At 41.2% G+C, this 72,089-nt stretch overlaps 2 protein-coding genes across 2 annotated transcripts; both read right to left on the bottom strand.

The window, feature by feature from the left end:
- Positions 1-11,847: 11,847 nt before the first annotated feature.
- On the bottom strand, positions 11,848-12,407 carry LOC110608949 (polygalacturonase). Its single transcript, XM_021748228.1, has 2 exons — positions 12,186-12,407; positions 11,848-12,072 (listed from the first exon to the last, which is right to left on the bottom strand). Exons 1-2 carry the CDS (start codon positions 12,405-12,407, stop codon positions 11,848-11,850), a joined length of 447 nt encoding a protein of 148 aa, XP_021603920.1.
- Positions 12,408-15,280: 2,873 nt separating this feature from the next.
- On the bottom strand, positions 15,281-54,835 carry LOC110608950 (exopolygalacturonase-like). Its single transcript, XM_021748229.1, has 8 exons — positions 54,636-54,835; positions 47,764-47,833; positions 47,362-47,670; positions 20,744-21,139; positions 19,137-19,190; positions 15,891-15,961; positions 15,533-15,602; positions 15,281-15,439 (listed from the first exon to the last, which is right to left on the bottom strand). The coding sequence occupies exons 1-8, from the start codon at positions 54,833-54,835 to the stop codon at positions 15,281-15,283; spliced, it is 1,329 nt and encodes a 442-aa protein (XP_021603921.1).
- Between the last annotated feature and the right edge of the window lie 17,254 nt (positions 54,836-72,089).

Below are 72,089 nucleotides of genomic sequence, written 5' to 3'. Positions count from 1 at the left end.
GGAGACAAAGTGTTTTTAAAAGTTTCTCCATGGAAGAAAGTGCTAAGATTTGGCAAGAAAGGTAAGCTAAGCCCTCGGTTTATTGGTCCATATGAAATAATTGAGCGTGTGGGTCCAGTAGCCTACAGGCTAGCTTTACCTCCAGAGTTAGACAGAATACTTAATGTCTTCCATGTATCCATGCTAAGAAGATACAGATCTGACCCATCACATGTCATTCCAGCTGAAACCATTGATGTACAGTCTGACCTGACTTATGAAGAAGAACCAGTGAAAATTTTAGCAAGGGAAATAAAAGAGTTAAGGAATAAGAAGATTCCCTTAGTGAAAGTGTTGTGGAGAAATCACAAGGCAGAAGAAGCTACATGGGAGAGTGAAGAGGTGATGAAGCAACAATATCCACAGCTATTCAAAGCAGGTAAAATTTCGAGGACGAAATTTCTTAAGAGGGGAAGAGTTGTAACATCCTCAAACCCATAGCTAGAGCAGTGACATCACTAGGTATGGGTTAGGCTATTTCACTACTAAAGTAAGTGGCATTAGGGGAGGTGCTAGCTTACCCCGAGCTACTTAGGGGAGGTACTAGCATAACTCTAATCTGCTAATAACTGAATTATAGAAAACTCAAATATAGAAACGGACATATTCAGAAATAAAGTAGACAGTGTGATTAGCGAGTCGGGAACGAGTCACTTTCGGGAGGTGCTTAGGGTTTTCTGACGTGCTTGCTTGAGGTGTTTGTTTTAAATCCGTCATGCTTGCTTAAGTGGAAAGGACTTCTAAAGGCGAAAAGCATATTTTAGTAGGTCAATCTATGATTATTGAAAGTGTAAAAACTAAATTGAAATATGGTAAAAAGTTTAGTGGGTTAAAGTATAAATATGGAAAGTTAAAATATAAAAGTCAAATTTTACTTTCCATGTGTCACCTAGCTATTGGATGAAGAAATGACCAAGCAATTTGAAAAAGGGATTGTCATCTTCTCCATTTCACTTTGCCGTAGCTCACACCATAGGAAACCAAAGAATTTCTTTTCTTTCTCCCACCAAAGCCAAGCCAAAACCTCACCAAATCAACTTCTTTCTTTAACCAAAATTCATCCTAAGATCAAGATCTAAAGGAAGAGCCATATATTGAAGGGATTGAAGAAGAAAAGTTTAGGGTTCCATATACACCAAGCTTGAAAATCAAAGGTAAGTTTAGAAATGAGTAGGAAATAGCATCATCTCATTTCTTCATGCATGGATTTGAATTATAAAGCTTTAATTTATAGTTTATTCAATCCTTTCCTAAGACATAAATTGACCTAGGTGAAGGAACATCAAAGGGAAAGGAGATAGCTAGAGATTAGAAGAGGAAAAGAAAGGAGGAATTCAAGAAAGGTTTGGTGTTTGTATGATTTTCTGTTTTCCTTGGATTCTGCCATGAATAAGTGAAATTAGGGGTTGATTTTACTTGCTGGAAATGTTGCTTTGACTGTATAAATATGTTATATGAATGTTAAAATGATGTTTGAAAGGCTTAGAGTAAAGAAATTTAACATGAGAGCTAAAAGTGCAAATCTGCCAGAATAGGTTCTAACAGGACAGTCAGTGTTGGAAGCCTTATAACTTATTGTGTATTTATTAAAATTAGTCCTAAGATATACCAAATGAAAGATAAGACAAAGATCTAAAACTTTTATGAATTGACCAAATTCTGAATCTGTAGGTAAGATGATGAAAATTTGAAGTGAACCTAAACTGGATACAGAGTTAGTGCATCCGGAACAGTGTGTATTGATTATACTATAACTAATTATGTACTCAGTGAAATTTGTTAATACCAGTGCCAAATGAATCCTAAGAAGTATACCTAAAACTTTGTAGAAGACACTTAAGCTTGAATTTGTATAGAAATATATGAATCTGATAATTTTTGTGATACTATAAACAGGTACTAATACTGGACTGATTAAGACCTGATTGAGCAGCTGGTAAAGAAAAATTCATAACTTAAGTTAGGATGATCAGAATTGCATGAATCATACCTTGTTGGAAAGATAAGACATAAATGTATATTTCTTATGAAGAAAATGAAGTTAAATTATAACTCTAAACTACTTGAAAAGTTGATGCAATATATGGCAGAATGTAGTTTTCTACATTAAAATGCTAAGTCAATAAAGTTTTGCACTATTTGCCATGAGTTTTCCATATTGTAAATCTTGGCATATGATATATGTAACTTGGAAAATGAATTCAAATAGCTTCAAATGGCATGCATTTTACATTGATACATTGAATTAATAGTGCTTGGCCCTGGTAAACGTAATAGGAGTCGAGGTTAGTATAAGGGTATGGCATGCCATATAAACATACAGAGTTCGCAGTACTGCTACCGATACATGATTTTTATTTGAGGTTACATATCAGGTACCTCATAAGCACGGTCATAGAGCCCTGCTATCACAGTTTTGGCCTCTGAGCCTACCGTTCGGCACTCTGTGCCTACCGTTATAACTCCTTATCTACCTAGACGATCCTACTATGTGTTTATAAGGGCTAAGATCTTAATTAAGATTGATACTTGATTTTGTGAACTTATTAGTGAGTGTTAATATGTTTGCATCTCTTACATGCACTAAGCTGTGGTAATTTATTATAAATAGAAAATGTGCAATAACGGAAAAAGAAGATGTTTTTATTCCGATTATCTGTATACGTGAACTTGTTTGCTCTATTTTGTTATTTGTTTGCTATCACCCACTGAGCATTAGCTCAGCGTGTTGGTTTTTACCTCACGCAGGTTGTAGATAAAATAGGGCAACAGAAGTTATCAGAGATCTACATCAGATATCAAGGCCATCATCATAGCTGGTTGTTTTGAGTCTCGGAGTCATAGTACAGTTTTATTTTGGCATGTACATATTAAATAGAGTGAGTTGTGAAGGTTATGTAAATCAAAGAATAGTAAGATATCATGCACTAAGTTGTTAGTATTATTATAAGTGTGATGTTCATATGTATTACAGGTTAAAGTGCTAATAAAACAGAGAAAACTCTGCCGAAAATTTTGGTTTAAAAATCTCACGCTTATTTTAATCTTGATGAAAGTTACATGCATTACCTAAAAACTTGGTATTTACAGATAAAAGAAATTGTTTAGTCCTGATATATCTAAAAAGGTATAGTTTGTGACATTCCTTGCTCTATCTACTCTTTGATAGGGTAAGGGGTGTTACACTCCTGGACTTTGCTATACCTGCCAGGGCGTAGTCAAAGGCTCCTGGACTTTGCTATACCTGCCAGGGCGTAGTCAAAGGCTCCTGGACTTCCTGTCTGTGACTATTGGATCATTCAGCATTTACCCACATCAACACATAACTATGCAATGCAGCATATTCGTGGATTCTAATGCAAACAACCTATTGTATACTCATGATGCATGAACTATGATAAAAGCATTGTAGTGGTCAATTAAAAAAAAACATTAAGTTTAGTTCCACTCACCTCTGGCTCTGGACTGACTCTGCAGGCTCTGTAAACGCTGGAGCAGTACTCACTGCTGCTCACTCTGGTTCCTCTGGTCTGTACCTATACAGATGGACTCAAATGAGGGACCAAACTAGCTTATGAATAACTCTATTAAACTCCCCAAGAATCCCCTTAAACTCACTCAACTAGCCATGCAAAACATGCAAGAGAAGGCTGGACAGAATACTTTCGGCGGCAGGTTCGGCGGCCGAAAGTCCTCTCCAGAGACGAAACTCAAGCACCTTCGGCGACCGAACTTCCACTTTCGGCTGCCGAACCCTTTCGGGGGGAAGTTTCGGAGGCCACAAGGCACTCAAGAGACGAAAGTCTCTAACCTTCGGCGGCACCTTCGGCGGCCGAACTTCCCTCCAGAGCCGAAAGTCCAAAAGCTCGGGGGCAAGCTTGGGCAGCCGAAGCCACCTCCTCACACCTCCTCAGGGGTTCGGCGGCCGAATGTACCTTCGGCTGCCGAACCTGAGTTCATCAGCAGGGCAGAAACTTGCCCTGCCTCTCGCCAAATGCACAAAACTCACTCCAACTCAACCACCTCACTTCCTCAACTTGCATACACTTATGTATATGCTCAAAGGGGTCAAAAACTACCTTAAAACCCCAAACACACAACAAAAACAACACAGAAACAAGCTATACATACAAAACCATCAAAACCTCTCTTTTTAACCTATTCATGCAACTCTCTCCATAAACCCCCATAAAACCTTCAGAAAACATACAAACAAGCTCAGGATCTTCACTTACCTCTTGAAACCAAGTAGATGAAGGATCCTAACGTGGAGTTTTGGAGCAACTTGCCTTCAAACTCTCCAAACTTCACAACTTTGAGTTTGTACCTTAAAACCTTCAAATAACCATGAAAACTAATCAAATCTTTGCATGATTTAATGAAAACATGAAGAAATACTCACAAAGGACAGAGTTTCACCTCAGCAAGTGAAAGAAACGGTGCTCTACCGCTTCAACCGACTGAGGGCCATTTATAGGTGGCTGGCCAGACCACCTTCGGCGGCCAAACATGAAACCGAAAGCCATGCATGTTCGGCGGCCGAACCTGGCTTTTCTGCCTTGGTTCATTTCATTCAAAAACTCAGTTCCTTATGCTTGAAAACTTATGAACATATCAAAACATTTTAGAAAAACATAAATCTAACCCTTCTAGAGACGTCCAACATCTGAAACTCCATCGGAAAGTAGAATTCCGATGCCGGACTCTAGCCGGGTATTACATTCTCCCCCCTTAAGAACATTCGTCCTCGAATGTTCCTAAAATAAACAATGAACACATAAAATGGAGGAAACTAACCTCAAAACAAATATGGATATTGCTGGAGCATAGACTCCCGTGTCTCCTAGGTGCACTCTTCTAGATTATGGTGGTTCCACAGAACTTTCACCATTGGAATCTCCTTGTTCCTTAGCTGTCTGATCTGTGTGTCCAGAATCCGCACTGGTTGCTCTATATAGGTGAGATCTGTAAGAATCTGCACCTCAGGCTCACTCAGAACCTGATTCGGATCTGACACAAACTGTCGGAGCATAGAAACATGAAATACCGGGTGAATTCTCTCCATCGAAGCAGGTAAATCCAGCTTATACGACACATTCCCGATCCTCTGCAAGATCTCAAAGGGTCCAATGTATCGTGGAGCTAACTTACCTTTCTTTCCAAAACGAACCACTCCTTTCATTGGAGACACTTTTAACAATACCCAATTACCCTCCTGGAACTCTAACTGCTTTTTGCGAACGTCTGCATAACATTTCTGTCTGCTCTGAGCTGTTATGATTCTCTCTCTGATCATAGGCACCACTCTACTGGTAATCTCTACTAATTCTGGCCCTGCAAGAGCCTTTTCTCCTACCTCTTCCCAGCAAACAGGTGATCTGCACTTCCTCCCATATAAGGCTACATAAGGAGCCATCCCTTTTTAAGTACTCCGTCATTTGCACTTTACCTCCAGATGAGCTAGGTTGCTGTCTGTCAACAACAGGGGCTATTGGTTCTGGTGGTGGTGGTACTGGGTCATTTAGCTCTGGGTGTGCTGCACTTGGATGGGTAGGGGAGGGTGGATACATAGGATATGGTGGATAATAAGGAGGATAAGGCATATATGGCATGTAAGGAGGATATGGGACAAAACTAGAGTACTCCGACATACCTCCCATCAGATACTCTGGGTCCTGCGAAAAGGCTGGATAGCCAAAACCTGAGGTCTGAGCGCCTCCCTGCGACTCTCCCATACCTTCCTCAAATCTGCCTATACCCATGCTGTCATCTCTAGACTGGTCAATCTCCATAGCCTCCCTCCTTTCCTCTGATCTTTCTCCCCTAGCTGTACCTCTTCTGCTCTCGTCGACAGACCTTCTAGGGTCTATTGACGTACCTTCCCTGCTAGATCTCTGCGACCTTGCCCTTGGCAATGCAGGAGGATGAGCAACTGGTCTCTCACTTTCTAGTGAGACTCCAGTCAGTCGAGCTGATCGACGAGTTCCTCTCATCTTTACTCTGGAAAACATCACAACATAGAGCACTTTAACACATAAAACATCACAGATCAATACTGCACATGCATACATCATGGCATTAAACAGATAGGACTCACCACCCTATCCTAGTGGACATGAATTCCTATTGTGCTTGACCACCTCTAGCCTCTATGAGCCCGACACTGTCTCTATAGGTCCGATCATGTGAACCTAGGGCTCTGATACCAAATCTGTAATGACCCCAAAATAGACCGTCACCGGCGCTAGGATTCAGGTCGGCTTAAGGCCGCCAGAACCCGTAGCAAGCCTGCTAAACTCTCTGTGTACCTGTCATACTCATACATGATCATACATTTTCTGTGAAAATAAAAACTCTTTGCTGAACCAAGGCTTAACCTGTGCATGCACTATCTCTGTACTCTGTACTCTGTACTCTGTACCCCTGACTAGAGCTCGCTCTAGATGGGTAATTCATACCTGTTAAGCCTGGTTTTTCACATACTGTAAAACATATATACATATACAGATCATGTACAAAAATATACATCACTAGGTCAAGCACATGTCTAATTGAGATACACCTATTACATCTTTTTCATATTACATGTCCACTCTAAGCTATTACACAGCTCTTTCCTCTTTCTGTACTCTGCTGGACTGTCCCTGTACACTGTACACTGAACCTGCAAAACTGGGGTTAAGGGAGAGGGATGAGCTCTATAGCCCAGTGAGTAGAACAGTAAAACATCTCATTAAAATATGATCTCATGGAATGCGTCATAACACGAAAACATACATCACTAGGTCAAGCACATGTCTAATTGAGATACACCTATTACATCTTTTTCATATTACATGTCCACGCTAAGCTATTACACAGCTCTTTCCTCTTTCTGTACTCTGCTGGATTGTCCCTGTACACTGTACACTGAACCTGGAAAATGGGGGTTAAGGGAGTGGGATGAGCTCTATAGCCCAGTGAGTAGAACAGTAAAACATCTCATTAAAATATGATCTCATGGAATGCGTCATAACACAGACAAGTCACATCAAGAGTAAACCTGTCACCACATAGTCCCAGTAACTCTGTGCCAGGGCGTAGGATCGAGCACCTGGTCTTCCTGTCATATATGTATATGTGTATATAACACCTATGTACTTACCATTGCCAGGGCGTAGTCAAAGGCTCCTAGACTTCCTGTCTGTGACTATTGGATCATTCAGCATTTACCCACATCAACACATAACTATGCAATGCAGCATATTCGTGGATTCTAATGCAAACAACCTACTGTATACTCATGATGCATGAACTATGATAAAAGCATTGTAGTGGTCAATTAAAAAAAACATTAAGTTTAGTTCCACTCACCTCTGGCTCTGGACTAACTCTGCAGGCTCTGTAAACGCTGGAGCAGTACTCACTGCTGCTCACTCTGGTTCCTCTGGTCTGTACCTATACAGATGGACTCAAATGAGGGACCAAACTAGCTTATGAATAACTCTATTAAACTCCCCAAGAATCCCCTTAAACTCACTCAACTAGCCATGCAAAACATGCAAGAGAAGGCTGGACAGAACACTTTCGGCGGCAGGTTCGGCGGCCGAAAGTCCTCTCCAGAGACGAAACTCAAGCACCTTCGGCGGCCGAACTTCCACTTTCGGCTGCCGAACCCTTTCAGGGGCAAGTTTCGGAGGCCACAAGGCACTCTAGAGACGAAAGTCTCTAACCTTCGGTGGCACCTTCGGCGGCCGAACTTCCCTCCAGAGCCGAAAGTCCAAAAGCTCGGGGGCAAGCTTGGGTAGCCGAAGCCACCTCCTCACACCTCCTCAGGGGTTCGGCGGCCGACTGTACCTTCGGCTGCCGAACCTGAGTTCATCAGCAGGGCAGAAACTTGCCCTGCCTCTCGCCAAATGCACAAAACTCACTCCAACTCAACCACCTCACTTCCTCAACTTGCATACACTTATGTATATGCTCAAAGGGGTCAAAAACTACCTTAAAACCCCAAACACACAACAAAAACAACACAGAAACAAGCTATACATACAAAACCATCAAAACCTCTCTTTTTAACCTATTCATGCAACTCTCTCCATAAACCCCCATAAAACCTTCAGAAAACATACAAACAAGCTCAGGATCTTCACTTACCTCTTGAAACCAAGTAGATGAAGGATCCTAACGTGGAGTTTTGGAGCAACTTGCCTTCAAACTCTCCAAACTTCACAACTTTGAGTTTGTACCTTAAAACCTTCAAATAACCATGAAAACTAATCAAATCTTTGCATGATTTAATGAAAACATGAAGAAATACTCACAAAGGACAGAGTTTCACCTCAGCAAGTGAAAGAAACGGTGCTCTACCGCTTCAATCGACTGAGGGCCATTTATAGGTGGCTGGCCAGACCACCTTCGGCGACCAAACGTGAAACCGAAAGCCATGCATGTTCGGCGGCCGAACCTCAACTTCGGCGGCCGAACCTGGCTTTTCTGCCTTGGTTCATTTCATTCAAAAACTCAGTTCCTTACGCTTGAAAACTTATGAACATATCAAAACATTTTAGAAAAACATATATCTAACCCTTCTAGAGACGTCCAACATCTGAAACTCCATCGGAAAGTAGAATTTCGATGCCGGACTCTAGCCGGGTATTACACCGGCTAATAGGTCGGTGATCCCGCGATTATAGGCATAATAGGGTATACGCTGGAGTGTGCCTGATAATAACAACTTTGTGCCGAGACTCATCTTATCCAGGGGAGGGTAAGCATTGCTAATAAACTGCGTGTTGAGGTGTACGGGTCTTCCTTTCCTAGAGTGCAGCCCTGTTACCCACTCATCAGATCTTGCCATGTGGACCTATTATGTGTTGACAACTCATGCCTTTTTTTGGGCAAACCTTGTGCAGATCACTTAGCTTGCTCGCAGCTCGAACCAAAGGTTATTAAGTTAAAGCTTAGCTTATGTAAACGTACTATTTGTGATAATTGATTCTTGAAATTCTCACAGCACCTCGACCCATCAAATGAATAAGTTTTTATTAAACGAGTTTCTTAGGTTCCTGCTAATAAGGTTTAAATGAGCAGCCCTAATTTCATGAGTCTCTTATTTCGCAAACCTTTCTAAAAAAACCGCGTTTTGTTTCCCGCGGCCCAGTTTCTTTTCTCATTTGAGCCGAAAATGTTGCGTTGCATCACATCCATTACATTGGATTACGCTGAAGGAGTTCATAATATGCTGTAGTGTTAAATTTTCTTTTGTCGATTTCATCACTGCATTGTGCAACGAAACTCAACAAATTCTTTAGGGAGTGGATTGTGTAAATCTAGCATCAAGTTGAGTTTAGCACCAAAGAATAGTCATATCTTTTCTTCTTGTGAAAAATGTGTGCCTTTGAGTGGAAATTTTAATACGATTACTCTATCGTGATGAAAATAATGTTCAAAACTGTACGAAAAAATCTATAAAAAGCCTGAAAATTCGGACAGGATAATTTTTTCTAGGGTCGAAACTTGGCCAAACCGCCTTCTTTTGTAAAATGCGCGACAAATTAGAATGGATTTCTCCTTGTTTCCAAAAACTTTTATATCTAAGCAATCATCTAAAGTTACCAGATTTTATAGCGGAGGGAAGTTATTTACTTGTAACTTTTGTTCTATTATTGGAAATTGTTTTGTCGCTTTTTAATAAAAAGCATAACAGAGAAATACCGACTAACGTCTAACCTATAAGTAGATATTGTGTTGTTTTTTATTCGTTTGCAGCAAAACTTATCTTTACATCTAAGCCTTTCATACTGATATAGCGATTTCTTACTTGTTCATGACCAACACCCTCTAACGCCAATATTAGATTTTCATTTGTCTCGCACCGTACAATATTCTAAAATATTGTATAAAAAAATTAGAATTCACATAAGTAGAAATCGCGTGCACTTTTTATGAGTCGCGTCACGTTTCCTTTTAAATAAAAGGAAATGGAGCAACGATTAATCGTGACACATACTCACAGTGACTTCCTTTCTTGAAGAGATTTTAAGTGATGATGCTTGAGTGGATCCTAAATCATAGCACGGGTAGATTTATTCGCTTCACAGAATATTCTATTTTCATAAAATTAGTGCCATGTACCTTCTAAATTCATAATCGGTCCTTGAATCTTTTGAAAATTGCCCTCAGCGTGCAATAAAAAAAAAAAGACGTTAAGAAAACCTAATGAGAAAATTGTTCACTGAAGAGATTTCAACGCCTCAATATGTCGTGAACTGACACAAAATGAGCTAAAATGAAATGCAAAATAGGGGACGAACATATTCACGGGGTTCGACGATATATCGGTGTGATAGAGCTTATGCATTTTTTATTCCAAAACTTTGAGCTTATTGACCAACGAGCACCCGCGCTAGCTTGGTGATGCATTCGAAAAATAGAGCTGTGCTGTGATTGGTTAAACCTGCAAGAATGAGAACGTGAGGTGATGGGTGCCCACGGCAGCCTCTCCGACACTCAACTCAATAAGCCTGAGGAGAAAAGCGATAGAAAGGAATTGCTTAGAACTTGAACAGTATAAAAGAACATCGTACCTTTGCCTCTCTGGTCGTTCTCCTTTAATATTGTACGAAGACAGAGATAAATATAGCATTTTCTGATAATCCAATGATGATGTGATCGTTTGCTTAATCAGGGATATCACTGGCTAATAGGTCGATGATCCCGCGATTATAGGCATAATGAGTATACGCGGGACTGTGCCTGATAATGATAACTTTGTGTCGAGACTCATCTTATCCAGAGGAAGGCAAGTCTTGCTAATAAACTGGGTGTTGAGGTGTGCGGGTCTTTCTTTCCTAGAGTGGGTCCGCATTACCCACTCATCAGATCTTGCCACGTGGACCTATTATGTATTGACAACTCATGCCTTTCTTTAGTCCACCCTTGTGCAACATCACTTGGCTTGCTCGCAGCTCAAACCAAAGGTTATTAAGTTAAAGCTTAGCTTATGTAAATGTACGGTTTGTGATAATCGATTCTTGAAATTCTCACAGCACCTCGACCCATCAAATGAATAAGTTTTTATTACATGAGTTTCTTAGGTTCCCGATAATAAGTTTTAAATGAGCAGCCCTAGTTTTATGAGTCTCTTATTTTGCAAACCTTTCTAAAAAAACCACGTTTTGTTTCCCACGGCCCAGTTTCTTTTCTCATTTGAGCCGAAAATGTTGCGTTGCATCGCATCCATCACATTGGATTATGCTGAAGGAGTTCATGATATGCTGTAGTGTTAAATTTTCTTTTGTCGATTTCATCACCGCACTGTGCAACAAAACTCAATAAATTCTTTAGGGAGTGGATTGTGTAAATTTAGCATCAATCTGAGTTCAGCACCCAAGAATACTCATATCTTTTCTTCTTGTGGACAATGTGTGCCTTTGAGTGGTAATTTTAATACGATTACTCTATCGTGATGAAAATAACGTTCAAAACTGTACGAAAAATCCATAAAAAGCCTGAAAATTCGGACAGGATAATTTTTTTATAGGGTTGAAACTTGGCCAAACCGCTTTAGACTGTAATCTCATGTTTTCTGTTGTCAATTTAATCACCGCACGACGCAGCAATTGAATAGAAAATGGAAAAACAAAAAAGACAAAGAGCAACATGCGAGTATCTTGGCCGTCTACCCATGTAGTAACCTACATAAAAGGAAACTTGGAAGTGTCTCGTTTTATTTGCTAAAACTTACAACTTGAAATATGCTCATCTCCTCGATAAACTTTCTCATGTATCGCGGCTAAGAGCTGCGAGGTTTGAGCGTTGACAATACTAGCAAATGGTTGGAGTCAATTTTTCCTTAAGTGTGGGTTTAACATTTGCACACAAGGATTTTGCAGGGCCTTCCTTTCCTCTGTACATCAAGTTAATGTCAGCGAGCTCGACCTTCTGGCATGGAAAACTGCTATTGCAATTAAGTCGAACAGCTACTGCTGTCGCTAAAGAGCCCCTAATATTCTCGAAGGTGACATTGGCGATCTTAACTTTTGAGGGAAGCTGAAACAAACATCAGAAACGGCAAAGGGTTATAGAAATTTCATGTTGTGGGCAGATTTGTCCATGGACAATGCATTAAGAGACTCTTTCATTTTCATTTCTTTTCGCATTACCTTTGGATTGCACTGATTCCGTGGGCAGTACACTTGATCTATAACGATAGGGTTGCGGACATTTTTCATCATAATATCCTCGAAATGCATATTAGAGGCTATGCCACGATGTAATGCTGGCCATGTCTTAATTCTCACTCCATTGTTGGTGTCATAGAAGGTGCAGTTCCTTATGAAAATTCCAGAGACAAATTCATCAGTGGTCTTCCCTAAACATCCCATGCTAATGCCATGTCCATGTCCACATCGTACGTTTGTGATCCTTATTTATTCGCTGGCACCACCAATGGAGATGCAGTCATCGCCGGTGGCAATATTTGAATTAATAATGTTGATCCCGTTTGAATGCCCGATGTGAATTCCATCTGTATTGACGCTATCTCCTGGTGCACTGATCGTGAAGCAATCAAAAGTAAGGTTTTTGCCACCTAGAACATTGACATTGTAACGACCCGAAAATCGGACCGCTACCGGTGCTAGGATCCAGATCGGCTTAAGGCCGCCGGGACCCGTAGCAAGCCTGACATATAACCTGTAAACCTGTATAATCCCATACATGATCAACAATTATACATAAAAATTAAAACTTTTCTTTCATTCATTTCTCATACACCAACTCAACCTGAACATACATGTACATAGTCATGATCATAATCATGATCCCTCTGTGGGACCTCATCAATGCCCCAACGGGCGATACAACATGAGATGAGTTGGCTAACATCTGTATCATCAAATAACTAAGATCATGCATCAACAAGGGATTACAATACTCATAGGGTCAAGCACATCTATAACCTCAATATACCTCATTACATATCATACTGAATCTCTTACATTACATTAGTACAATTGTCATGTCCACAATCTAACTATTACATAAACATACTTCGAAACTCTGGCTAACCTTCTGGTCTACCCTGTACCTACACATCTGGGGTTAGGGGAGAGGGGTGAGCTACAAAGCCCAGTGAGCAGAATAGTGAAATCATATATTAAATTTCATGCTTTCATGAAATGCAACACATCACAACAAATCACATCTCGGATGGTATTGTCACCTATAGTCCTCTACATAGGTCCAACTGTGCCGGGACGTAGAATGGGTCAACCGGTCTTTCCCTTATCATAACATATCATATGGACCAACTGTGCCAGGGAGGTAGAATGGGTACAACCTGGACTTTCTCTTACATCGTGCCAGGGACGTAGAATGGGTACAACCTGGACTTCCATACCATATCATGCCATAACATCATCATATCATATGAGGACTAAAGGATCATTCAATAACCAATCCACATCAACATCATAAATGTAATGCAGCATATTCGTGAATACTAATGCAAACAACCTATTATATCTCATGGCATTCGTGATGCATGGATCATGCTCAAAACTCATATTTCATTCTTTTTAAAACTTAAAGTTTATTCCACTCACCTCTGGCTAGCTCTGACAAACTCTGTAGCAGCTGGCTCACTGCTGGGGTCCTCGGTTCCTCGGGTCCGAACCTACACAGGTGGACTCCAATGAGGGACCAAACATACATAAACATAACTCTAATATACTCCCCAAAAACCCCCTAAAACATCATGAAAATATCACATAAGAACATGCAAGAAATGGCTGAACAGGGCACTTTCGGCGGCAGGTTCGGCGGCCGAAAGTCCCTCCAGAGCCGAAAGTCAGGCAGGTTCGGCGGTACCTTCGGCGGCCGAAACTCCCAGACAGAGACGAAACTCATGCATGTTCGGCGGCACCTTCGGCGGCCGAAAGTCCCAGACAGAGACGAAAGTCTCCTTTCGGGGGCAACTTCGGCAGCCGAAAGGCCTGCCTCCACAAGGGGGTTCGACGGCCGAAAGTCCCTTCGGCGGCCGAACCTGGTTTCTCCCAGAATGGCAGAAACTCAGCTCTCCTATGCACATTTCGCCTCCCAACTCTCAAATCATGCATACCATTCCACCAAAACATGCAAAAATACATAAAATGGTTCCTAGGGGCCTCAAACTAGCATATACCCCAACTACAACACTTCAAACACACAAAATCAACATACATTGTTCAAAACATCAATATTAACCCATAACTCAACATATAACCTAATATGCATCTCTACCCATAGATCTTGCATAAAACTTATTTAAAACACATAAGGAGCTTAAGATCGGCCCTTACCTCTTGAAGATCGAGAGGGAGACGACCTGAACTTGGAGATCCACGAAAATGAGCTCCTGAGTTCCCAAAGCTCCAAAACTTGGTTTAAATGCTCAAAACTTGCAATGTGAGTTTAAAACTTAAGAAAAATGGAAGAGATTTGGAAGAAGAACACAAGAGTTGCAAAGGGAAGGTCGGAAGCTTGCTGTGGCCGAAAATGGGAGAAAGCTCGCCCATTTCGGCTAAGTGACCCTTTTATAGTGGCTGGCCAGGCCACGTTCGGGGGCCGAATGTGCCTCCGCATCCATACCATGTTCGGCGACCGAACTTGACTTTCGGCGGCCGAACCTGAACCTCCCTCACTCATGCTTTCGGGGGCCTAATGTGCCTCCAAAACGCATGCATGTTCGGCGGCCGAACTTGGCTTTCGGCGGCCGAACCTGGGTTTTCCTCCAAAGACTTTTCATGCAAAACTCATTAAATTTCATACTTAAAACCATTAAAACATGAAATCATTTTTATAAAACATGATTCTACCCTTCTAGAGGTCTCCGACATCCGAGATTCCACCGGACGGTAGGAATTCCAATACCGGAGTCTAGCCGGGTATTACAGACATGGAAATTCTTACTATCAAGCGATGTTACATCCTGAACTACGCTATTGGTGATGAAGTCAAACCGTAAGCTCTGGCGTGTTTTTAAAGGGACAAGAAGCACATAAAGGAAACATTATTAATCATCTTACAAAGCAGTATAGATACATGCACAATATATGATTCAATTAAACTTACAATTGGAAGTCTCTTGCATTTTGGATTTCGACCGCAGTTATTTTGCTTCCAAGCAACTTGCCCTTGTCCGTCGAAGGTTCCACCACCGGATAATTTGAATCGATCAATGTATGCAAAAGTAATCCAGTTGTCCTTGGCATACTTGCTAGGGTTTATCGATGCCAACAAGGTTCTTTGGACTTAAAGCTCCATGGCTCCCTTGCATGGACCATTCAGTTAAACTTATGGAATATGTTCCTTTGGGTACTACAACTCTGTTGGAACCCTTTGCTGAACAAGCCTCTTTCCACCCGCCCAATAATGCCTGAAAATGAAAAAAAAAGGGAGATGAAAGTTCAGTTAAAATGAGGTATAAGAAAATCACGGCGAAATTCAAAATTAGGAATCGTCAGCACACCTTTCTAATATCTGGCTTGCCATCGGCTTTACCACCGTAATTTTTCTCATCAAATATGGCAGATTGAACTCTACCAGCAAATACAAACAATAATAGCAAAGATGTCGGAAAAATACGTCTCTAGGGTCGTAATCTTCATGAAGCCTTTTCTTTTCTAAGTTCTTTCGTAAAATGCGCGGCAAATTAGAATGGATATCTCCTTGTTTGCGAAAGCTTTTATATCTAAGCAATCATCTAAAGTTACCGGATTTTATAACAGAGGGAAGTTATTTAATTGTAACTTTTGTTCTATTATTGAAAATTGTTTTGTCGCTTTTTAACAAAACGCATAATAGAGAAATACCAACTAACGTCTAACCTATAAGTAGATATTGTCTTGTTTTTCATTTGTTTGCAGCAAAACTTATCTTTACGTCTAAGCCTTTCATACTGATATAGCGATTTCTTACTTGTTCATGACAATCACCCTCTAACGCCAATATTAGATTTTCATTTGTCTCGCACCGTGCAATATTCCAAAATATTGTATAAAAGAAATTAGAATTCACATAAGTAGAAATCGCGTGCACTTTTTATGAGTCGCGTCACGTTTCCTTTTAAAGAAAAGGAAACGGAGCAACGATTAATCGTGACACATAGTCACAGTGACTTCCTTTCTTGAAGAGATTTTAAGTGATGATGCTTGAGTAGATCCTAAATCATAGCACGGGTAGATTTATTCACTTCACATAATATTCTATTTTCATAAAATTAGTCCCATGTACCTTCTAAATTCATAATCGGTCCTTGAATCTTTTCAAAATTGCCCTTAATGACTCGCAGTTGTCGAAGCCGGTAAAAAATAACCTTTATGGTTATCAGCAGTTTTACAACTATAGATAGTGGTGAAAGGATCGAATCCACAGGGAATTGAGAACTTACCTATTTTTCTTATCAAGACCAAGAGAATTAACTGAAACAAAAAGAAACTAAAAGAGAAATAAACTGAAACGAGAATTAACTGAGAGCAAATAACTGAAAGCGAAATAAACTGAAAGCAAATAAATTGAAACGAGATAAATCTGAAACCAACTAAACTGAAAGTAAAATGGGGGGGTTTTGAGATTGATTCAAGAGATCTAAAACTGAAATCAATAAAAGAAGCAAATGGTAAAAAGAAATAAAGAGAAATCAAATATGAGAAAGATCTAGTTGAAGGGTTGGATCCACTTTAGTTGTTGGGATTGATCATTGACACTTAGTTTCCCTTGATAGATTCAATAGATTAGTTATGGAGATGGAAGACGCTTCTCACCACTGTAACAGCCCGGAAACCGGTACCCTTCCGTAACGGTTCCAAACTGTTCGGCACTAGGATCCAGATCGGCTTAAGGCCGCCTAGACCCGTAGTAAGCCTGACATTCCTTCTATACATCTAGTCTAATCCTTTACATGATTACTCTTTTCATAAAACTTTATGCCTTTAAATGCCCCAGGCTTACCCCGAGGGACTGTGATTAAAAACTCTTCTTTCATTTTTTCCAAGCTCAACGCATGCATGCTCTTATTTATTAAGCTTGGCTATAAAATCCTCTGTAAGACATTTCATTCTTCCTTAAAACATCTTTTCTCTTTAAACTTACTCGTTCTTGAAAACATTTCATACATCATGAAAACATATCCTTTCTTAAAACTCATTGATCATGTACCCCTTATAGGATTAGCCAACCATAGACATAATATCACTCTACACATTAGGCATAGCACATCTCTAAACCATATTTCATATACTCTTCATAGCTTTACTTTATCTCTTTACATTCATACATCTCATGTCCATACATTCTTATGTCCACAACTATACTATACATGCATACAAACATAACATATCCTCACTTACATAACCATCTATTCCATTACATCTCAAACATAACTCTTCATTACTTTAGTCTCTACCATCTTTAACTTCTCATAGCTCCTTCCTATTATCCATCACTATAACTGGCCCTGCAAAATTGGGAATAGGGGAGAGGGATGAGCTTCTAAAGCCCAGTGAGTGGAATCCATAAAAACCATTCATTAAAACACATGCTCTTCTGTCATACTTCACATTACAATAATACACATCAAGGAAGAAGTTGTCACCTATAGCCCTCTTCCTAACTGACTCACTTGTACAATTTCTTTTGTACTTAACTTTCTGAAAACAGATTTGTCAGGGCGATTAGGCCTCCTGACTGAGTTCTGAAAACGTTTTGTCAGGGCGATTAGGCCTCCTGACTAGCTCATGAAAACATTTTGTCAGGGCGATTAGGCCTCCTGACTAACTTCCTGAAAACATTTTGTCAGGGCGATTAGGCCTCCTGACTAACTTCCTGAAAACATTTTGTCAGGGCGATTAGGCCTCCTGACTAACTTCCTGAAAACATTTTGTCAGGGCGATTAGGCCTCCTGACTAGCTCATGAAAACTGCTTTCCTGAAAACGTTTTGTCAGGGCGATTAGGCCTCCTGACTATACTGACTCAATAACAGGGGCGGTTAGGCCTCCCTGCTCATACTCTTTATGCTTGACTCTTCCATTACTCTTTTCTCGACTTTTCATGTCATACTGAGGGCTAAAGGGTTATTCAACATTCATCCGCATACTTATCCAGTTATGCAATGCAGCATCTTCATGGTTCTAGTGCAACAACCTATTATCTCATGGCATTCATGATGCATGTCTCATGTTCGTCACATTATTATCTTTTAGTATTAACCATCCTAGCATTAACATGGCAATTATGATGCATGGATCATGCTGAAACATTCTTTAATTTAAAACATGCATAGTTAGTCCCACTCACCTGAAGCCTCTGCTCTACTACTTGGGCCAACTTTGTACTGTAGCTAAACACCTCTTCTCTGCTCAAATCATACACACAAGGACTCTTATGAGGTGTTAAACATCTCTAGCATAACTCTAAAACACCTTCCCAAAACCCTTCTAAAGCCTCATAAACATGCATGACAATTCATGCAAAGGAAGGCAAAACAGAGCACCTTCGGCGACACTTTCCGCGGCCGAAAGTCTCCTCCAGAGACGAACCTCACATACTTTCGGCGGCCGAACCTCTACTTTCGGCGGCCGAAAGTCCTATTACTATCCCTTCGGGTGCACCTTGGGCATCCGAAAGTCTCGTCCAGAGACGAAACTCAACCTTCGGCGGCACCTTCGGCGGCCGAATGTGCATGACAGATCCGAAAGTCCACCTTCCGGAAGCAGCCTTCGGTAGCCAAAGCCACCTCCACAAGGCATTCGGCGGCCGAAACTCACTTCGGCGGCCGAACCTGAGTTCTTCCAGAACCCAGTTCATGCACCAACACCTCTCCTCAACCCTTCCTCACATACCCAACATGCATAAAACCTCCTCAAGACATGTATAGACCTCTAAACATACCCAAAGAGGCCTAAAACACTCTTAAACTCTAACAACAATAACATATAAACACATAGTGCACAAAGGGTCCCTAAAACCCTCCCATGCACATCCATGCTCATCTAACCCTTTCTTCCCATAAAACGCCTAAAACTATCCATAAAACATGCTTAAAACATCATAAAACGTAGAGATCAACCCTTACCTCTTGAGTTGGTGTGACCTCAACTTCAAAACGTGGAGCACCAAGCTTTGCAAGCTGCAACTCCAAAATTTGCTCAAAACCGTCAAAACCAAGTTAAAGCTTACTAAAACTTTGAAGAATCATGAAAAAACTAAGAAATCATGCCAAGGAGGACATGAGCTCACCTTGGATGGGAAGAGGGAGAAAACTTTCCTCTTCCACCGCCCTAAGTGGCTTTTATAGAGGAGCTGGTCAACCACGTTCGGCGGCCAAACATGTAGGCGAACCATGCAATGTTCGGAAGCCGAACTTTTCTTTCGGAAGCCGAACCTCAAGCACTTTCGGCGGCCGAACATCACCTTCGGCGGCCGAAACTGCATTTTGTCTCCTTCACCGTTTTCTCTTCAAAACTCAAAATCCTTTTTGCTAAACCTTTTGAAAACCTTTGCTTAAACCCTTACTGGCAACTCCAACATCCGAAATTCCACCGGACTACAGGAATTTCGATGCCTGAGTAAGCCGGGTATTACAACCACCATGTCTCTCCTTATGATTAAACCAATTAGAGAACGTCCTCTAATTAATTACTAATTAACAAATTGCCAAGGAACGTCCTTGGGCCTTAGGCATCAAAACAATTGTTAATTGCATGAAGAGATAGAGAGATCCAATCCTAACTACTCAAACGCATGAGATGTCATTAGATCATACAATTTTCTTAGTTTTTACACCAAGTATTCTTATGTTTGAATAATCCAAGCAATTACGGACTTAAATCATCCAAACTAACATATTATTACTTTGCAATAAAGAATCAACGTAGATCTAAACAACAAAGCAATATTGAAATCAAGCATGAAATTGCACAAATATTGAACAACCAAAAGTTAAACAATGTTTGATCAAGTCTCCCAATCCATATAACAACTAAAGTATCACCTAATCTTCAACTAGAATAAAAGGTTTCAGCCTCCCATGGCTGAAAGAAGAAGAGATGTGGCCACTTGCAATCCCGTAGGTGCCTCCAAAGAGGGCTTGAAAAGGCATGGGGAGGCTCTTTATGTGTCTTTTTATACTTGAAAAGTGTTGCCCTAGATGATACTTGCTTCATAATTAGTGAAGAGGCTGCCCAAGGTGTCAAGAGGCTGCCCAAAAGACTTCAAGGGGCTGCCCAAAATGCCCTTGGTCCAAGATGTGCCATCCATACACATGTGAGAAGGGAAAAACGTGGGACATGTGTTCAAGTGCAAGGAGTGGGGCCTTTGGTCTTTGCTTGCTGCCCAAGTGTCTTCAAGATACTGCCCAAGGTGCCCAAGACTTGTCTTCACACTATCCTTGCTGCCCATGCACAATTAAGGAAGGTGGAGCCTCCTTTTGCAATTTGAATTTTGAATGTGCATGGCATGAAGTGGGAAGCATGTGATCTTGGGATTTGGCTTCCTTACTAAGCTGAATCTTGAAATTCAAAATTTGAATATGAATCTTGGAGATTTGAATTTCAAAATGCTTTCCTTGTATGGCTCTTCATTTATGGCAAATTGAGACTTGGCTTATTGAATAAGGAAAAGGCTACTTGGAGTTTTGAAATCCTCGAAATGCATATCAGAGGCCATGCCACCATGTAATGCCGGCCATGTCTTAATTCTCACTCCATTGTCGGTGTCATAGAAGGTGCAGTTCCTTACAAAAATTCCAGAGACAAATTCATCAGTGGTCTTCCCTAAACTTCCCATGCTAATGCCATGTCCATGTCCACATCGTACGTTTTTTATCCTTATTTGTTCGCTGGCACCACCAATGGAGATGCAGTCATTGCCGGTGGCAATATTTGAATTAATAATGTTGATCCTATTTGAATGCCCAATGTGAATTCCATCTGTATTGACGCTATCTCCTGGTGCAGTGATCGTGAAGTGATCGAAAGTAAGGTTTTTGCCATCTAGAACATTGACATGGAAATTCTTACTATCGAGCGATGTTACGTCCTGAACTACGCTGTTGGTGATGAAGTCAAACCGTAAGCTCTAGCATGTTTTTAAAGGGACAAGAAGCACATAAAGGAAACATTATTGATAGAACATATTTTAGTCCATTTTCTCTTTATATTATTGATGATTATTTACTTGATTTCTGCTTAATTTAGTGCTCTAGCATTGTTTTGCAGAAAATGGTAAAAACGGACATTTTGGAGAAAATCCCCTTAAAACTGCTTTAAATGGAGCAAAAGAGAGCAAGCCTGCCAAGTTGGAATCAAGTCAAGCTAAATAAGGAAAGTTCTAAATAAGAAAAGTGGCAAATATGGAAAGAACATTCAGCCAAAGCAATTTAGAATTCAAATTTCAAATCTCCAAGTAGGCTTTTCCTTATTCAAGAAGCCAAATCTCAAGTTGCCATATATGAAGAGCCAAATAAGGAAAGTATTTTGAAATTTAAATCTTCAAGATTCATATTCAAATTTTGAATTTCAAGATTTAGCTTGCCAAAGAAGCCAAAGAAAGTCACACATGCCACACATGCCTTGCACATTCAAAATTCAAATTGCAAAGAAGGCTCCACCTTCCTTATTAGTGCATGAGCGGCAAGGAGAGTGTGAAGGTAAGTCTTGGGTACCTTGTGCAGCATCTTGAAGACACTAGGGAAGCAAGCAAAGACCAAAGAGCCCACTCCTTACAATTGAAGATAAGTCCCACGTTTTTCCCTCCACACATGTGCATAGATGGCACACCTTGGACCAAGGGTACTTTGGGCAGTCTCTAAAAGATACATGGACAGCCAATAAACCCTAGGCAGCCTCTCAAGACATATTTAAAGGCTTCAAGAAGACCAAGAGAGGCAGAATCCTCTCCCCCCATTCGGCCAAGCAAGGACCGACGCTCCTCTCATCCCTTTTAAGAAATTGGTTCACCTTTTCATCTTCTCTTCTTGGTTTTGATTTTTGTTTCAGCCATGAGTGGCTGAAACCTTTTATTCTAGTTGAAGATCGGTTGAAACTAAGGTTGTTTTATGGATTGTGAGATCTGAACATAAACTATTTGTCTTTGATTAGTTCAATATTCATGCAATTGTGTGTTTGAATCTATGATTAATTTGTTGTTTTGATCAAATTGGCCACTTGATTCTTGATTGTAAGGTAATTGATTGTTAGTTAGGATAATTTTTAGTCCGTAATTGCTGGAATTATTCTAACATAAGAAGGCTTGGTGTAAAAACTAAGGAATTGTATGATCTAGCAACATCTCATGCGTTTGAGCAGCTAGGATTGGATCTCTCTCTTTCTTCATGCAATTGACAATTGTTTTGATGCCTATGACCCAAGGACGTTCCTTGGCAATTTGTTAATTAGTAATTGATTAGAGGACGTTCCCTAATTGATTTAATGATAAGGAGAGACATGGTGGTGAGAAGCGTTTTCCACCTCCATAACTAATCTATTGAATCAATCAAGAGAACATAAGTTTCAATGATCAATCCAAATAACTAAGGTGGATCCATATCTTCAACTAGACCTTTCTCATATTAGATTTCTCTTCTATTTAATTATTACTTGCTCATTTAATTGATGCCCGTAGTTTGCTAATCAAATCGATCTCAAACTCCCCTCCCATTTTTTTACTTTTACTGCACTTTACTTTTAATCCACTTTCAGTTACTTGGTTTCAGTTTCTCATTCAATTAATTCTCTTGGTCATGTTGAGAAAAATAGATAAGTTTACAATTCTCTGTGGATTCGATCCTTTACCACTATCTGCAGTTGTAAAATTGTTGATAACAAGAAAGGTTATTTTTGACCGGCTTCGACAACCGCGAGTCAAAAATTGGCGCTGTTGCTGGGAAATTGTTCTAACTTGTTTATTTTTCTATCATGACCAGATCTGAACATAGGGACACTCTGCCTTACGATCTGGAAATTGAACGCACAATCAGGAGGCTCGAAAAGCAAGCCAATGCGCCTGAACCTTCTGCCACACATTCGGCCGCCGAACTTCATCAACATTCGGCCGCCGAACTTCATCAACATTCGGCCGCCGAACCTCCCCTTCTCCAGCAACCAAACTTTGCACCAATGGCTGAACCTAATGTACAAGCTGCTGCCCATAATGGACATGCTGTCCATGACTAAATAATTCAAGAAAATCCAGCCATTAGAGCTCCAATGCCAAGAGAAAGAACCATGAGAGAATTGGCAACACCTATAGGTGATCAAGCACCTCTTTGCATCACCTATCCACCTCTGACAGTTCCCTTTGAACTAAAAATAGGTTTGATTCATCTTCTCCCTAAATTTAGAGGTTTGCAAAATGAAAACCCACACAAGCACTTGAAAGAGTTCAATATTGTCTATTCATCTATGAGACCTCAAGGTATTTTTGAAGATCATGTTAAGTTAAGAGCTTTTCCTTTTTCATTAGATGACTATGCTAAAGATTGGTTATTTTATTTGCCACCTGGATTTATAACTTCTTGGGATGATATGGTCCAAATCTTTTTGAACAAATACTTCCCAACATCTAAGTCAATTGGCATAATAAGAGAAATCACTAGCATATGACAGAAACCAATTGAGGATTTATATGATTATTGGGAAAGGTTTGAAAGACTGTGTACAGGTTGCCCACAACATGATATGTCAGACAGGTCCCTCATACATTTCTTCTATGGGGGATTGCTCTCATCAGAAAGGAGATTCATAGATATAGCTTGTGGAGGATCCATTGCTTACAAGACACCTAGGGAGATGCGAGAGTTGATCTCCACACTTGCAGCCTCATCTAGGCAATATGGAGAAGAAAAGCAACTGCAGAGAGGAGTTAATGAGGTAAGTTCACCTTCTATTTCTGAACTGACATCTGTTATGAAAGATTTTTCCATAGGACTGGTTCAACAGATTCAAGCAGCCCACCCACCTAGGCCATATGGTATTTGTGCATATGTAGGACATCCAACTGATCAATGTCCTACACTACAAGAAGACAACCAGCAAGTTAATGCCATTGGAGGATATAACAACCAGCCTAGACATGATCCATATTCCAACACATACAATCCAGGTTGGAGAGACCATCCTAATTTCAGCTACGGAAGGGCCAACAATAATCAGAACTATCAGAACTACCACAGAAATCAAGCCCAACAGCACCTTCAAGTTCAAGTCAGCACCTCGAAAAGATGATGGAGACACTTACAAACTCTGTGCAGACTCTCCAACAACAGATGGGACAAGTAACCGCGTTCATGAGCAAAGTTGAATCCCAAGGTAAGCTTCCTTCTCAAACTGAAACTAACCCTAGACAGAATGTCAGTGCTATTACTTTGAGAAGTGGGAAGGAGCTACAAGAGGTCAAGACTAATGAAAGAGCACCACCTGCGCAATCTGAGACACCATTTGCGCAAGAACCAATGCAACCCGAAGCCTCTCCAGCACAATCTGAAACACCACCTGCGCAGAAGACTAATCCAAAGGTACATTTTCACATTCCACCTCCTTTTCCAAAAAGATTTGAAAGAACACAAAAAGAAAAGGAAGAAAAGGAGATTTTTGAGACTTTCAGAAAAGTGGAAATCAACATACCACTGCTAGATGCTGTTAAGCAGATTCCCAGGTATGCAAAATTTCTGAAAGAACTTTGCACCAATAGAAGAAAGCTAGCTAAGAGAGAAAAAGTAAGTGTAGGTGAAGTTGTCACTGCTGTGATTAAAAGAGAACTCCCTACTAAATGCAAAGACAAAGGTATGTTTACTATTTCTTGCAAGATTGGGAATGTTGGAATTAAGAAAGCCATGTGTGATCTTGGTGCATCCATAAATGTCATGCCTCTTTTCATCTATAAATCTCTGAATGCATGTGCACTAAAGGACACAAGAGTTGTGATTCAATTAGCTGATAGATATGTGGTATATCCCATGGGTGTTCTAGAAGATGTGTTAGTCCAAGTAGATGAACTTATCTTTCCTGCAGATTTTTATGTGATTGATACTAAGGAAGATAGTTGCAATACTAGTTCTGACATCCTTCTTGGACGTCCTTTCTTGAGTACTGCTAGAACTAAGATTGATGTGCATGATGGTACTTTGACTATGGAGTTTGAAAGGAAAGTCATTAAATTCAATGTCTATGATGCTATGAAATACCCACATGATATGTCCCCTGTTTATGGTCTTGATATTGTCGACTGTTTGAGCCAGGAAATTTTTGGTGAAAATCAAGATGATATTTGTAATACCCGGCTAAACCCGGCATCGGAATTCTTACCGTCCGGTGGGATTCAAGGATGTCAGAGGTTTCCTGAGGGTAGAGTGAAGGTTTTCTAAAATGTTTTAAAGTATTTTCACGGTTTGATTAGGAAATAGTTGAGTTTTCGGGAGAAATGGCCAAAGGAGTTTCTGTCATGTTCGGCCCCCGAATGTTAAGTTCGGCCGCCGAAAGTGCCCAATGTTCGGCCCCCGAAGTTTATGTTCGGCCTCCGAAAGTTGCATGGTTTTGCATGCAGTTTCGGCAGCCGAAGCTGGGGTGGTCGGCTAAGCTGTGCATGCGCCTCGGTCCGTGGTTTGGCCAGCTGTTGCCTCCAGATCATGGCTAGAGGGTTATGCCACGTCTCCCATGACTCATCTATACACTTTTAATCACTCATGCACAGGTTTGAGGGTGGTAAAGTGTTTAGAACGTTTTGAAACAAAAGAAGAGAGTTTTGGGGTTTTGGTGAAGGGAAAGAGGTGTTGGTGCATAGTTTGGTGTTTAGGTTGTCCAGCTTCTGTTTTCAGGAGGTAAGGGAAGTCTTTATACTTGTTTTAATGATTTCTAATAGCTTTTAAAGTGGTTAAGGGTAGAGTGGCATGTTTAGGTTTTAAAGTTGAGTTTTTGATGTTTTAATGGTGTAAGCATGATTATGTGTTATAGTTGCTGTTTTGTTGGGGTTAATAGGTAGTTTTGGACCCCTTTGAGCATATACCAGAGTATATGCAAGTTGAGGAGTTGTGTATGCAGGATTGTATAGAGTTGGTGCTTGGCAGGAGATGGTTGTGCACGAAGCTGAGTTCTGGATGAACTCAGGTTCGGCCGCCGAAGGGAGGATTCGGCCGCCGAACCCCTTGTGAAGGCAGTTTCGGCTGCCTAAGGTTGCCTCCGAAAGAATGGACTTTCGGATCTGTCCAGCACATTCGGCCGCCGAAGGTGCCGCCGAAGGTGTCCTGCCTAGCTTTTCCTATGCATACTTTATGTGATTGTTTTATGAGCTTTTAAAGGGGTTTTGGGGAGTTGTTTAAGAGTTGGTAAGAGTATGCTTGACACCTCATTCGAGTCCATTTGTGTAGGAGTGGACCCGACAGTTCAGGGAGGTCGTCAGGATTAGCAGTTGCAGAGTCAGTACAGTTTCTGCCAGAGGAGCAGAGGTGAGTAGAACTAAACTTAATCTTTTATTAAAGAAACATAATGCTTTAGCATAGTTCATGCATCATGAATGCTATGATATGTATTAGGGTGATTGCATTAGAATCACGAATGTGAAGCATTGCATATTATGTGATCAGAGATTAGGTGGACCCAGGCGACTCCAATAGCCTAAGCTTCGGCTCCTGTCATTGTGTCAGGTCAGTTGGGCAATTACTTGTTGGAATGCCCTGTGTAGCTCCTTTGGGGGGGCCAGTGTTGACAGAGGGTATTTTTGGGGTCATGTCTACCTTAGTGGGGATTGGACCAAGGCGACTTCAATAGCCCGTCGAGGGAGTTTTGGGGTCATGTCTAATCCAAGATATATTGAGATGTTTGTGTTGTGATGCATTTTCATATATAGTGCGTATGAATGAACTGTTTTCAGTGTTTCTACTCACTGGGCTTTAGAAGCTCATCCCTTTCCCTTAATCCCAGTTTTTGCAGGGTCAGAGTAGCTGGGAAGTGAGAAGCAACAGAGTTATGGCTTCAGTATGCTTATGTATAGTTAGTGTGGACATGATGTAAATTAAAGAGCTATGTATTACAGATGTAATAAACAGTTAGATAGTGTGCTTGTGGTTTAGTATGTGCTTTGCCTATAGTATGTTTTATCCCTTGTCTATGCATGTATCCTGTTTTCAGTTTAATGATGAGCAATGAGTCAAACCAGGCTTAATAACATGTTGTGTTTCGAAAACCCAGTGAATTATAACTGTGAGGGAAGACAGGGTTTAATTCCCTTGACCCAAGACCAGTGCGGAGGAAAGACCAGGTTTGATTCCTGTGATCCATAGAGAGGCCAATAGAGAAGATCAGGTTTGATTCCTGTGACTCTATGGTAGCCAAGTTAACTTATGATATGCTGACCCTTACAGAGTGGGTTCTATGCTGCAGAGCGCATAGGGTATGGAGGTTACTTGGTAAAGCATCACTGGTGTATTATAGATAGCCAGAGGGCTAGTTCAGATTAGTATATCTGAGCATTTGGTTCATATGATTGGACCTATGGTACAGTGTTTTAAAGGTTAAGTCTGGTAGTTTTAAAGACAAGTTTTAAAACGTAATAGTCCAGTCGGATCATGTATGGGATTTTAACAGGTACACAGAGTTCATAGCAGGCTTACTACGGGTCCCGGCGGCCTTAAGCCGATCTGGATCCTAGTGCCGAGCAGTTTGGGCCGTTACAAAGAGGGTACCGGTTTCCGGGCTGTTACAGATGGTATCAGAGCATAGGGCCTCTTAAGTACGGTGTGTTGAGCATTTTTGTTCAAGGATTAGCGAGGTCCCACATCGGAAAGAGGTTGGTCTAGAATCATAGTAAGGCAAGCACATTAAGGAAAATCATGTCCACTAAAATAAGGATGTTGAATTTTGTTTTGCATACTGATGTGAAATGCACATGTATATTCATGGGTATTAATGTGATGCTATGTATGCATGTATATGTTTGATGTTCATGTGTTTCATATGAACTCTATGTGTGCTAATGTTTGTTTCTTGTGTTGTTCTTCAGGATAGCTAAGATGAGTGGTGTTAGTCCGCAGATTGATTCAGATCCGTCTGAAGCATCTTTTGATGAAAATAGAGGAGGCATGGATTTAGGAAATAGGAGAGAGTTGGGAATAGATGTGCAAAGAAAGGATGTAGGATTACAGGTGAATATGGATGACGAGTCTTTAGATGATGCTCAGACCAAGGATACCAAAATGTCAGGTACAGGAGAAAATGATCCTTCCACTTGGAGTACAGCTACCTGGAAAGGAGCAAAGTGGGGGAAAGCTAAAAAGAAAAAGGTTAGGGGTCTTAAAGGGAAAAAGAAAAGAGAATATTGGGATAGGAAAGAACTTAGTTCTGGTGGTGGTGTTGATTCGAGTTCTGGTATAGATAGACCAAAATGTTTGAGGTGTGGAAGATTTCATAAGGGAGTTTGTCTTGTTGGCATGACAGGATGTTATAGATGTGGTCAGGAGGGACATGTGATTCGTGAGTGTCGTACGATGCCTTGGATGATTCAGTCCCGGCAGACATTTTCTGGTAGAGCTGTTCAGCAGGGGATAGTCCCATCAGATTCAGTGATGCCAGGTATGCTCATTTTGAGAGTTTTGATGTGTATGGTTCTTTTGTGGACCCTAGTGGGATTGAGAGAGATAGATCAGAAAAAGAAAAAGAGGAAAAGAAAAAGTAACAGTGATCTTAGAAAGAGATTAGAATTAGTCTGGGATTGGGTGGTAGTGAGGCAAGGAAAAGGGTGAGCCTTTCCTTCAGCAGATTCCCGAGAGAAGTTCCATTAGCTTTAGCCTGGATCTTTACCCTGACGTAATAGGAGGCTAACATATCGAATACGGCGACGTTAGGTACGTTTGCTTGTGAGTATTCGGATGTGTATGCTGTTTGTGTTGGACCCTAGTGTTTCGCTTTTCCTGTTGTTGTGAGCTGTTGATAGGATGGGTTTGATGACTTTTAGGCTTAGAGTGTTTTCTTTAGGTCAGTGGACCTGAGTATGATCCATCTGATGCAGAGTCAGATAGTACAGTTCAGAGTGTATAGAGAGTAGGCGATGCCTTCCAGCTGACCTTATGGTTCTAGGGGTGACTCTTGGTGTCAACCTAGGGCGGATTGGCTAGCTACTCACAGTACTACCTGAGTCCACAGAGACAAGGTAGCAACGTTCAGAGCTAAGGATGGATCAGAGGCAGTCCTTTAGTGGGACAGTGTCTAGTGGTGCCTAGAAGTTAATGTCAGTCCATCAGGCTCATGGTTATTCAGGAAAGGATATCAGAGGGTTGTGAGTAAGTTTGTCAGGACAGGGAATCAGCCTCAGTGCCCTTTACTAGAAGAGAGTTCTAGATGTTTCCCAGAATAGCTGTCAGGTTTACCATCTGTTAGGGAATTAGAGTTTGGAATGAGAATGATATCTGGACGCGGAATCATTTCTTTCCTTCTACCCTACAGGATGGCACCTGCAGAGAAAGAGAGAGTTCAGAAGAGTCAGAAAAGTATAAGAGAGCTTAGTAGATAAAGGGTGTATCTGACTTAGTACCTCACCCTGGAAGATTCCAGTGTTGTTGTGGAAAACGAAAGATAGACTCTTGGGATTTTGTTATAACTGTTGTCAGGTAACAAGATCACTACTAAGCAGTTACAGGTATTCCTAGATAGGATTGAATGATCTACTAGCTGTTCTAATTAAAGTTGAGTGGTTTTACAGACTGGTATGATCAGAGTACAGATTGGTATCTGTTGAAAGAATTAAAGACTGAGAGTTTCACCAAGAGATTAGTTTAGGTAAGAATGATGATCTACTAGCTGATTTGATAAAAGAGTTGATTATTATTTTGATGTAATCCGAGATTTGAGTATCACCTATTGAGAGTTAGGAAATGAAAGTTAAGAAAAGATAAAGAGAAAGAGGAGTAATGATCAGAGTAGCGCAGCTGAAGCTGTGAAGTTTAAGAGTAGTTTAAGAGCTTGATGTTCTTTGTTTGTTTGTTTGTTTTTAACATTCGAGGACGAATGTTTTTGTAAGGGGGGTAGATTGTAATACCCGGCTAAACCCGGCATCGGAATTCTTACCGTCCGGTGGGATTCAAGGATGTCAGAGGTTTCCTGAGGGTAGAGTGAAGGTTTTCTAAAATGTTTTAAAGTATTTTCACGGTTTGATTAGGAAATAGTTGAGTTTTCGGGAGAAATGGCCAAAGGAGTTTCTGTCATGTTCGGCCCCCGAATGTTAAGTTCGGCCGCCGAAAGTGCCCAATGTTCGGCCCCCGAAGTTTATGTTCGGCCTCCGAAAGTTGCATGGTTTTGCATGCAGTTTCGGCAGCCGAAGCTGGGGTGGTCGGCTAAGCTGTGCATGCGCCTCGGTCCGTGGTTTGGCCAGCTGTTGCCTCCAGATCATGGCTAGAGGGTTATGCCACGTCTCCCATGACTCATCTATACACTTTTAATCACTCATGCACAGGTTTGAGGGTGGTAAAGTGTTTAGAACGTTTTGAAACAAAAGAAGAGAGTTTTGGGGTTTTGGTGAAGGGAAAGAGGTGTTGGTGCATAGTTTGGTGTTTAGGTTGTCCAGCTTCTGTTTTCAGGAGGTAAGGGAAGTCTTTATACTTGTTTTAATGATTTCTAATAGCTTTTAAAGTGGTTAAGGGTAGAGTGGCATGTTTAGGTTTTAAAGTTGAGTTTTTGATGTTTTAATGGTGTAAGCATGATTATGTGTTATAGTTGCTGTTTTGTTGGGGTTAATAGGTAGTTTTGGACCCCTTTGAGCATATACCAGAGTATATGCAAGTTGAGGAGTTGTGTATGCAGGATTGTATAGAGTTGGTGCTTGGCAGGAGATGGTTGTGCACGAAGCTGAGTTCTGGATGAACTCAGGTTTGGCCGCCGAAGGGAGGATTCGGCCGCCGAACCCCTTGTGAAGGCAGTTTCGGCTGCCTAAGGTTGCCTCCGAAAGAATGGACTTTCGGATCTGTCCAGCACATTCGGCCGCCGAAGGTGCCGCCGAAGGTGTCCTGCCTAGCTTTTCCTATGCATACTTTATGTGATTGTTTTATGAGCTTTTAAAGGGGTTTTGGGGAGTTGTTTAAGAGTTGGTAAGAGTATGCTTGACACCTCATTCGAGTCCATTTGTGTAGGAGTGGACCCGACAGTTCAGGGAGGTCGTCAGGATTAGCAGTTGCAGAGTCAGTACAGTTTCTGCCAGAGGAGCAGAGGTGAGTAGAACTAAACTTAATCTTTTATTAAAGAAACATAATGCTTTAGCATAGTTCATGCATCATGAATGCTATGATATGTATTAGGGTGATTGCATTAGAATCACGAATGTGAAGCATTGCATATTATGTGATCAGAGATTAGGTGGACCCAGGCGACTCCAATAGCCTAAGCTTCGGCTCCTGTCATTGTGTCAGGTCAGTTGGGCAATTACTTGTTGGAATGCCCTGTGTAGCTCCTTTGGGGGGGCCAGTGTTGACAGAGGGTATTTTTGGGGTCATGTCTACCTTAGTGGGGATTGGACCAAGGCGACTTCAATAGCCCGTCGAGGGAGTTTTGGGGTCATGTCTAATCCAAGATATATTGAGATGTTTGTGTTGTGATGCATTTTCATATATAGTGCGTATGAATGAACTGTTTTCAGTGTTTCTACTCACTGGGCTTTAGAAGCTCATCCCTTTCCCTTAATCCCAGTTTTTGCAGGGTCAGAGTAGCTGGGAAGTGAGAAGCAACAGAGTTATGGCTTCAGTATGCTTATGTATAGTTAGTGTGGACATGATGTAAATTAAAGAGCTATGTATTACAGATGTAATAAACAGTTAGATAGTGTGCTTGTGGTTTAGTATGTGCTTTGCCTATAGTATGTTTTATCCCTTGTCTATGCATGTATCCTGTTTTCAGTTTAATGATGAGCAATGAGTCAAACCAGGCTTAATAACATGTTGTGTTTCGAAAACCCAGTGAATTATAACTGTGAGGGAAGACAGGGTTTAATTCCCTTGACCCAAGACCAGTGCGGAGGAAAGACCAGGTTTGATTCCTGTGATCCATAGAGAGGCCAATAGAGAAGATCAGGTTTGATTCCTGTGACTCTATGGTAGCCAAGTTAACTTATGATATGCTGACCCTTACAGAGTGGGTTCTATGCTGCAGAGCGCATAGGGTATGGAGGTTACTTGGTAAAGCATCACTGGTGTATTATAGATAGCCAGAGGGCTAGTTCAGATTAGTATATCTGAGCATTTGGTTCATATGATTGGACCTATGGTACAGTGTTTTAAAGGTTAAGTCTGGTAGTTTTAAAGACAAGTTTTAAAACGTAATAGTCCAGTCGGATCATGTATGGGATTTTAACAGGTACACAGAGTTCATAGCAGGCTTACTACGGGTCCCGGCGGCCTTAAGCCGATCTGGATCCTAGTGCCGAGCAGTTTGGGCCGTTACAAAGAGGGTACCGGTTTCCGGGCTGTTACAATATTCTTAACAGTGATTTCTGCAGAGATACTGATCAGGTACAGATTGAGAGCCAGAAAGAGCCAAAACTTAAGGAAATAGTCTGTAGCATCCAACAGGTAGTTTGCAGTCAAGTGCAGGATAAAGGAAAGTCAGTCGCACCACTTCAGGAAGGACCTGCGCAAACTGAAGCCATGACATTTCGGCCGCCGAACTCCACTTCCTTTCAGCCGCCGAATCCTTCACCTCAGCTCCCATCACAGACTGAATCCACTGCCTTTCGGCTGCCGAACTCCACTTCCTTTCGGCCGCCAAACCTCGCTCCACATCCTCCAACGCAAGCAAGCTCTTCTAGTCCGCCCCTGCAGTCAGAACTTGCACAAGAAACAATTGAAAAGAGTCCAACGCAGAACACCAGTCAGAAAGCATCAGAATTAGATCTGAAGCCTCTTTCAGGCCATCTGAAATACTTATACTTGGGAGCTGACAAGACACTACCAGTAATAGTGTCCAATGAGTTAAGCCAACATGAAGAACCAAGCCTCTTGAAACTACTGCAGAAGCATAAAGGAGCCATAGGGTGGACCATAGATGATATAAAAGGTATTTCTCCTTCCACCTGCATGCATAGAATACACATGGAGGAGGAATGCAAACCATTCAGAGATGCTCAAAGAAGACCGAACCCACCTATGATGAAGGTAGTAAAGAAAGAAATAGTCAAGCTCCTTGATGCAGGTATCATATACCCAATCTCTGATAGCAAATGGGTGAGTCCTGTGCATGTAGTCGCAAAGAAAACTGGGATTACCATTGTGCCAAATGGTGAAGGAGAACTTGTTCCCACAAGAGTTTAGAATGGATGGAGAGTGTGCATGGACTATAGGAAGCTCAATGCTGCAATAAGGAAAGACCACTTCCCACTACCTTTCATTGACCAGATGCTAGAAAGGCTTGCAGGTAAGTCCCATTATTGTTGTCTTGATGGTTATTCAGGTTTTTATCAGATTCCAGTTGCACCAGAGGACCAAGAGAAGACTACCTTCACTTGTCCTTTTCGCACTTTTGCTTTTAGAAAAATGTCATTCGGACTATGCAATGTGCCTGCCACCTTTCAGCGATGCATGATGAGCATATTCTCTGACTATATGGGTAAGACAATTGAAGTGTTCATGGATGACTTCACAGTGCATGGTAACTCCTTTGAGGAATGCCTTGCCAACCTGGAAAATATCCTACAGAGATGCCTTGAGTCTAACCTTGTGCTTAATTATGAAAAGTGTCATTTTATGGTTAATCAAGGTATGGTATTAGGACATGTTGTTTCAGCTAAAGGAATTGAAGTAGACAAAGCTAAGGTAGACACAATTAAAAATCTACCTTATCCTGCTAATGTAAAAGAAGTCCGTTCTTTCCTTGGTCATGCAGGATTCTATAGGAGATTCATAAAAGATTTCTCCAAAATCACACAACCTTTATGTAAATTGTTCCAACAAGATGTGACATTTGATTTTGATACAGGTTGCAAAACTGCATTTGATCTGATAAAGAAATTGCTTGTGACTGCCCCGATTATTCAAGCACCTGATTGGAACATGCCCTTTGAAATCATGTGTGATGCAAGCAACTATGCAGTAGGAGCAGTCTTGGGGCACCGTGTGGGAAACTCACCCCACATCATTCACTATGCCTCTTGCACACTGGATGCTACACAAAGCAACTATACAACAACAGAAAAGAAGCTCTTAGCTATTGTATTTGCTTTAGAGAAATTCATATCATATCTCTTGGGGACCAAAGTCATTGTCTATTCTGAACATGCATCTTTGCGATATTTGATCAAGAGAAAGGAAGCAAAATCGAGACTCATTCGATGGATCCTTCTATTACAAGAGTTTGATCTGGAGATAAGAGACAAGAAAGGAAAAGAAAATCTTGTGGCTGACCACCTCAGCCGGCTCCCATCTAGCTCTGCGCCTTATCCAGTTAAGGAAGACTTCCTAGACGAAAATCTGTTCGTCACTCATTCTGCCTAAGTGGATCGCACCATACACCTTACACCCCAGGGGAGTACTCAGTTTCCTTTGTTCTTTTATGTTTCTTATAGATTGAGGACAATGCATGATTTAGGTGTGGGGGTGCATATCTCTTCTTCTTCTCTTCTTCTCTTCTTCTTCTTTTCCTCTTCTTCTCCTTTCTCCTTTCAGATTTGCGATTTTGCTTGTTACAGTCAGTCTGCGAAATTTTTTTCTTCTTCCTTTCAATTTTTGCGATTTTCCTTTCAGTTATTTTTTAATTTATGCTTTAAATAACACACACACAACCACAACCTTCTTCTTCTTCTTTTTGTTTTTCTCTACTCAAACTGATGAACTATGTTGGATGAGTTTTTCTTTCCATGACCCCATTGATGTGATGACTCTTTAAACTTATGTTGAATCAATTGCAGTGAGTTATATTCATGTTTGAGAATTGCCTTTTGAATTGAATCTTAGAGTTTGCCATGGTGAAAAATATATTGATGACACTCATTAGAGAGAATGAACTGAAAATTGTGTGAATGAACTTAACATGACTTGATTTAGCAATTGGTGTTGATTTGCCAAAATCATTGAGAGAAAGAAATTCACAAAGGCTTAGACTTCAAAAGCACAAATTGAAAACTGTTCCAATGGTCAAAAGACTATGAATAGAGCTAGTAGCCACTTAGACAGGTGACCAACTGAGTAACTGGGGGTGGGTATCACAAATATGTACCTTCACATCAAAAGGTTGGTGACTTGTTCAAGCAAAATTAAAAGTGCAAAAAGCTGAATAAAGTACTTCAAGGTAAGGGCAAGTCACTCTGAAAGCTAGAAAAAGTCTTATCTGAACAAATAATATGTGCATATATGATCTCTCTTGAGTAAAACAAATCCTAGCCATGGTAAGCAAAGGGAAACAAGGAAAGAAGGTGAGTAATCTTCATGCATATATTCTTCACTGCAATGATTCAAAATAGGTGTCTTGAGTAAGAGCTTAAGTGGAAATAAGGATATACAGCAAAGAAAGCTTATTTGACTATGTTTATTTGCTTGAGGACAAGCAAAAGGCTATGTGTGGGGGTATTTGATAGAACATATTTTAGTCCATTTTCTCTTGATATTATTGATGATTATTTACATGATTTCTAATTAATTTAGTGCTCTTGGCATTGTTTTGCAGAAAATGGTGAAAAAGGACATTTTGGAGAAAATCCCCTTAAAACTGCCTTAAATGGAGCAAAGGAGAGCAAGCCTGCCAAGTTGGAATCAAGTCAAGCTAAATAAGGAAAGTGGCAAATATGGAAAGAACATTCAGCCAAAGCAATTTGAAATTCAAATTTCAAATCTCCAAGTAGCCTTTTCCTTATTCAAGAAGCCAAATCTCAAGTTGCCACATATGAAGAGCCAAATAAGGAAAGTATTTTTAAATTCAAATCTTCAAGATTCATATTCAAATTTTGAATTTCAAGATTCACCTTGTCAAAGAAGCCAAAGAAAGTCACACATGCCACACATGCCTTGCACATTCAAAATTCAAATTGCAAAGAAGGCTGCATGGGCGGCAAGGAGAGTGTGAAGGCAAGTCTTGGGTACCTTGGGCAGCATCTTGAAGATACTAGGGCAGCATCTTGAAGATACTAGGACAGGAAGCAAAGACCAAAGAGCCCACTCCTTGCAATTGAAGACAAGTCCCACGTTTTTCCCTCCACACATGTGCATAGATGGCACACCTTGGACCAAGGGTATTTTGGGCAGCCTCTAAAAGATACATGGACAGCTAAGAAACCCTAGGCAGCCTCTCAAGACATATTTAAAGGGTTCAATGTAATACCCGGCTAGACTCCGGTATCGGAACTCCTACCGTCCGGTGGAATTTCGGATGTCGGAAGCCTCTAGTAGGGTAGAAGTATGTTTTCATAAAATGTTTAAAGGTATTTCATGGTTTTAAGTAAAATGGAAATGAGTTTTTGTATAAAAATAACCTTGAAGGAAAACTTAGGTTCGGCCGCTGAACCTCAAGTTCGGCCGCCGAACATGCATGCCTTCAGGAGCGCCTTTAGGCCCCCGAAAGCATAGGTGAGGAAAGTCCAGGTTCGGCCGCCGAACCTCAAGTTCGGCCGCCGAACATGGCATGCATGCGGAGGCACGTTCGGCCCCCGAACGTGGCCTGGCCAGCCACTATAAAAGGGTCCCTTAGCCAAAAATGGGCGAGCTTTCTCCCCATTTCCGGCCAAGGTGAGTTCTCCGCCGCCCCTCACCGATCTTGAGTTCTTTCCTTCCCATATTACTCGATTTTCATGAGTTTTTAACTTGTTTTGAAGATTTTCAAGCTTTGAGCAAAGTTTTGGAGCTTTGAGGCTCAAGAACTCAAAACCTCCCACCTCCGAGTTTAGGGCGTCTCTCCCTCGATCTACAAGAGGTAAGAGCCGATCTTAAACTCATTCTATGTTTAAAGTAAGTTTTATGCAAGATCTATGGGGTAAAATGCATGTTTAGCTCATGGTTAGGTTTATGGGTTTTATATGTGTTTATGAACAATGTGAGTTGTTTGTTGTGTTGTAGTTGGGGTTTTGATGGTTTGATGCCCCTAGGAGCTTGCATGCTTGTGTTTGAGTGTTGTAGAATAGGTTTATGCATGTTGGATAGTTTTGGAGGTATAAATGCTTAGGGGAGCTGAGTTTCTGCCATTTTGGGAGAAACCAGGTTCGGCAGCCGAAGGAACTTTTGGCCGCCGAACGTGCTTGTGGAGGCAGCCTTCGGCTGCCGAAGCTTGCCCCCGAAAGGAGACTTTCATCTCTGTCTGGCACTTTCGGCCGCTGAAGGTGTCGCCGAACATGCATGAGTTTCGCCTCTGTCTGGGAGTTTCGGCCGCCGAAGGTGCCGCCGAACCTACCTGGCTTTCGGCTCTGGAGGGACTTTCGGCCGCCGAACCTGCCGCCGAAAGTGCCCTGTCCAGCCCTTTCTTGCATGTTTTTCTATGATTATTCCATGATGTTTTAGGGGGTTTTTGGGGAATAGTTAGAGTTATGTTCATGTATGTTTGGTCCCTCATTTGAGTCCACCTGTGTAGGTTCGGACCCGAGGAACCGAGGACCTCAGCAGTGAGTATTTTGCCCCAGTGTCTGGTCAGAGCTACCCAGAGGTGAGTGGAATAAACCTTTATATTTTAAGTAAAACAATTATACAGTTTTGAGCATATACATGCATCATGAATGCCATGTGATGTTTTAGGTTGTTTGCATTAGAATCCACGAATATGTTGCATTGCACATTTGAATGTTGATGTGGATGAATGTTGGATGATCCATAGCCCTTGATCTATGATATGACGATGTGATATGTACGGTACGGAAAGTAAGACCAGTGGGACCCATTCTACGTTCGCTGGCACTATGTAAGAGAAAGACCAGGACCCATTCTACGTTCTGGCACAGTTAGACACTGTTATGTTATGATATGTAAGGGAAAGACCAGGACCCATTCTACGTTCTGGCACAGTTGGACTATGTAGAGGGCCATTGGTGACAAGTTCATCCTTGATGTGATTTAGCTGTGATGTGATGCATTCCATGATCCATATGATTTAAATGTTTTTATTATTCTGCTCACTGGGCTCTAGTAGCTCACCCCTCTCCCATTTCCCCAGGATTGCAGGTACAGGGTAGACCAGGAGATCCATAAGAGTAAGGAAGTCTTGTGAATGTAATAGATAGTGTGGACATGATAAATGTATTAATGTTATGTAAAAGTACAGTTTTAGTCATGTAATGACTTTGAGGTTAGAGATTGTGCTTGACATTATGTATGAGGTATCCCTTTTAATACATGATCCTGGATGTTTTATAATGTTCATGTAAGCCAACTCATCTTATGATGTATCGCCCATTGGGGTATTGATGAGATCCCACAGAGGGGTCATGATTATGATTATGAGTATGTTCAGTGCATGCACAGGTTGAGTTTGGCTTATGAATGAAGGAAAAGTTTTAAATTTTTGTATGTATGTTGTTGATCATGTATGGGATTAATCAGGTTCACAGGATGTATGTTAGGCTTGCTACGGGTCTTGGCGGCCTTAAGCCGACCCGGATCCTAGCGCCGGTAGCGGTCCGATTTTCGGGTCGTTACAGAATGGTATCAGAGCCCTAGGTTCATAGGATCGGACCTAGAGTGTCGGGCTCATAGATGTTCTAGAAGGTCAAGCACAATAGGAAAGATCATGTCCACTAGGATAGGATGTGGAGTCCTGTCTTGTATGATGATGTGAAATGCCATGATTATATACATGTGCATTGATGCTATGATATGATTGATGTGTATGCGATGAGGGTTCATGCTTGCCCACTTGAACCATATGATGCTAATGTTTATGTTATGTGTACTGTGTTTTAGAAAACAGGATGAGAGGAACTCGTCGATCTGCACGATTGACTGGAGTGCCACCTGAGGATGAGGGCACGAGCGCCCGTCCTCCTACATTGCCTAGGGCAATGTCTTGTAGAGCAAACAGAGAAAGAGTGTCAAGGGACCCTAGAAGGTCTTTTGATGCTAGCAGAAGGGGGACTGATAGAGGAGGAAATTCTTCAGATGTGAGGGAGGTTATGGAAGAGGATCAGAGGAGGGATGGGAACCTGGATGTGAGCATAGAGGAAGAAGGGACAGGGGAGTCTCAGGGAGGCGTTCAGGCCTCGGGGTATGGTTTTCCACCCCACTATCCACCCTTCCCACAGGGTTCAGGGTATCCGATGGGAGGCACATCGGATTATTCCAGCTTTAACCCCTACCCTACCTACATGCCTTATCCACCTTTCTATCCACCTTACACACAGTACCCAGCTTATCCACCCTCACCCTTCTATCCAAACCCAGCAAACCCCACCTCGGGGAATGCTGCACCCCCACCTCCACCACCTACAGAACCAGCAGCCCCAGTTACTCAACCTTCTAGACCTAGCTTAGCCGGTGGGAGCAAAGTAAAGATGACAGATTACCTCAAGCTGGATGCTCCCAAATACAAGTCAGGGGATGACCCCTTTGAGTATCTGAGAGTAGTGAAGACAATAACTGATGAGCTAGGGGCGGATGATAGCAGGGCCATTCAGATGGCAGGGTTCACCTTAAAGTGCAAGAAGGCACGAGAATGGTTCAAGTGTTATGTGGACCTGAGACTAGACGGCATGACATGGGAAGAATTTGCGAATGAGTTCATTGGATGGGCTTTTCTAGATAATTCTAGAGAACTGAAAATGATTGAGTTTGAGCAACTGAGGCAGACAGAGCACATGAGTGTAGAGGAGTTCACGGATAAATTCTTTGAGCTATTGCCTTTTTCAGGGCAAGCTCTAGATACAGATACGAAGAAAGCCAAGAGGTATGTTATGAAGCTGCATTCTAGGTACTCCTCGTTGATCCAGTCAGTTGAGAGAGAAAGTTTCCACACTGTGGTGGATATGGCTCGAAGGATGGAGGCGAGTGCTATAGTTGAGGGGTCAGTGAAGCAGTCAGTGACCCAGTCTTCAGGGGTTAAGACCCCAGGCAGAGGAGGGCCAGATCTCTCTTCTCAGAGCTCAAGTAAGAAGAGGTGGGATAACACCACCAAGAAGCCGAAGAAGAATAAGTTTTGGAATAAGTTGAAATCCGGTCTGGGATTTGGCGGTGGCTCGAGCTCAGGCTCAGATGGTATAGAATGCCAGCGATGTGGAAGGCCGCACAGGGGAGTGTGTCGAGCTGGGACTAATGCATGTTTCAGATGTGGACAGGAGGGACACATAGCTCGGGAGTGTCCTAGAGCACCTTTTATGGGCCAGCCCCAGCAGACAGCTTCTGGTAGTGTGGCACAGCCAGCAGCTCCAGCCACAACTTAGGGCAGTGGCAGAGGTAGAGGGAGAGGGGCAGCCTCTTCTTCTGGTTCTCGAGGTGAAGGTCCATCAGCTCCAGCCAGGATCTTCACCATGACTCAGCAGGAGGCTAACACATCCAACACCGTGGTGTCAGGTAATCTCATCATTGGGTGTTCTGATGTGTATGCTTTAATGGACCCGGGTGCATCTCATTCATTTATTGCTCCGAGAGCCGTCGAGAGGTTGGGTCTGATAGTCTCTGGGTTAGAGTGTCCCCTATGGGTCAGTGGACCCAAGTGTGACCCGTCAGTGGCAGTGTCAGTATGCCAGTACAGTCCGGTTTTTATTGAGGGAAGATGCCTCTCCGCCAACCTTGTGGTTCTAGATTTGACAGACTTTGACGTCATTCTAGGGATGGATTGGCTATCTACCCATGGTGCTACCTTGGACTGCAAGGACAAGGTAGTCAGGTTCAGAGATCAGAACGGGTCAGAGGTCGTCTTCAGAGGAGACAAGAGGGGCAAACCTAGAGGTCTGATATCAGCTCTTCAGGCTCGTAGGTTGCTTAGGAAGGGATGTCAGGGGTACTTAGCTCATGTGAGAGAGCTAGACAGTCAGGTCAGGGAGCCAGCCTCGGTGCCAGTTGTCAGAGAGTTTCAGGATGTTTTTCCAGACGAGCTTCCGGGTTTACCACCTGCTAGGGAGATAGAGTTCGAGATAGAGTTGGTACCTGGAACTAGGCCGATCTCTATCCCTCCCTACAGGATGGCCCCAGCTGAGTTGAAGGAGTTGAAGGAGCAGTTGCAAGAGCTGGTAGAAAAGGGCTTCATCCGACATAGTACCTCACCTTGGGGTGCTCCGGTCTTGTTTGTGAGAAAGAAGGATGGGTCCCTTAGACTTTGTATCGACTACAGGCAGTTGAACAAGGTCACTACCAAAAATAGGTACCCTTTGCCAAGGATCGACGATCTATTCGACCAGCTAGCAGGAGCGGGTTGTTTCTCCAAAATAGATCTGAGATCGGGGTATCATCAGCTAAGGATAAGGGAGGAAGACGTGCCAAAGACAGCTTTCAGGACCAGATATGGGCATTTTGAGTTCCTTGTGATGCCGTTTGGGTTAACCAACGCCCCTGCAGCATTCATGGATCTCATGAACAGAGTATTTAGCCGGTACCTGGATCACTTCGTTATTGTCTTCATAGATGATATCTTGGTGTATTCTAGGAATGCAGAGGAGCATGCCCATCATCTGCGGTTGGTCTTGCAGACTTTGAGGGAACATGGCTTGTATGCCAAGTTCTCTAAGTGTGAGTTCTGGCTGAGGAGCATTTCATTCTTGGGGCATGTTGTGTCAGAGAATGGTATAGAGGTAGACCCCAAGAAGACAAAAACTGTGGCTAACTGGCCTAGACCCACTTCAGTGACAGAGATCAGAAGTTTCTTGGGTTTGGCAGGTTACTACAGGAGGTTCGTTTAGGACTTCTCAAAGATTGCAGCTCCTCTGACCAGATTAACCAGGAAGAATCAGAAGTTTGTGTGGACCGACCAGTGCGAAGAGAGTTTTGAAGAGCTTAAGAAGAGGTTGACTTCAGCACCAGTTTTAGCTCTGCCATCTAGTGATGAGGACTTTACGGTCTTTTGTGATGCGTCCCGTGTGGGACTAGGTTGTGTACTGATGCAAAATGAGAGGGTGATTGCTTATGCTTCTTGGCAGCTGAAGAAGCATGAGTTGAATTACCCCACACATGACCTGGAGATGGCAACAGTAATCTTTGCACTCAAGATGTGGAGGCACTACCTCTATGGGGTAAAATGTGAGATCTTCATAGATCATAAAAGGCTGCAGTACATCCTGAGTCAAAGAGATTTGAACTTGAGACAGAGAAGATGGGTGGAGCTGCTGAGTGACTATGATTGCAAGATTCAGTACCATCCGGGTAAGGCGAATGTTGTGGCAGACGCCTTAAGCCGGAAATCACTCGGCAGTTTATCCCACATATCGGCAGAGAGGAGGCCAGTGGTGAAGGAGTTTTACAAGCTCATTGAGGAAGGTCTTCAGATGGAGTTGTCTGGTACAGGTGCCTTGATGGCCTAGATGAGAGTAGCACCCGTGTTTCTGGAGCAGGTGGCTCAGAAACAGCATGAGGACCCGGAGTTAGTGAAGATTGCCAGGACTGTTCAGTCAGGCAATGATAGTGAGTTCAGATTCGACAGCAAGGGGATCCTCCGCTATGGGAGCAGACTGTGTGTACCAGATGACATAGGGCTAAAAGGAGACATTATGAGAGAGGCTCATAATGCAAGATACATTATTCACCCCGGAGCCACCAAGATGTATCAAGATCTAAAGAAGGTTTATTGGTGGCCAGCTATGAAGAAAGAAGTGGCACAGTTTGTGTCAGCCTGCGAAGTGTGTCAGAGGGTGAAGCTGGAACATCAGAAGTCGGCTGGAATGCTTAACCCGCTACCTATTCCAGAGTGGAAATGGGAGAATATAGCTATGGACTTCGTAGTGGGGTTACCGGCGGCGTCCAACAGAGTGGACTCCATATGGGTGATGGTGGACAGACTTACCAAATCTGCTCACTTCATCCCTGTCAGGAGTGGCTATTCTGTGGACAAGTTGGCGCAGGTGTATGTTGATGAGATCGTCAAGCTGCATGGGGTTCCGGTTTCGATAGTGTCGGATAGAGGGCCCCAGTTCACCTCTAGGTTTTGGCGGAGTCTGCAGAGTGCCATGGGTACCAGGTTGGATTTCAGTACTGCCTTCCACCCACAGACGGACGGACAATCAGAAAGGACCATCCAGACCATAGAGGATATGCTCAGGATGTGTGTGCTGGACTTTGGCGGTTCTTGGAGGCAGCATCTACCTTTGGTGGAGTTTGCCTACAATAACAGCCATCATGCTAGCATCGGGATGGCTCCATATGAAGCTTTATATTGGAGGAAGTGCAGATCACCTGTTTGCTGGGAAGAAGTTGGAGAAAAGGCCTTGGCAGGGCCTGAGCTTGTAGAAATCACCAGCAAGGTAGTACCCATAATCAGAGAAAGGATCAAGACTGCTGCAAGCAGACAGAAGAGTTATGCAGACGTCCGCATAAGACAGTTAGAGTTTCAGGAGGGGGATTTGGTATTGCTCAAGGTGTCTCCTATGAAAGGAGTGGTTCGCTTCGGAAAGAAAGGTAAACTAGCCCCACGATACATCGGACCCTTTGAAATCTTGCAAAAGATTGGGAATGTGTCGTACAAGCTGGATTTACCTGCTTCAATGGAAAGAATCCATCCGGTTTCCCATGTTTCAATGTTGAGGAAGTTTGTGTCAGATCCGAGCAAGGTTCTTAGTGAGCCTGATGTGGAGGTCCAAGAGGATCTCACCTTTGTTGAACAGCCAGTACGGATCATAGACACCCAGATCAGAAAGCTAAGAAACAAGGAAATCCCGATGGTGAAAGTCCTGTGGAACCACCACAAATTGGAAGAATGCACTTGGGAGACACGGGAGTCTATGCTCCAGCAGTACCCTCATCTCTTTTAAGGTTAGATCTCTATGTGTTTATGTGCTATGTATGTATGTAATGTCTTATGCCATGCTATGTGCTAGTTGAGGAACATTCGGGGACGAATGTTCTTAAGGGGGGGAGAATGTAATACCCGGCTAGACTCCGGTATCGGAACTCCTACCGTCCGGTGGAATTTCGGATGTCGGAAGCCTCTAGTAGGGTAGAAGTATGTTTTCATAAAATGTTTTAAGGTATTTCATGGTTTTAAGTAAAATGGAAATGAGTTTTTGTATAAAAATAACCTTGAAGGAAAACTCAGGTTCGGCCACCGAACCTCAAGTTCGGCCGCCGAACATACATGCCTTCGGGAGCGCCTTTAGGCCCCCGAAAGCATAGGTGAGGAAAGTCCAGGTTCGGCCGCCGAACCTCAAGTTCGGCCGCCGAACATGGCATGCATGCGGAGGCACGTTCGGCCCCCGAACGTGGCCTGGCCAGCCACTATAAAAGGGTCCCTTAGCCGAAAATGGGCGAGCTTTCTCCCCATTTCCGGCCAAGGTGAGCTCTCCGCCGTCCCTCACCGATCTTGAGTTCTTTCCTTCCCATATTACTCGATTTTCATGAGTTTTTAACTTGTTTTGAAGATTTTCAAGCTTTGAGCAAAGTTTTGGAGCTTTGAGGCTCAATAACTCAAAACCTCCCACCTCCGAGTTTAGGGCGTCTCTCCCTCGATCTACAAGAGGTAAGAGCCGATTTTAAGCTCATTCTATGTTTAAAGTAAGTTTTATGCAAGATCTATGGGGTAAAATGCATGTTTAGCTCATGGTTAGGTTTATGGGTTTTATATGTGTTTATGAACAATGTGAGTTGTTTGTTGTGTTGTAGTTGGGGTTTTGATGGTTTGATGCCCCTAGGAGCTTGCATGCTTGTGTTTGAGTGTTGTAGAATAGGTTTATGCATGTTGGATAGTTTTGGAGGCATAAATGCTTAGGGGAGCTGAGTTTCTGCCATTTTGGGAGAAATCAGGTTCGGCAGCCGAAGGAACTTTCGGCCGCCGAACGTGCTTGTGGAGGCAGCCTTCGGCTGCCGAAGCTTGCCCCCGAAAGGAGACTTTCGTCTCTGTCTGGCACTTTCGGCCGCCGAAGGTGCCGCCGAACATGCATGAGTTTCGCCTCTGTCTGGGAGTTTCGGCTGCCGAAGGTGCCGCCGAACCTGCCTGGCTTTCGGCTCTGGAGGGACTTTCGGCCGCCGAACCTGCCGCCGAAAGTGCCCTGTCCAGCCCTTTCTTGCATGTTTTTCTATGATTATTCCATGATGTTTTAGGGGGTTTTTGGGGAATAGTTAGAGTTATGTTCATGTATGTTTGGTCCCTCATTTGAGTCCACCTGTGTAGGTTCGGACCTGAGGAACCGAGGACCTCAGCAGTGAGTCTTTTGCCCCAGTGTCTGGTCAGAGCTACCCAGAGGTGAGTGGAATAAACCTTTATATTTTAAGTAAAACAATTATACAGTTTTGAGCATATACATGCATCATGAATGCCATGTGATGTTTTAGGTTGTTTGCATTAGAATCCACAAATATGTTGCATTGCACGTTTTAATGTTGATGTGGATGAATGTTGGATGATCCATAGCCCTCGATCTATGATATGACGATGTGATATGTACGGTACGGAAAGTAAGACCAGTGGGACCCATTCTACGTTCGCTGGCACTATGTAAGAGAAAGACCAGGACCCATTCTACGTTCTGGCACAGTTAGACACTGTTATGTTATGATATGTAAGGGAAAGACCAGGACCCATTCTACGTTCTGGCACAGTTGGACTATGTAGAGGGCTATTGGTGACAAGTTCATCCTTGATGTGATTTAGCTGTGATGTGATGCATTCCATGATCCATATGATTTAAATGTTTTTATTATTCTGCTCACTGGGCTCTAGTAGCTCACCCCTCTCCCATTTCCCCAGGATTGCAGGTACAGGGTAGACCAGGAGATCCATAAGAGTAAGGAAGTCTTGTGAATGTAATAGATAGTGTGGACATGATAAATGTATTAATGTTATGTAAAAGTACAGTTTTAGTCATGTAATGACTTTGAGGTTAGAGATTGTGCTTGACATTATGTATGAGGTATCCCTTTTAATACATGATCCTGGATGTTTTATAATGTTCATGTAAGCCAACTCATCTTATGATGTATCGCCCATTGGGGTATTGATGAGATCCCACAGAGGGGTCATGATTATGATTATGAGTATGTTCAGTGCATGCACAGGTTGAGTTTGGCTTATGAATGAAGGAAAAGTTTTAAATTTTTTTACGTATGTTGTTGATCATGTATGGGATTAATCAGGTTCACAGGATGTATGTTAGGCTTGCTACGGGTCTTGGCGGCCTTAAGCCGACCCGGATCCTAGCGCCGGTAGCGGTCCGATTTTCGGGTCGTTACATTCAAGAAGACCAAGAGAGGCATAATCCTCTCCCCCCATTCGGCCAAGCAAGGACCAGCGCTCCTCTGCTCCCTTTCAAGCAATCGATTCACCTTTTCATCTTCTCTTCTTGTTTTTGATTTTTGTTTCAGCCATGAGTGGCTGAAACCTTTTATTCTAGTTGAAGATTGGTTAAAACTAAGGTTGTTTTATGGATTGTGAGATCTGAACATAAACTATTTGTCTTTGATTAGTTCAATATTCATGCAATTGTGTGTTTGAATCTATGATTACTTTGTTGTTTTGATCAAATTGGCCACTTGATTCTTGATTGCAAGGTAATTGATTGTTAGTTGGGATAATTTCTAGTCTGTAATTGCTGGAATTATTCTAACATAAGAACATTTGGTATAAAAACTAAGGAATTGTATGATCTAGCAACATCTCATTCGTTTGAGCAGCTAGGATTGGATCTCTCTCTTTCTTCATGCAATTGACAATTGTTTTGATGCCTATGGCCCAAGGACATTTCTTGGCAATATGTTAATTAGAAATTGATTAGAGGAAGTTCCCTAATTGATTTAATCATAAGGAGAGACATGGTGGTGAGAAGCGTTTTCCACCTCAATAACTAATCTATTGAATCAATCAAGAGAACATAAGTTTCAATGATCAATCCAAACAACCAAGGTGGATCCATATCTTCAACTGGACCTTTCTCATATTAGATTTCTCTTCTATTTAATTATTACTTGCTCATTTAATTGCTGTCCGTAGTTTGCTAATCAAATCGATCTCAAACCCTCCCCCTTTTTTTACTTTTACTGCACTTTACTTTTGATCTGCTTTCAGTTACTTGCTTTCAGTTTCTCATTCAATTAATTCTCTTGGTCTTGTTGAGAAAAATAGATAAATTTACAATTCCCTGTGGATTCGATCCTTTACCACTATCTGCAGTTGTAAAATTGTTGATAACCGGAAAGGTTATTTTTGACCTGCTTCGACAACCACGAGTCAGTTATTAATCATCTTACAAAGCAGTATAGATACATGCACAATATACGATTCAATTAAACTTACAACTGGAAGTCTCTTGTATTTTGGATTTCGACCGCAGTTATTTTGCTTCCAAGCAACTTGCCCTTGTCCGTCGAAGGTTCCACCACCAGATAATTTGAATCGATCAATGTATGCAAAAGTAATCCAGCTGTCTTTGGCATACTTGCTAGGGTTTATTGGTGCTAACAAGGTTCCTTGGCCTTGAAGCTCCATGGATCCCTTGCATGGACCATTTAAGTCAGTTAAACCTATGGAATATGTTCCTTTGGGTACTACAACTCTGTTGGAACCCTTTGCTAAACAAGCCTCTTTCCACGCGCCCAATAATGCCTGAAAAGAAAAAAAAAAGGGAGATGAAAGTTCAGTTAAAATGAGGTATAAGAAAATCACGGCAAAATTCAAAATTAGGAATTGTCAGCACACCTTGCTAATATTTGACTTGCCATCAGTTTTACCACCGTAATTTTTCACATCAAATGCGGCAAATTGAACTCTACCAGCAAAAATAAACAATAATAGCAAAGATGTTAGGGAAAAATACGTCTCCAGGGTCATCATCTTCACGAAGCCTTTTCTTTTCTAAGTTCTTTCGTAAAATGCACGGCAAATTAGAATGGATTTCTCCTTGTTTGCAAAAGCTTTTATATCTAAGAAATCATCTAAAGTTACCGGATTTTATAACGGAGGGAAGTTATTTACTTGTAAATTTTGTTCTATTATTGGAAATTGTTTTGTCGCTTTTTAATAAAAAGCATAATAGAGAAATACCGACTAACGTCTAACCTATAAGTAGATATTGTCTTGTTTTTCATTCGTTTGCAGCAAAACTTATCTTTACGTCTGATACAACATATTTTAGTCCTTTTTATCTTTATATTATTGATGATTATTTACATGATTTATGCTTAATTTAGTGCTCTTGACATTATTTTGCAGAAAATGGTGAAAAATGACATTGTGGAGAAAATACCCTTAAAACTGCCTTAAATGGAGCAAAGGAGAGCAAGCCTGCCAAGTTGAACTCAAGTGAAGCTAAATAAGGAAAGTTCTAAATAAGGAAAGTGGCAAAGAAGGAAAGAACATTCAGCCAAAGCAATTTGAAATTCAAATTTCAAATCTCCAAGTAGCCTTTTCCTTATTCAAGAAGCCAAGTCTCAAGTTGCCATAAATGAAGAGCCAAATAAGGAAGGTATTTTGAATTTCAAATCTTCAAGATTCATATTCAATTCTGAATTTTAAAATCTAGCTTATCAAGGACGCCACATATAAAGATCACATGCTTGCCACCTTATGCCTTGCACATTCAAAATTCAAATTGAAAAGGAGGCTCCACCTTCCTTATTAGAGCATGGGCGGCAAGGAGAGTATGAAGGCAAGTCTTGGCCACCTTAGGCAGCATCTTGAAGACACTTGGGCAGCAAACAAAGACCAAAATACCCATTCTTGCGCAAGCCACACATGCCCCACATTTTTCCCTTCACACATGTGCATGGATGGCACATCTTGGACCAAGGGCATTTTGGACAGCCTCTTAAAACGTGGGCAGCATCTTGAAACCCTAAGACAACACCTTAAAACATGTTTAAAGATCTCAAAGAGGCCATCCAGGGCAGATTGGAAGAAGACACCATTCGGCCAAGGCAAGGAGGAGTGGCCGGCGCTCTCCCTTCTCCATCTCCATCTTCGGTTCTTCATCTTTTGCTTTTCCCTTTTATTTTCTGTTTTGTTTCAGCCACTCATGGCTGAAACCTTTTATTCTAGTTGAAGATTGGTTGAAACTATGGTTGTTTTATGGATTGTGAGATCTGAATATGAACTATTTGTCTTTGATTTGTTCAATATTCATGCAATTTGGTACTTGAATCTATGATTACTTTGTTGTTTTGATCAAATTGGCCACTTGATTCTTGATTGCAAGGTAATTAATTGTTAGTTTGGATAATTTTTAGTCCGTAATTGCTGGAATTATTCAGACCTAAGAACACTTGGTGTAACAACTAAGGAATTGTATGATCTAGCAACATCTCCATGCGATTGGGTAACTAGGATTGGATCTCTCTAGTTCTTCATGCAATTGACAATTGTTTTGATGCCTAAGACCCAAGGGCGTTCCTTGACAATTTGTTAATTAGTAATTGATTAGAGGACGTTCCCTAATTGATTTAAACATAAGGAGAGATATGGTGGTGAGAAGCGTCTTCCACATTCATAACTAATCTATTGAATCAATCAAGAGAACATAAGTTTCAATGATCAATCCGAATAACCAAAGTGGATCAATCTTGTCAACTAGACCTTTCTCATATTGAATTTCTCTTTTATTTTAATTACTTGCTTATTTAATTGATTTCAGTAGTTTGCTAATCAAATCAATCTCAAAACCCCCCTTTTTTTAGTTTAATTGCACTTTACTTTTGTTCTGCTTTCAATTACTTGCTTTCAGCTTCTCATTCAGTTAATTCTCTTGGTCTTGTTGAGAAAAATAGATAAGTTTTCAATTCTCTGTGGATTCGATCCTTTACCACTATCTGCAGTTGTAAAATTGTTGATAACCGGAAAGGTTATTTTTGACCGGCTTCGACACCCGCGAGTCAAAAAATTGGCGCCGTTGCCGGGGAATTGATTTAACTAATTTATTTTTCTTTAAGGACCTGATTTGTAATCCGAAGAACACCATATCGCAAATCTGAAAAAAAAAAGAGTGAAGACCACCTTTGCGCTGGAGCACCTTCTGGAACACATTCGGCCGTCGAACATCTCACCAAAAGGCACAATCACCATCGCAGATCTGAATCATGGATAAGGTAAGTAGATCTGATATTTCTTTTTTGACATCTTTTGTAAAAGATTTTGCCATAGGACTAGTTCAACAGGTTCAAGCAGCCCAGCCACCAAAGCCATGTAGGATCTGTGGATATGTGGGACACCCAACTGATCAATGTCCTACACTTTATGAGAATAGTCAGCCTAGACATACATTTGAAGGATTCAATGAGCAACCAGTTCATACATTTGGAGGATACTATGAACAGCCAAGACATGATCCATACTATAACACATACAATCCAGGTTGGGGAGACCCTCCGAACTTCAGTTATGCATGAGATAACAACTACCAGGATTATCAAGAAAATAAAGCCCAAGAAGAACCTCCAAGTTCCAACCAACACCTTGAAGAGAAGATTAGGACATTGGCAATTTCTGTGCAAACTCTCCAACAGCAGGTAGAACAATTGACCACCTCAATGAGTGCAACCATGATAAGAAGAGAGGACGAGTTTCAAGATGATGAGGAAGATGATGAAAGTTCACAAGTTCAAGAACAAGCTGCTGAAGAGAATCAACCAGAATACTGTTTGTCTAAACAAACTGGTCAAACAGAACCTGCTGATAGTTTAGATATTATTGATCGTATGAGCAAAGATGTTTTTTTTATAAATCAACATGATATTCTGATCAATGATCTTTGCAGGGAAGAAAGCCAGAAAAAACTAGAACTGAAAGAAACTGACTGTTGCATCCAACAGATGGACTACAAACATGCACATAACAAAGGAAAGCCAGTCGCACCTCTTCAGATCAGCCTTGCGCAGATTGAAACCACCACCTTTCGGCCGCCGAACCTCTCACCACAGCTTCCATCGCCTGAAACTCCTTTCAGCCTTCCAATGCAAATAGTTCATGCTCACAAGGAACAAATGGTATTCCAAGCACCTAAACCAAATGACCATGCAGATCAATGCCTTTCCAAACCTCCGGATAAGGTAGAATTTATTTTGCCTGAACTTAATGCCAAATTGCAGCTACCTATGGAGAAATATCAATCGAAGTTGGAAGTGCTAAAAAATGCAAACATAAGGGCTAGAGGCACACCTCATCTGAAAGAAGAGAAGCTAATCATGTTACTTCATGAGTACATGGAGAAAATAGGATGTGCTATGACAAAATCAAAAGGAGTGCTACACTTTTTACTCAATGCAGTTGGGACCCTTTTCCCTTCTCCAATTACTTTAGCCTTGATCAAGTGGATCGCACCATGCACACCACACCCAGGGGAGTACTCAGTTTCTTTTGCATTTTAATATTTCCTATACATTGAGGACAATGCATGATTTAGGTGTAGGGGTGCATATTTCTGAATTTTTAATTTTTGCTTTGAGTTTCAGTTTGAATTTTTATTTTCATTTTCAGTGTGATTTTTTTTTTCAAATTTTCATTTTGCTTTCAATAACACACACAAGCACAGTCTTCTTCCTTTTTGTCTTTCAATTTGCTTCACTCAAACTGATAGACTATGTTGATGAGCTTTTCTTTCCATAACCCCATTGATGTGATGACTCTTTAAACCTATGTTGAATCAATTGCAGTGAGTTGTATTCATGTTTGAGAATTGCCTTTTGAATTGAATCTTTGAGTTTGCCATGGTAAAAAATATATTGATGACACTCATTAGAGAGAATAAATTGAAATTGTGTGAATGAACTTAACATGACTTGATTTAGCCATTGGTGTTGATTTGCCCAAATCATTGAGAGAAAGAAAATTCAGCAAAGGCAAAGACCTCATAAGCACAAATTCAAAACTATTCCAATGGTTAAAAGACTATGAACAGAGCTAGTAGCCACTTGGACAGGTGACCAACTAAGTAACTGGGGGTGGGTATCACCAATATGTATCTTCACGTCAAAAGGATGGTGACTTTTTCAAGCAATATTAAAGTGCAAAAAGACTGAATAAAGTACTTCAAGGTAAGGGCAAGTCAATCCGAAAGCTGAAAAGAGTCTTATCTGAACAAATAATGTGTGCATATATGATCTCTCTCTTGAGTAAAATAAATCCTAGCCATGGTAAGCAAGGAGAACAAGGAAAGAAGGTGAGTAATCTTCATGCATATATTCTTCACTGCAATGATTCAAAATAGGTGTCTAGAGTAAGAGCTTAAGTGGAAATAAGGATCAAGTAGCAAAGAAAGCTTACTTGACTATGTTTATTTGCTTGAGGACAAGCAAAAGGCTAGGTGTGGGGGGGTATTTGATAGAGCATATTTTAGTCCTTTTTATCTTGATATTATTGATGATTACTTACATGATTTCTGCTTAATTTAGTGCTCTTGACATTATTTTGCAGAAAATGGTGAAAAATGACATTTTGGAGAAAATACCCTTAAAACTGCCTTAAATGGAGCAAAGGAGAGCAAGCCTACCAAGTTGAACTCAAGTGAAGCTAAATAAGGAAAATTCTAAATAAGAAAAGTGGCAAAGAAGGAAAGAACATTCAGCCAAAGCAATTTGAAATTCAAATTTCAAATCTCCAAGTAGCCTTTTCCTTATTCAAGAAGGCAAGTCTCAAGTTGGCATAAATGAAGAGCCAAATAAGGAAGGTATTTTGAATTTCAAATCTTCAAGATTCATATTCAAATTTTGAATTTCAAAATCCAGCTTATCAAGGAAGCCAAATCCAAAGATCACATGCTTGCCACCTCATGCCTTGCACATTCAAAATTCAAATTGCAAAGGAGGCTCCACCTTCCTTATTAGAGCATGGGCGGCAAGGAGAGTGTGAAGGCAAGTCTTGGGCACCTTGGGCAGCATCTTGAAGATACTTGGGCAGCAAACAAAGACCAAAAGACCCATTCTTGCACAAGCCACACATGCCCCACGTTTTTCCCTTCACACATGTGCATGGATGGCACATCTTAAACCAAGGGCATTTTGGGTAGCCTCTTAAAACGTGGACACCATCTTGAAAGCCTAAGACAGTATCTTAAAACATATTGAAAGATCTCAAAGAGGCCATCCAAGGCAGATTGGAAGAAGACACCATTAGGCCAAGGCAAGGAGGAGTAGCCGGCGCTCTCCCTTCTCCATCTCCATCTTCGGTTCTTCATCTTTTGCTTTCCCCCTTTATTTTCTGTTTTGTTTCAGCCATGAGTGGCTGAAACCTTTTATTCTAGTTTAAGATTGGTTGAAACTAAGGTTGTTTTATGGATTGTGAGATCTGAACATAAACTATTTGTCTTTGATTTGTTCAATATTCATGCAATTTGGTACTTGAATCTATAATTACTTTGTTGTTTTGATCAAATTAGCCACTTGATTCTTGATTGCAAGGTAATTAATTGTTAGTTTGGATAATTTTTAATCCGTAATTGCTGGAATTATTCAGACCCAAGAACACTTGGTGTAACAACTAAGGAATTGTATGATCTAGCAACATCTCCATGCGATTGGGTAGCTAGGATTGGATCTCTCTATTTCTTCATGCAAAAAAACCTTCCCTTTTTTTACTTTAATTGCAATCGACTTTTGTTCCGCTTTCAGTTACTTGCTTTTAGCTTCTCATTCAGTTAATTCTCTTGGTTTTGTTGAGAAAAATAGATAAGTTTTCAGTTCTCTATGGATTCGATCCTTTACCACTATCTGCAGTTGTAAAATTATTGATAACCGGAAAGGTTATTTTTGACCGGCTTCGACGACCGCAAGTCAACGTCTAAGCCTTTCATACTGATATAGCGATTTCTTACTTGTTCATGACAAGCACCCTCTAACGCCAATATTACATTTTCATTTGTCTCGCACCGTAAATATTCCAAAAATATTATATAAAAAAATTAGAATTCACATAAGTAGAAATCGTGTGCACTTTTTATGAGCCGCGTCACGTTTCCTTTTAAAGAAAATGAAACGGAGCAACGATTAATCGTGACACATACTCACAGTGACTTCCTTTCTTGAAGAGATTTTAAGTGATGATGCTTGAGTAGATCCTAAATCATAGTACAGGTAGATTTATTTGCTTCACAGAATATTCTATTTTCATAAAATTAGTGCCATGTACCTTCTAAATTCATAATCGGTGCTTGAATCTTTTGAAAATTGCCCTTAGCATGCAATAAAAAAAATTTTAAGATGTTAAGAAAACCTAATGAGAAAATGTATTTTTCGCCGAAGAGATTTCAATGCCTCGATATGTCGTGCACTGACACAAAATCAGCTAAAATGAAAAGTAAAGTAGGCGACGCACATACTCACGAGGTTCGATAATATATCGATATGATAGAGCTTATGCATTTTTATTCCAAAACTTTGAGCTTATTGACCAATGAGCACTCGAGCTGGCTTATTGATGCAGTCGAAAAATAGAGCTGTGCTGTGATTGGTTAAACTTGCAAGAATGAGAACGTGAGGTGATGGGTGCCCACGGCAGCCACTCCGATGCTCAACTCAATAAGTCTGAAGAGAAAATCGAGAGAAAGGAATTGCTTAGAACTTGAACAGTATAAAAGAACATCGTACCTTTGCCTCTCTGGCTGTTCTCCTTTAATACTGTAAGAAAACAGAGATAAATATAGCATTTTCTGATAATCCAATGATGATGTGATCGTTTGCTTGATCAGGAATATCGCCGGGTAATAGGTTGGTGATCCCGCGATTATAGGCATAATGGGTATACGCGGGACTATGGCTGATAATGATAACTTTGTGCCGAGACTCATCTTATCCCGGGGAGGGCAAGTCTTGCTAATAAACCGGGTGTTGAGGTGTGCGGGTCTTCCTTTCCTATAGTGGAGCCGCATTACCCACTCATCATATCTTGCCACATGGACCTATTATGTGTTGACAACTCATGCCTTTCTTTGGGCGACCCTTGTGCAGCATCACTTGGCCTGCTCGCAGCTCGAACCAAAGGTTATTAAGTTAAAGCTTAGCTTATGTAAACGTATGGTTTCTGATAATTGATTCTTGAAATTCTCACAGCACCTCGACCCATCAAATGAATAAGTTTTTATTAAACAAGTTTCTTAGGTTCCCGATAATAAGTTTTAAATGAGCAACTCTAATTTCATGAGTCTCTTATTTCGCAAACCTTTCTAAAAAAATCGCGTTTTACTTCCCGCGACCCTATTTCTTTTCTCATTTGAGCCGAAAATGTTGCGTTGCATCGCATCCAATACATTGGATTACGCTGAAGGAGTTCATGATATGTTGTAGTGTTAAATTTTCTTTTGTCGATTTCATCACCGCACTGTGCAACGAAACTCAACGAATTCTTTAGGGAGTGGATTATGTAAATCTAGCATCAAATTGAGTTTAGCACCAAAGGATACTCATATCTTTTCTTCTTGTGGACAATGTGTGCCTTTGAGTGGAAATTTTTATACGATTACTCTATCGTGATGAAAATAACGTTCAAAACTGTACGAAAAATCTATTAAAAGCCTGAAAATTCAGATAGGATAATTTTTTCTATGGTCGAAACTTGGCCAAATCGCCTTCGACTGTAATCTCATATTTTCTATTGTCAATTTAATCACCATACGACACGGCGAAACCCGACGAGTGAGCGAGCAGATTGAATAGAAAATGAAAAAACAAAAAAGACAAAGAGCAACATGCGAGTATCTTGGCCATCTACCCATGCAGTAACCTACATAAAATGAAACTTGGAAGTGTCTCGTTTTATTTGCTAAAACTTACAACTTGAAATATGCTCATCTCCTCGATAATCTTTCTCATGTATCGTGGCTAGGAGCTGCGAGGTTTGAGCGTTGACAATACTAGCAAATGGTTGGAGTCAATTTTCCCTTAAGTGTGGGTTTAACATTTGCACACAAGGATTTTGCAGGGCCTTCCTTTGCTCTGTACGTCAAGTTAATGTTAGTGAGCTCGACCTTCTGGCATGCAAAACTGCTACTGCAATTAAGTCGAATAGCTACTGTTGTCGCTGAAGAGCCCCTAATATTCTTGAAGGTGACGTTGGCGATCTTAACTTTTGACGGAAGCTAAAACAAACATTAGAAATGGCAAAGGGTTACAGAAATTTCATGTTGTGGGCAGATTTGTCCATGGACAATGCATTAAGAGACTCTTTCATTTTCATTTCTTTTCGCCTTACCTTTGGATTGCACTGATTCCCTGGGCAGTACACTTGGTCTATAATGATAGGGTTGCAGACATTTTTCATCATAATATCCTCTAAATGCATATTAGAGGCCATGCCACCATGTAATGCCGGCCATGTCTTAATTCTCACTCCATTGTCGGTGTCATAGAAGGTTCAGTTCCTTATGAAAATTCCATAGACAAATTCATCAGTGGTCTTCCCTAAACTTCCCACGCTATTGCCATGTCCATGTCCACATCGTACGTTTGTGATCCTTATTTGTTCGCTGGCACCCCCAATGGTGATGCAGTCATCGCCGGTGGCAATATTTGAGCAGCCTCTACTTCAGCAGCAGGTTCCCGAAGTGGAAATCCGGTAGCCCCAGCACGGATTTTCACTGTGACACAGGAGGAGGCGAACACGTCGAACACAGTGGTGTCAGGTAATCTCATCCTTGGGTGTTTAGATGTGTATGCTTTGATAGACCCCGGTGCTTCTCATTCCTTTATTGCTTCGAGAGCCATAGAGAGATTGGGTTTGATCAGTTCTGAGTTAGAGTATCCTCTCTGGGTCAGTGGACCTAAATGTGATCCATTAGTGGCAGTGTCAGTCTGATGTTTCAGTCCAGTGTTCATAGAGGGTAGATGCCTTCCAGCTAACCTTGTGGTTCTAGACTTGACATATTTTGATGTCATTCTAGGGATGGATTGGCTATCTGCATATAGTGCTACTTTGGACTGTAGAGAGAAGGTAGTGAGTCTCAGAGACCAGGATGGGTCAGAGTGTGTCTTCAGGGGAGACAGGAGAGGTACACCCAGAGGTTTGATTTCAGCCCTTCAGGCTCGTCGTTTGCTTAGGAGGGGTTGTCAGGGTTTCTAGCTCATGTGAGAGAGCTAGACAGTCAGGTGAGGGAACCAACCACAGTACCAGTAGTCCGAGAGTTTCTCGATGTGTTCCCAGACGAACTTCCAGGACTACCACCTGGTAGGGAGATAGAGTTTGAAATAGACTTGATGCCTGATACCAGACCTATCTCTATTCCTCCCTACAGGATGGCGCCAGCAGAGTTAAAAGAGTTAAAAGAGCAGTTGCATAATTTGGTAGATAAGGGTTTCATCTGCCCTAGTACCTCACCTTGGGGTGCTCCAGTGCTCTTTGTCAGAAAGAAGGATGGATCCCTCAGACTTTGTATCGACTACAGACAGTTGAACAAGGTCACTACCAAGAATAGGTATCCTCTACCTAGGATTGATGATCTATTTGACCAGCTAGCTGGAGCAGGTTGTTTCTTGAAAATAGATTTGAGATCCGGATATCATCAGTTGAGAGTTAGAGAGGCAGATGTGCCAAAGACAGCTTTCAGGACCAGATATGGGCATTATGAGTTCTTAGTGATGCCGTTCGGGTTGACTAACGCCCCTGCAGCATTCATGGATCTCATTAACAGAGTTTTTAGTGAGTTTCTGGATCACTTTGTCATTTTTTTCATCTATGATATTTTAGTGTATTCCAGAGATGCAGAGGAGCATGCCCAGCATCTGAGGATAGTTCTGCAGACACTGAGAGAGCATGGTTTATATGCCAAGTTCTCGAAGTGTCAGTTTTGGTTGAGGAGCATTTCCTTCTTGGGACATGTAGTATCAGCTGAAGGGATTGAGGTAGACCCCAAGAAGATAGAGGCTGTAGCTAACTGGACCAGACCCACTACAGTAACTGAGATTAAAAGCTTTCTGGGACTGGCAGGTTACTACAGGAGGTTCGTTCAGAACTTGTCAAAGATAGCTGCTCCTATGACCAAACTGACTCAGAAGAACCAGAAGTTTGTCTGGTCAGACCAGTGTGAAGAGAGCTTTGAGGAGCTCAAGAGGAGATTGACAACAGCACCAGTGTTAGCTCTGCCTGTCAGTAATGAGGATTTCACAGTATTCTGTGATGCATCTCGAGTGGGATTGGGCTGTGTTTTGATGCAGAGTGATAGGGTGATAGCTTATGCTTCTAGACAGTTGAAGAAGCACGAGTTGAATTACCCTACCCATGACCTAGAGATGGCAGCAGTTATTTTTGCACTCAAGATGTGGCGGCATTACCTCTATGGGGTTAAATACGAGATCTTCACTGATCACAAGAGTTTACAGTACATCTTGAGTCAGAGATAGCTGAATTTGAGGCAGAGAAGATGGGTAGAATTGCTTAGTGATTATGATTGTAGAATCCAGTATCATCCGGGTAAGGCGAATGTCGTGGCAGACGCCCTAAGCCGGAAGTCACTAGGCAGTTTATCCCATATAGCAGCAGAGCGGAGACTAGTTGTGATGGAGCTTTACAAGCTCTTAGAAGAGGGGTTACAGCTAGAGTTGTCTGGTACAGGTGCGTTGATAGCACAAATGAGAGTGGCACCTGTGTTTATGGAGCAGATAGCTTAGAAACAGCACGAGGACCCAGCATTGATGAAAATTGCCAGGACTGTTCAGTCAGGCAACAGTGCAAAGTTTAGATTTGACAGTAAAGGGATCCTCCGTTATGGGAGTCGACTTTGTGTACCAGATAGGAGCAGTGTGAAGGAAGACATTATGAGGGAAGCTCATAATGCGAGGTATAGTGTTCACCCAGGAGCCACCAAGATGTACCAGGATCTAAAAAGGGTCTATTGGTGGCCAGCCATGAAGAAAGAAGTGGCGCAGTTTGTGACAGCCTGTGAGGTTTGCCAAAGGGTGAAATTAGAGCATCAGAAACCAGTCGGAATGCTTAACCCATTACCGATTCCATAATGGAAATGGGAGAACATCGCTATGGATTTTGTTGTGGGTTTACCAGCAGCGTCCAACAGGATAAACTCCATATGGGTGATTGTGGACAGACTCACGAAAGCTGCTCATTTTCTTCCAGTTCGGAGTAACTATTCTGTGGATAAGTTGGCACGGGTCTATCTGGATGAGATAGTGAGATTACATGGAGTTCCAGTGTCTATAGTCTCAGACAGAGGACCTCAGTTTACTTCCAGATTTTTGCGAAGTCTACAGAGTGCGATGGGCATAAGATTGGATTTTAGCACGGCTTTCCACCCACAGACTGATGGACAGTCAGAGAGGACTATCCAGACCATAGAAGATATGGTTCGACTGTGTGTGTTAGACTTTGGCGGTTCTTGGAGGCAGCATCTACCTCTGGTGGAGTTTGCCTACAATAACAGCCATCATGCTAGCATAGGGATGGCTCCTTATGAAGCTTTGTATGGGAGGAAGTGCAGATCACCTATTTGCTGGGAAGAGGTAGGAGAGAAGGCTCTTGCAGGGCCAGAATTAGTAGAGATTACCAGTAGAGTGGTGCCCATGATCAGAGAGAGAATCAGAACAGCTCAGAGCAGACAGAAAAGTTATGCAGACATTCGCAGAAAGCAGTTAGAATTCCAGGAGGGTAATTGGGTATTGCTGAAAGTATCTCCAATGAAGGGAGTGGTTCGTTTTGGGAAGAAGGGTAAATTAGCTCCACGGTACATTGGACCCTTTGAGGTTTTGCAGAGGATCGGGAATGTGTCGTATAAGCTGGATTTACCTGCTTCTATGGAGAGAATTCACCCGGTATTTCATGTTTCTATGCTACGGCAGTTTGTGTCAGATCCGAATCAGGTTCTGAGTGAGCCTGAGGTGGAGATGCTTACAGATCTCACCTATATAGAGCAGCCAGTACGGATTCTGGACACACAGATCAGACAGCTAAGGAACAAAGAAATTCCGATGGTGAATGTTCTGTGGAATCACCATAATCTAGAAGAGTGCACCTGGGAGACGCGAGAGTCGATGCTTCAACAGTATCCATATTTGTTTTGAGGTTAGTTTCCTCCTTTTTATGTGTTAATTGTGTGTTTTAGGAACATTCGAGGACGAATGGTCTTAAGGGGGGGAGAATGTAATACCCGGCTAGAGTCCGGCATCGGAATTCTACTTTCCGATGTAGTTTCGGATGTCGGAAGTCTCTAGAAGGGTTAGAGTGATGTTTTTCTACTATGTTTTGGTTTGTTGCATAGTTTTAAAGCATAAGGAAACGAGTTTTGGAGTGAAATGAACCAAGGCAGAAAAGCCAGGTTCGGCCGCCGAAGTTGAGGTTCGACCGCCGAACATGCATGGCTTTCGGTTTCACGATAGGCCGCCGAAGGTGGTCTGGCCAGCCACCTATAAATGGCCCTCAGTTGGTTGAAAGAATAAACATCACCGTTTTCTTTCACTTTCTAAGGTGAGACCCTATCCTTTGTGAGTATTCTTTCATGTTTTCATCCAATCTTGCAAAGATTTGATTAGTTTTTATGTATTTTGAAGGTTTTAAGCTAAAAACTCAAAGTTGTGAAGTTTGGAGAGTTTGAAAGAGAGTTGCTCCAAAACTCCACGTTAGGATCATTCATCTACTTGATTTCAAAAGGTACGTGAAGATCCTGAACTTGTTTTTATGATTTTTGATGGTTTTATGGGGTTTATGGAGAGAGTTGCATGAATAGGGTAAAAAGAGAGTTTTTGATGATTTTGTGAGAAGAGCTTGATTGTGTGTTATATGTTTTGTGTTGTTGGGGTTTTTAGGTAGTTGTTGACCCCTTTGAGCATATACTTAGCTGTATGCAAGTTAAGGAATTGAGGTGTTTGTGTTTGAATGTGTTTTGGTGCTTTTGGCGAGAGGCAGAGCAAGTTTCTTCCTTGTGGATGAACTCAGGTTCGGCCACCGAAGGTACATTCGGCTGCCGAACCCATGAGGAGGTGGCTTCGGCTGCCCAAGCTTGCCCCCGAGTTTTCGGCTGCCGAACCCATGAGGAGGTGGCTTCGGCTGCCCAAGCTTGCCCCCGAGTTTTTGGACTTTCGGCTCTGGAGGGAAGTTCGGCCGCCGAAGGTGCCGCCGAAGGTTAGAGACTTTCGTCTCTGGAGTGCCTTTCAGCCTCCGAAACTTGCCCCCGAAAGGGTTCGGCAGCCGAAAGTGGAAGTTCGGCCGCCGAAGGTGCTTGAGTTTTGTCTCTGGAGAGGACTTTCGGCCGCCGAACCTGCCGCCGAAAGTGTCCTGTCCAGCTTTCCTTTGCATGCTTTGCATGGATGTTAGAGTGAGTTTAAGGGGATTCTTGGGGAGTGTCATAGAGTTGTTCATAAGCTAGTTTGGTCCCTCATTGGAGTTTATCTGTGCTTACACAGACCAGAGGAACCAGAGAGAGCAGCAGTGAGTACTGCTCCAGAGTTTTCAGAGCCTGCAGAGTCAGTCCAGATAGCCAGAGGTGAGTGGAACTAAACTTAATATTTTTAATTGAGAACTACAATGTTTTTAGCATAGTTCATGCATCATGAGTATACAGTAGGTTGTTTGCATTAGAATCCACGAATATGCTGCATTGCATAGTTATTTGTTGATGTGGGTGAATGCTGAATGATCCAATAGTCTCTGAGACAAGTCCACGAGCCTTTGACTACGCCCTGGCAGGTATAGAGAAGTCCAGGAGCCTTTGACTACGCCCTGGCAGGTATATAGTAAAGTCCAGGAGCCTTTGACTACGCCTTGGCAATGGTAAGTGCAGAGGTGTTATATACACATATACATATAGTACAGGAAGACCAGGTGCTCGATTCTACGCCCTGGCACGGCAGAGTTACCGGGACTATGTGGTGACAGATTTACCTTTGATGTGGATTGTCTGTGATATGATGCATTTCATAAGAGCATGTGTTAATGACTATTTTACTGTTCTACTCACTGGGCTATAGAGCTCATCCCACTCCCTTAACCCCAGTTTTGCAGATTCCGTGTACAGTATATAGAGGTGATCCACAGAGTACATAAAGAGTAAAGCGATTTGGAATAGCTTAGAGTGGACATGTAATATTAAAGAGATGTATTACTTGTGTATAAAGTTAGCAATGTGCTTGACTTAGTGATGTTTGTTATGTACATGATCTGTATATGTATATATGTTTTACTGTTTGTGAAAATCCAGGCTTAATAGGTATGAGTTAACCCATCTAGAGCAAGCTCTAGTCAGGGGTACAGAGTACAGAGTACAGAGTATAGAGTACAGAGATAGTACATGCACAGGTTAAGCCGTGGTTCAGAAAAGAGTTTTTATTTTCATAGAAAATGTATGATCATGTATGAGTTTTACAGGTACACAGAGAGTATAACAGGCTTGCTACGGGTTCTGGCGGCCTTAAGCCGACCTGAATCCTAGTGCCGGTGACGGTCCATTTTGGGGTCGTTACAGATATTGGATGACCCACTAGCCTTCGTGATGATATGATATGATACGATACGAAAGTCCAGGTGAGGCCCATTCTACGCCCCTAGCAACATGTAAGGGAAAGTCCAGGTGAGGCCCATTCTACGCCCCTGGCATTTTGGATATGTTATGTTATGTTTAAGCAAAAGTCTTGAGGAGCTCCATCGAGGGCCGGGCACAATGGAATATATAAAGGGTTACTGGTGACAAGTCCATCTTGATGTGAATTGTTTGTGTTGTGACGCATTTCATACGAGCATATGTTTATTAAACTATTTATATGTTCTGCTCACTAGGCTCTTATAGCTTATCCCTTTCCCCTAACCCCAGGTTTGCAGGGTCAAAGGTAGCTCAGGAAATCGGCATAGTAGTTGGTATAGTTTAATATAATAGAATAGTTGTGGACATGTATTGTATAATGGATTAGAATTGTGCTTTGCCCTAGTTTTTATCCTTGTAATCCCTGTTAACATGATCCATAAGTAAAAGTTTTAATTATGAGTTATGTTTGAACCAAGCTTGAGGCATGTAATGTTTACCATACTAGAGCATTTGATGAGGGTTCTAGTATTGGATTTTATATTTTTTGTTTTGATGCATATATAGGTTGAGCTTGGTTTCATGGAATGTTTGTGTTTATGTTGTCTTGTGTGATCATGTATGGGATTTTATCAGATACTCAGGATGTTTAGTAGGCTTGCTACGGGCTCCAGCGACCTTAAGTCTATCTGAACCCTAGTGTCGATAGCAGTTCGGTTTTTGGGTCGTTACATCTAGGGTAAGAGCTTAAGTGGAAATAAAGTATCAAGTACCAAAGATAGCTTGTTTAACTAAGTTTATTTGCTTGAGGACAAGCAAAAGACTAGGTGTGGGGATATTTAATCAGACCAAATTTAGACCCATTTATCATGTTGTTATTAGTGTTAATTTATATATTTTCTGCCTAATTTTGTGGTTTTGATCTTATTTTGCAGAAAATGGTGTAAAAAGGTAATTTGGTGAAAATGCTCTTAAAACTTCCTAAAATAAGGTAAAGGAGAACAAGAATGGTTTGCCCAAACTGTTTGCCCAAGCCAAGTTGTAGTTGAAGTAAAGATAAATAAGGAAAGTACAGACAGCAGAGTAGTGGAAAATTCAAATTTCAAATCTTTAAGAAGTCTTTCCCTTATTAAAAATGTGAAGACACCTCGGCACTCAATTCTGCCTATTTAGCAAGCCAAATCTCAATAAGATACACTTGCCTTACAAGAATTCAAAATTCAAAAGAGAACTCCATCTCAGCAAGGAAACTAGGGCCACACTTCCAGCTATAAAAGGATAACAAACAAGCAAGAGAGAAGCTTGGACACTTTTGGATTTGAAGAGTTGCGCGCCCCTCTCCCCCTTCCGCCGATCGGTTCCTCTTTGCTCTTCTCTTTCTTTTATTTTTTTGTGTTTTGTTTCAGCCATGAGTGACTGAAACCTCATTTTCTAGTAGAAGATTAGGCAAAACTTCAAGTTGTTTATGGATTGGGAGATCTGAACATATATTGTTTGTCTTTTGTTTATTAATATTTATGCAATTTTATGCTTAATTCCATTGTTGCTTTGTTGTTTAGATCAATAAGGCCCATTGATTCTTGATTGCAAAGTAATAATTTGTTAGTTTGGATAGTTTTAAGTCTGTAATTGCTTGGATTATTCAAACACAAGTAACTCTTGGTGTAAAAATCAGCAGCTTCAGTGCAAAGTACTTATTCATTTGATGGGTCGAGGTGTTGTGAGAATTTGAAGAATCAATTATCACAAACCATACGTTTACATAAGCTAAGCTTTAACTTAATAACCTTTGGTTCGAGCTGCGAGCAAGCCAAGTGATGCTGCACAAGGGTCGCCCAAAGAAAGGCATGAGTTGTTAACACATACTAGGTCCACGTGGCAAGATCTGATGAGTGGGTAACGTGGCCCCACCGTAGGAAAGGAAGACCCAAACACCTCAACATCCGGTTTATTAGCAAGACTTGCCCTCCCCTGGATAAGATGAGTCTCGGTACAAAGTTATCATTATCAAGTACAGTCCTGCATATACCCATTATGCCTATAATCGCGGGATCACCGACCTATTAGCCGGCGGTATCCCTGATCAAGCAAACGATCACATCATCATTGGATTATCAGAAAATGCTATATTTATCTCTGTCTTCTTACAGTATTAAAGGAGAATGACCAGAGAGGCAAAGGTACGATGTTCTTTTAGACTTTTCAAGTTCTAAGCAATTCCTTTCTCTCGCTTTTCTCTTCAGGCTTATTGAGTTGAGCGTCGCAGTGGCTGCTGTGGGCACCCATCACCTCACGTTCTCATTCTTGCAGGTTTTAACCAATCACAACATAACTCTATTTTCCGACTGCATCACCAAGCTAGCCCGGGTGCTCGTTGGTCAATAAGCTCAAAGTTTTGGAATAAAAAATGCATAAGCTCTATCACATTGACATATTTTCGAACCCCGTCAATCTGTGCATCGCCTATTTTGCTTTTCATTTAAGCTCATTTTGTGTCAGTGCACGACATATTAAGGCGTTGAAATCTCTTCGGTGAAAAATACATTTTCTCATTAGGTTTTCTTAACGTCTTTAAATTTTTTTTATTGCACGCTAAGGGCAATTTTCAAAAGATTCAAGGACCGATTATGAATTTAAAAGGTACATGGCACTAATTTTATGAAAATAGAATATTCTGTGAAGCGAATAAATCTACCCGTGCTATGATTTAGGATCTACTAAAGCATAATCACTTAAAATCTCTTCAAGAAAGGAAGTCACTGAGTATGTGTCACAATTAGTCATTGCTCTATTTCCTTTTCTTTAAAAGGAAACGTGACGCGGCTCATAAAAAGTTCACGCGATTTCTACTTATGTGAATTCTAATTTTTTTAATACAATATTTTGGAATATTGCACGGTGCGAGACAAATGAAAATCTAATATTGGCGTTAGAGGGTGCTTGTCATGAACAAGTAAGAAATCCCTATATTAGTATGAAAGGCTTAGGCGTAAAGATAAGTTTTGCTGCAAACAAATGAAAAATAAGACAATATCTACTTATAGGTTAGACGTTAGTCGGTATTTCTCTGTTATGCTTTTTATTAAAAAACGACAAAATAATTTTCAATAATAGAACAAAGGTTACAAGTAAATAACTTCCCTCCGTTATAAAATCCGGTAACTTTAGGTGATTGCTTAGATATAAAAGGTTTTGCAAACAAGGAGAAATCCATTCTAATTTGCCGCGCATTTTACGAAAGAACTTAGAAAAGAAAAGGCTTCATGAAGATAACGACCCTGGAGACGTATTTTTCCCTGACATCTTTGCTATTATTGTTTGTTTTTGTTGGTAGAGTTCAATCTGTCGTATTTGATGTGAAAAATTACGGTGGTAAAGCCGACGGCAAGTCAGATATTAGCAAGGTGTGCTGATGATTCCTAATTTTGAATTTCGCCATGATTTTCTTATACCTCATTTTAACTGAACTTTCATCTCCCTTTTTTTTTTCTTTTTCAGGCATTATTGGGCGCGTGGAAAGAGGCTTGTTCAGCAAAGGGCTCCAACAGAGTTGTAGTACCCAAAGGGACATGTTCCATAGGTTTAACTGACTTAAATGGTCCATACAAGGGAGCCATGGAGCTTCAAGTCCTAGGAAACTTGGTGATAAAGTCTTACTCTTCGATTCTCATTTGAAGTTGTTCCCAGGAAAGCTACGGTCTAGGTGGATTGGGCCATTCATTGTGGAGCATACTTATCCCCATGGAGCCATAGATATTCGCAGCATAGAGACAGGGAAGGTCTTTAAGGTGAATGGGCATCGCCTGAAACCATACTATGAAGGGTTCACTGTGCAAGTAGTGGAAAAAATTATACCAAATCATCCTCCACAGCTTGCTTAGTGTGTCGCACCAAACAACCACACCAAGGGAGTACTCAGTTTCCTTTGAACTTTAATATTTCCAATACATTGAGGACAATGCATGAATTAGGTGTGGGAGTGCATATCTCTGAATATTTAAGTCCATTTTAGCTTTAATTTTTAGTTAGCATACATTAGGTGATTTTTAGATAGCATACATTAGGTGAATTTTTTCATTTTTGTTATTTTTGCCTTTAATGCACACACATGTAGCCATAGTTTTTTCTTTTTTCTGTTTTGGTATGCTTTACTCAAACACATAGGCTATGTTAAATGAGCTTTCTTTCTATGACTCCATTGATGTGATGACTCTTTAAACCTAAGTTGAATCAATTGCAGTGAGTTGTATTCATTTTTGGGAATTTCCTTTTCAATTGAATCTTTGAGATTGCTATGGTAAAAATGAATTTCATTACTCAATAGAGAGAATAATAAAATGAAAGATGTGTGAAACAAACATGACTTATTTTAGCAACTGGTGTTGATTTGCCCAATTCATTGAGAAAAAGAAATTAAGCAAAGGCAAATACTTCAAAAGCATAAATGAAAAACTGTTCAAATGGTCAAAGACTATGAACAAAGCTAGTAGCTACTTGGACCGGTGCCCAATTGAGTAACTGGGGGTGGGTATCACAAATATATATCTTTACGTCAAAAAGTTGGTGACTTTTTCAAGCAAGAAAAAGTACAAAAAGCTGAATAAAGTGCTTCAAGTAAAGGCAAATCACTCCGAGAGCTAGGAAAAGTCTAAACTAAATAAGAATATATGCATGTATAATCTCTTTAATGAGGATAACAATTAGTAGCCATGGTAGGTAAAAGGAGACAAGGAAAGAAGGAGAGTAACCTTGGTGTATACACTCTTCACTACAATGCTTCAAAGTAGGGGTCTAGTGTAATACCCAGCTAGACTCCTGCGTCGGAATTCCAATCTTCCGATGGAATCTCTGTTGGAACCCTAAATCTCAAAGCTGGAATCTCATTAGGAAGGATAAAATAGGGTTTTTATAAAATGAATTTGAAGATTTTAGTTTTAAGTTAAAAGAAAGAAAGAAAATAATTTTGAAGGAATACCCAAGTTCGACTGCCAAAGGTGGTGCCGCCGCGGGACTTCCTCTTTTAGCCCCCAAAGGTGGTTTATCTAGCCACCTATAAGAGGCCTTCAGCCCAAAAATGAGAGGGTTTTTCTCTCCATTTTCGGGCAGAGGTGAGTTATTGCCATCCTTTGATGTTTTTGTTGTTTTTCCTTCAAATTTTTTAGAAATTCATGAGTTTTCTCTTGTTTTAGACGATTTGAGTTGAATCTAAGTTTTTAAACATTGGAGACATCCGGAGATCATTTTCCTCTCATCTCTAAGTTTGGGTTGCTGCTACCCTTAGATGTCCAAAAGGTAAGCCTAGATCTTGACTTTTTCTAAGTTTTAAGCAAGTTTTAAGAAAGGGTTAATGGCTTATAATGCATAGAATGGATAGATTTAAAGTTTTAGGGTTTGAGTTGGATTATTAATGAATGTTTGCTCCTATGAGTTTTTATTGTTGTTTGTTGGGGTTTAAACTAGTTTTTTATGCCCTTTATACTTAATGAGTGAGTATGCACGTTTTGAGGAGTTGGGTGTGAGGATTTGAGAGTTTTGGTGGCTGAGTACATAGGGCATAATCGGGTTTTGCCTTGCTGGAAAACCCAGGTTCGGCGGCCGAACCTACTGGTGAAGGCAGCCTTTTGGCCGCCTAACCTATCTCTGAAAGCGTGGAATTTCGGATCTGTGAAGGGGTTTTAGCCATCAAACCCGCCCCCGAAAGTCCCTGACTTTCGAATTTGTGAAGGGCATAGGCTGCCGAACCTGCCCCTGAAAGTCCCTGACTTTCGGATCTGTGAGGGACCTTCGACTGCCGAACCTACCGTCGAAAGTCCCCTGTCCATCATTCTTTTGCTTGTTTCATATGCATGCTTTGGTATGTTTTAGGGATTTTTGGGGAGTTGTTTAGAGTCATGTAATAGTTATGTTTGGTCCCTCATTTGAGTCCATCTATGTAGCATCGGACTTGGGAGACCGTAGAGGCCTTCAGTGAGTTAGCTGCATCATTGTTAGACGAGCGTCAGCCAGAGGTGTGTAGAACTGAACTAAACTATTGTTTTAAAGTAATCAAACTTTTAAGCATGTTCATACATCACGAATGCCATGTTTATGTATTAAGATGTTTGCATTAGAATTCACAAATTTGATGCATTGCATAATTTATTATTAATGTGGATGGATATTGGATGACCCACTAGGCCTCGAGATGATATGATATGATACGATACGGAAGTCCAGGTGAGGCCCATTTTACGCCCCTAGCAATATGTAAGGGAAAGTTTAGGTGAGGCCCATTCTACGCCCCTAGCATTTTGGATATGTTATGTTATGTTTAAGCAAAAGTCTTGAGGAGCTCCGTCGAGGGCCGGGCACATTGGAATATGTAAAGGGTTACTGGTGACAAGTCCATCTTGATGTGAATTGTTTATGTTGTGACGCATTTCATACGAGCATATGTTTATTAAACTATTTTTATGTTCTGCTCATTAGGCTCTTGTAGCTTATTCCTTTCCCCTAACCCCAGGTTTGCAGGATCAAAGATAGCTCGGGAAGTCGGCATAACAGCTGGTATAGTTTAATATAATAGAATAGTTGTGGACATGTATTGTATAATGGATTAGAATTGTGCTTTGCCCTAGTTTTTATCCTTGTAATCCCTATTAACATGATCCATAAGTAAAAGTTTTAATTATGAGTTATGTTTGAACCAAGTTTAGGGCATGTAATGTTTACCATACTAGAGCATTTGATGAGGTCTCTAGTATTGGGTTTTATGTTTTTTGTTTTGATGCATGTACAGGTTGAGCTTGGTTTCATGGAATATTTGTGTTTATGTTGTCTTGTGTGATCATGTATGGGATTTTATCAGATACTCAGGATGTTTAGTAGGCTTGCTACGGGCTCCAGCGACCTTAAATCTATTTGAACCTTAGCGCCGGTTTCCGGATTGTTACATCTAGGGTAAGAGCTTAAGTGGAAATAAAGTATCAAATAGCAAAGAGAGCTTGTTTGACTAAGTTTATTTGCTTGAGGACAAGCAAAGGGCTAAGTGTGGGGATATTTGATCAGACCAAATTTAGACCTATTTATCATGTTGTTATTAGTGTTAATTTACACATTTTATGCCTAATTTTGTGGTTTTGATCTTATTTTGCAGAAAACGGTGTAAAAAGGCAATTTCGTGAAAATGCTCTTAAAACTATCTAAAAGAAGGTAAAGGAGAACAAGCATGGTTTGCCCAAGCTAAGTTGTAGCTGAGGTAAAGATAAATAAGAAAAGTACAGACAGCAGATTAGTGGGAAATTCAAATTTCAAATCTTCAAGAAGTCTTTCCCTTATTAAAAATATGAAGACACCTCAGCACTCAATTCTGCCTATTTATGAAGCCCAATCTCAAGAAGATACACTTGCCTTCCAAGAATTCAAAATTCAAAAGAGAACTCCATCTCAACAAGGAAACTAGGGCAACACTTCCAGCTATAAAAGGATAACAAACAAGCAAGAGAGAAGCTTGGACACTTTCGGATTTGAAGAGTCGCGCGCCCCTCTCTCCCTTCTGCCGATCGGTTCCCCTTTCCTCTTCTCTTTCTTTTATTTTTTTTTTGTTTTGTTTCAGCCATGAATGACTAAAACCTCATTTTCTAGTTGAAGATTAGGCAAAACTTCAAGTTATTTATGGATTGGGAGATCTGAACATATAATGTTTGTCTTTTGTTTATTAATATTTATGCAATTTTATGCTTAATTCCATTGTTGCTTTGTTGTTTAGATCAATATAGGCCATTGATTCTTATTGCAAAGTAATAATTTGTTAGTTTGGATAGATTTAAGTCTATAATTTGCTTGGATTATTCAAATACACTCTTGGTGTAAAAATCAAGGAGATTGCATAACCTAACAATATCACCATACATTTGGGTAGCTAGAATTAGGTCTCTCTATTTCTTAATGTAGTTAACGGTTGATTGATGCTAAAAGCCCTAAGGACGTTCCTTGGTAACTTGTTGATTAGTGATTAATTAGAGAATGTTTTTTAGTTAATCTATGATTAAGGAGGGATATGGTGGAGAGAAGCGTCTTCCACCTCTGTAACTAATTTATTGAATCAAACAATTGAACTTAAGTGTCAATGATCAATCCCAACAACTGAAGTGGATCCAATTCTTCAACTAGAGCCTTTCTCATTATTGAATTTCTTTACTTTATAGCTTTTAATTCTAGTTTAGTTCATCAATCTCAAAACCCCAATTTTACTTTTATTGTCTATTTATTTGCTTGGTCTTGATAAGGAAAATAGGTGAGTATTAATTCCCTGTGGATTCGATCCTTTTACCACTATCTATAGTTGTAAAATTGTGGATAACCAAAAAGGTTATTTTTGACCGGCTTCTACAACCGCACAGTCATCCACCTCGATTCCTTTTTTCTGACACTATATGCCCCAAGAAAGAGATACTCCTTAACCAGAACTCACATTTAGAGAATTTGGCATACAAGTCGTGTTCCCTCAAGGTCTGCAACACTCTTCTCAGATGATGGGCATGCTCCTCTATGTTTCTGAAATACACAAAGATATCGTTAATGAAAACAATAGCAAAGTGATCCAGAAACTGACTAATAACTCTGTTCATGAGATCCATGAATGCTGTAGAGGCATTGGTTAGCCCAAACGGCATCACTAGGAACTCATAATGCCCATATCTAGTCCTTAAACTTGTCTTAGGTACGTCTTCTTCTCTGACTCTCAACTGATGATACCCGGATCTCAAATCTATCTTGGAGAAACAACCGGCTCCTGCTAGCTGATCAAACAGATCATCGATCCTGGGTAACAGATACTTATTCTTGGTAGTGACTTTGTTCAACTGTCTGGAGTCGATACAAAGTCTTAGGGATCCATCCTTCTTTTTTCATGAACAAAACTGGAGCACCCCAAGGTGAGGTACTAGGTCGGATCAAACCCTTATTTACCAATTCTTGCAACTATTCTTTTAACTCCTTTAACTCGGCAGGTGATATCCTGTAGGGAGGAATAGAGATGAGTCTGATTCCTGCCCTTACTTTAATTTCAAACTCTATCTCCCTAGCAGGGGGTAAACCTGGTAGCTCGTCTGGAAAAACATCAAGAAACTCTCTAACCACTGGTACTGAAGCTAGTTCCCTAACCTGACCATTAAACTCTCTAACATGAGCAAGAAACCCTTAACAACCCCTCCTAAGCAACTTATGAGCCTACAGGGCAGATATCAAACCTCTAAGCATACCTATCTTGCCTCCTTTAAAGATGACCTCTGATCCATCTTGTTCTATGAACCTAACTACCTTGTCTCTGCAATCCAAGGTAGCGCCGTGAGTAGAGAGCCAATCCATCCCTAGAATGACGTCAAAATCAGTCAAATCTAGAACCACAAGGTCGGCTAGAAGGCACCTATCCTTAACTATAACTAGACTGAACTGGCAGACTGTCTCTGCCACAGGTGAATCACACTTGGGTCCACTGACCCAAAGAAGACACTCTAGCTTGAAATCTATCAAACCCAAACTGTCTTTGGCTCTCGGAGAAACAAAAGATTGAGAGGCACCAGGGTCCATAAGAGCATACACATCAAAA

This window comes from Manihot esculenta, chromosome 18, assembly GCF_001659605.2.
Source record: "Manihot esculenta cultivar AM560-2 chromosome 18, M.esculenta_v8, whole genome shotgun sequence".
Lineage (NCBI taxonomy): Eukaryota > Viridiplantae > Streptophyta > Magnoliopsida > Malpighiales > Euphorbiaceae > Manihot > Manihot esculenta.
Note: the sequence above shows the minus strand (reverse complement) of the source record. Positions and strands in the feature narration are given on the sequence as shown.

Bases quoted from the DNA above. Each gene is read 5' to 3' on its own strand.
- LOC110608949 (XM_021748228.1), bottom strand. From the start codon at position 12,407: ATGGGATGTTTAGGGAAGACCACTGATGAATTTGTCTCTGGAATTTTC. The intron at 12,073-12,185 runs GTAATGCGAAAA...TGTTTGTTTCAG, and splicing joins GGAATCAGTGCAATCCAAAG to CTTCCCTCAAAAGTTAAGAT.
- LOC110608950 (XM_021748229.1), bottom strand. From the start codon at position 54,835: ATGAGTCTCGGCACAAAGTTATCATTATCAGCCATAGTCCCGCGTATA. The intron at 47,671-47,763 runs GTGTGCTGACAA...TTTTCTTTTCAG, and splicing joins GCAAGTCAAATATTAGCAAG to GCATTATTGGGCGCGTGGAA. The intron at 19,191-20,743 runs GCATTACATGGT...TTGGAGTTGCAG, and splicing joins TGAGAATTAAGACATGGCCG to CTTGCAAAGCTTGGTGCTCC.